Raw genomic sequence first — 72,089 nt, forward strand, 5'->3', positions numbered from 1 at the left:
AGGTGGTGGCGGGAGGTTATTATGAGGGGGAGGAATTAATCCCTGAGGCATATGAGGAGGGCTTTGTTGGGGCGGTGGCGGTAGCTGCCAATTCGGCTGTTGGCCTCCCATGAGATGGAGCTGTTGTTGGACCCAGGCTTTCTAGCACGATCCCTGAGTGAATATATGCCAATACATTTTTTGCAAGGTCGAATCGATCGAATAATTACATTGCACTGCCGAACCACGCTAGTATATATATAAATATATAAACATCCTCCAGAACAAGATTGCTCACTAATCAAAAACTCAAAACTGATTACCCACAATAGAGACCAAGTAGAATTCATTAATAGAGGTAGATCACTAATTTAAAGTGTAAGATAATAAACAAAAATTGTATGATTAGTTTTCCAACAATGTATGATTAGTTTCCCAACTAAAAATAGTAATGAAAAATGTAAAGGCTTTCGACAATATGATAAAACAAAAGCAATTCTTTGTACAAGTAGGAAGTTATAGATGTGACAGATTGTTGGGTTCTAAACAGGGTATCAGTATAAGCTTAATAAGCAATTTCAAACTAACTTATGCTTTATTTTGTGATTGTCAAATAAACCCTATTAAGTGTAAGAAAATTAAATACCATATTGAGCGTACACAAAGTATACTGTCCCTCAGCATTCATACCTCTTTTGAAGAGCCTGCGCCTTTGAAATCGGTACAACAGTCAAAGATTCCAGTCCTTGCTTTGGATCATACGATCGTGCTTTCACCAAACCTGGATCTATAACATACTTAATTCCAGGAATAGTTACGGACGTCTTAGCAATATTTGTAGCAAGTATCACCTAAGACAAATGAATAGGTATAATGTCATCTATCATCAACCCTAACAATTACTCGAAAAAATAAGGTATAGATTTATTATTTTAGAAGTATAGCAAGCCATATGTGATTGGGTTGCACAAAAGTGAATTTCAGCAAACATCAGTAGATTTAAGATGCCAACATAAAATTTTGCAAAAATCAAATTGACATGAAGATTTTCCAGTCACTCTTCTATGTATAAATTTAAGGATATCAGAGTTTCAGAGTGAATACAACCACAGTGAGGTTCATCTTTGTATTAAGTACCTTGCGATATTCGGTTGGAGTTGTTGCGAAAACTCGCATCTGCTGTTCTGATGGAAGAATTCGAGAATTTTTCATTGCAAGTGCATCAAACGACAATCCAATCGCTGCGAGTCGGTAACACCACTGAACTCAGTGTCAATGATAGAGCTTTGAATCTTGAAGGCCAAGGTTGCAGATGATCAGATTACCTTCTCTTCTCATCATGGAAAGCCTAATTTCTAAGCATAACATACCACAAATGATAGCATACTCTCTGAGTTGAAAAATCCATTAATTCAACAACTACCAAATACTTCTAGCGAAGGAACATAGGAAAATGAGATTGTCCTGATTACAGATACTATCCACTGAAAGTTTTCTAAAGGAACTGATGAGATCTTCATCAACACTCCAATCATAGTTGTCTAATCCCAACGAACCAACCCATTAAGCTTGCTATCAAAAGATTCATTCAACATTTGAAATTCAAGTTTTTCTTTTCCTTACCAAAATGACAGAATGCAACTCATGAAAAAGAAGAATTGTATATACATATCTGTATGACTATATATATATATATATTATATATATAGAAACAGAGAAACACACAAAAAGATTCAATTTTAACATTTTCAATATCAATTAGAACTGACCCAAAATTTCATCTCTATCAATAAATCGTTTGAGCATTTCCTTCTCTCCCAAAACCAAACAATCATTCTCCTTCCCAAACCATTCATACCTTCGTTTCGCAACATAATCATACATAGAATCCCTAATTGTAGTCGGAAAAACCCTAAAACCACTCAAAGCAGAGTAAGGAAAAGGCAAGTAAGAAACCACTCTAAGAGCAGCATTAGAGCCTTGATGAAACACACCAGGACCTTCCACGAAGAGAAATCGACGAAGAACATCGTCTCGATTGAGTCCACATAGGCTCAAATAGGGCTGGGCTGTCTCAGATTGAAGGCAACAAAACTTGATTTTTCTGTGTTTGTCTAATTTGATTACCCATTTCACTCCTTGATGGCAGAGGTGGCAGACTCCGTCGTAAACCACCACACGAGGTTGAAGGAGAATTGGGTTGACGATCGGAGAAGGAGAAGAAGGAGAAATAATGGGTTGGTTGTAATGGGATTTTGAAGAAAATGAAGAAGTGGGTTTTGATGGGTTTCTTGGAAGAAGCCATTTGGGGAAGAATTTGGTTTGGATCATCGTTTTCTAATCTGATGGGAGGTCTATCGGAAGAACACAAGGAAAGAAGAAATGGTGAATTTGACACTTTACAATTTTCTTAGGGTTTTTATTGATTGGTTATATTTTTCTTTTTCTTAGGGTTAACGGAGGAGTATCAAATCCCTGGTTGTTTTCTTTTTAAATGGGTTGTGATTCTCGAATATTTAGCATCAAATATCAGTTCAAATATTAATGAGATTTGTTTTATTATTATTTTATTATATATAAATAATATTTTATTATTTTATTAAATAAAAATAAAAAGTCATCCATCAATTTCTCATAAACTAAGAATTTCAGTTATATAGACACACTTTATATAGAATAGATATATAGAATAGATATAGATATTATAATATAATATAATATATAGATATATAGATTTTAAATATTTTGAGTAAATTAGATATTTTAAATTTCAAATTTAAGTTTTTATTTTATCATTTTTAATTTACAATATTTTATTCATAAGTAATTACTCAATAAATATAAATTAAATATTTAAACTACTGTAAAAAAAACATTTAAAATTGCTATGTTAACTAGTAAAAGAAATAAATGTGTTAATTATTTCTCTCTTAAAAAATGTGTTAATTATTTTTATGGAGGATAAAATATTTAAAACTTTAAGATTTTTTGTTTATTTATTTATTTTTTTTGTTTTATTTTATTTTTTTAAAGTAAAAAAGGTGAGAAAGTCACGTATCTTTTATATAACCGATAAGCTTTCCAGGTTTTTTTTAATTTATTCAACGTAACTCATTTCAAATACATATGTACAAATAAAGAAAGAGAAGAATATGGAATATTCTTTTCAAATTTTGACGAAATAAAAAACGTAACGAATCGTCTGAAAGAAAATGGTATAGAGCATGTGATTATCGTCAGTTAAAAAAAAAAAAAAAAAAAAACCCTAGCCGCCGATACATATGAAAATCTTTATACATACTCCATTACGTGTTTTTCTTCAAGTGAAAGTTGAGCTATTCAAACACTGATATAATATAATATATATATATATCTATATTCTTATACTCGATCTCATCCGTTGAAGACATCACAATATGATGAAGCACAACGAGCTTGATGATCTGGCTGCCTCCGGTAATGATGATTATCAGGTTTCCGATTATGATGATGATTATTATGAGGGGGACGAGGAGGAGGAGGAGGACGATAAAGACTATCAAGATTTAGAAGCCTATAATGACACCATTGTTTTTTGTGACGATGATGATATTGATTACACTGATAACAATGTCGTCTCCATTACGGCCTGGCCTCAAAGCTATAGGTATATACATATACATTAGTTCTCTATAGATTTTAATTCAATCTTATATATATATATCACTCAACGACAACACATCGATCTTGGGCTGTTTTTTTTCAGTATAGATGTTTTTGTAGATCGCTGGTCTTTTATTAGGGTACAAGATTTCCATTATGACTTTTGTTCTACATATAAAGTGATATGTATATATATATGCACTGGAAAAATTGAGCCTGTATAAATGTAGGCAGTCAATAAAAAGAGAACTACACATTAACAATCGAACTATTACTTTTTATATTGTTATTGGGATTTTTCTTTTCTTTTAGCTAGAAAGAGTCATATTAAAATATCATTAAATATAAGCTGATTATGAGGGTGAAATATGTATGCAGGCAGTCAATGGATTTTTATACAAGTGTGAGTCCACCTATTCCAATGGGGTTTTTGTGTGGAGTGAGAACAAGCAAAATGTCACCAAGATATGCTGCTAATCATCCACATGATGATTTATTGCTGAATAAACCTTTACTCCTTGATTCTACTACTCCAGTTGTTGGTTCATCAAACCAAAAAAAAGATTATCAAGAAGGAAAAGTACAAGATGGTAGCACCATTATTACTCCAACTTCTTCCTACTCAAACTTAAGACATGTTGCTTCTACGGTCGACTTGCCACCATCTAAGCAACAATCTTCAAGCACTGCTCAAGCATTACTCAATGGTAATGTATAAAACTTAGAATAAAAAATCAACCACTTTTTTTTTAGATTAATTTTTTCATACTTTTGTGGACAGGGATTAATGTCCTTTGTGGCATAGGACTGCTTACAACCCCATATGCCTTAAGAGAAGGAGGGTGGCTAAGTCTGATATTGCTTGTAGGGTTTTCTATTATAGCTTGTTATACTGGCATATTACTACAACGTTGCTTGGAGAGCAATCCTGGTCTCAAAACTTTCCCAGATATTGGCCAAGCTGCATTTGGCCGCGCTGGTCGTCTAGCCATAGCTGTAAGTTAATATTTTACTATTATTAATGATACAAATTAGTCACATATATTTTAATTTACAATAGATATATGCCACACCTGATACTAAATTCTACGAATTCAAGATACACAATTGTAGTTTACCTTATATAGTAATTCCCTTTCTTATATGTATGTTTTATAACAAATAACACTAATATTTTGGGGATAAATTTTGGTCATTTATGCAGATTGTTTTGTACTTCGAGTTATATGTAAGTGCCGACCACCAACCAATTCGATTATTCTTTAATTCTGTTGTTATTATTAGTTAATCGTTTTTTTTTTTGGGGGGTAAATAAACTGATTTGTATTGGACCAATATGTACATCAAATATATTTATAACATCCTACAACCCCTATACACCCAACCTCCTTACAACAAACAAATTTTCTCATCCAATTTTTATCTATATCACTTATGTTCTCAATATTCAGACTATGAATTCACCACAATCTTTACATTTTGAATAAAGCTATTAACACTTTGTAAATTTTTTTCCCACAAAACTATATGTTCCTCACTCTCTAAACTGAGCATTTTCTAACCCTTCTCTTCTTTGACCTTCTTATCCAATTAAGAATTCCTTTGAAGTGAAACATGTTTTGAACCAATTTCACACCTAGAGAGAATTTGTTAACACACTACCTACTACACTTGAAGAACAAGTGTTCATGTGTTTCCATCTCCGAAGCCACATAAGAAACAAGTATTCATGCTTTGGGTCCCATGCTTTTGAAAACGATCAGCTATCTTTAGCCTGTTATAGACTGCTAACCAGGAAATAAATCAATGTTTTAGAATGCTGAATCGATTCCAAATGCTTGGCAACCCCCAGCTTAGTTCTTGGGCTATTGAACAAGCTTTAACAAGTTTCTTTAATGGAGTAATTCATGTTTTCCAGCTGATTTTTAGAAAAGTTAGCTTTCAATTTATTCTTCACAATCACAATTTGAGTCCAATTATACCAACTGCTTGCTTTCATAATCCCACCAATTTGTATCTTTCATATACACTCATGAACTCATTTGACCCGGCCCAAAGATTGTTATTTTTCTGTGCCAAAGACCAAACATGTTTACCAATAGAACCTACATACTATTCCTCAATACACCTGAAACCCAATGATCCTCCTTGGTCTTGGTTTACAAACATATTTCCAGGCTACAAGCCCTCTTTTATAATCGGATGAACTATATATTATTAATTAATCTTGTTTGACACATAAAAAAAGGTGAATAGTTTTGGTTTTTGTAGGGTAGTTGTGTGGAGTTTATAACCATGATCAGTGACAATATGACATCGGTGCTCTCAAACAACATCTCTATGAGTTTGGAAGGAATATTTGATCTCAGCTCTCATCAAATCTTCGCTATTTCAGCAACTCTAGTCATTCTTCCAACTGTTTGGCTTAAAAATCTTAGTCTGCTCTCATACTTCTCGAGTAAGTGTATATATATACAACTAGCTACTACTAATTTATAAATGCATATTAATTACAAATAATATGTCTTCTTTATTTGCAAAGGTAACCTTTATGTCACAATATAAATTCTTGATGTGTAGTGTCAAGTGTATTAGAAATATGGTAGTTCGAAAGAATTTTGTAAAAGAATATCATTTCGTGAAGTAATTTTGTTTGGTGTAATTTTTTTCTTTCCAATTACATATATGACCTTGATTTGAATATTGTAGAGTGTTCCATGTATATATGTTAATTATAGTTGGAGGAGTAGTTTCATCAATATTGGTGGCACTTTGCTTGTTGTGGACTGGTGTGGTGAACAATGTTGGGTTTCATGGGCGTGGACCAATCTTAAATATGGCAAGTTTGTCCTCCACAATTGGCATATATGGTTATGCTTTCTCTGGCCATTCGGTTTTTCCAAATATCTATACTTCAATGAAAAAACCCTCAAGATTTCCATTTGTTTTAATCGGCAGGTATGAAAAATGATATTTATTATTATGTTCTCTACCAATAATACAAAAGTTTCAAGGACTAGATATATATAGAAGATACATTATATACCCTACATATAATTTTCAAAATGGGTATTAAATGAGAACACATGTAAATTAAGTTTTTAGATAGAAGAATGTGTTCTAATGATCTAGGCAAATACTAGAGGAATATATATATATGCTTGTTGTTTTTATATTGATTTATTTTATTTTATTGGATGCAGCTTTATTTTCTGTAGTTTTCTCTATATTGGAGTTGCGGTTTGTGCTTTTCTAATGTTTGGAGACTCAACTCAATCTCAGTTTACTTTAAACATGCCCAAACAATTTGTTGCTTCTAAAATTGCAATTTGGACAATGGTAACTAATATATAGATACAACTCATATTATGATATATAGTGATAATTCTATTCTTATTATTATTTTAATTTAAATTATAGTTAATAATTTGTTTAATTACTTGTATATTTAAATATATGAAGGTGGTGAATCCAATAACCAAGTATGCTTTGACACTCACACCTGTGACATTGAGTTTAGAAGAGCTTTTGCCAGAAGCATTAAGAGAATACTACATTGTCTCCATTTTTATTAGAACAATTTTAGTTTTGTCAACTTTGGTTGTAGCCTTGACTGTTCCATTCTTTGGTAAGTAGAACTAAACTTATTTAATTTTTAAAATATAAATTTATTTATATTGCATTTACCAATCACGAGCTAACAAAACTGTGTATCCTCTTATTTATATGTATGCAGCTATTGTAATGCAATTACTTGGTTCTATATGCTCAATGCTAGTGGTAAGTTTATTTTCTTCACATCACATATATATAATCATATCTCATACATATGTATATATATGATAGTATATATATTTTTATATATATATAATATAGTACTAAAGGGTTGTAGTGATTTTTCAATGCAGTCTTTTATAATTCCATGTGCCTGTTATATCAGCCTATTTAGAGGAAAACTAACAAAGTTTCAGGTAAGAATGAACTTATACATTTTTATTGTACCCATCTTCATAATTTAGGAGCTTTTGTATACCTTAAAATTTCATGATGATTATTGTTAATTTATTTTATATAATTTTTGTATTAATTCAGATTGCAGGTTCTGTTTTCATCATGATAGTGGGAATGATTTGTTCTTGTCTGGGTACACACTCAGCTATAACAGGACTCATTCAACAGCGAGTTACTTAAAATAATTCTCGATGATTATAATGAGCTTGGATAAAGTGGCTATAATAACAAAGATATGGAAGCAGTTGATTGAACTAAGAGCCTTATTCTAACTATAAGGTGTAGTACTGTTTTTTTTCTAGTCATTTTGATCATGTAATAGTTTTAGCAGTACTATATATATAATAGTTTGATCAAAAGTTTTTCATTATCTTAAATTAAGTCTCTTATAATTACTTACTACTCCATATTGCTTGAAAATATTTTACTTGGTACAGGTTAGAAATTAACTCTTTCATACCTATTAATATAAGAGGGATTTTTATTTATATACAATAAATTTATTATATTACAAAAAAAAATAATGTTAAATATACATAATTATATAATTTTATAAAATTTTATAAATATTTAAAATAAACATATATGGTTACGATTTTAACATGATTTTTAATTATTTTTTTTTTTAAAAAAATTACATAAAGCTGTTAAATATATAAATACATCGATCAAGATTTATATTTTGATATATTACTAAATATGTATACTTAAATTTCATACAAAAATGATGCAAACAGCACATAGCGTGTAACGCTATCTACCGAAAAATTAAAATAATACTCTATATATATTTTTTGAAATCTCTCTATATATATATATATTTATATGTGTACAATTAGTTGTTATTTTTTTTTTTCATGTAAGTAACTATGATCGATTTTCTTCTACAATAGAACTTTTTGTTTCTATTTTTTCTTTTCTTCTCTCTCTTATCTATTATTTCAAAACCCTTTCCGATCACACCGTTGATCATTATGGTTTAAAAATAATATTATTGTGATCTATTTTTTAAGGTGATTATTTTGATATGTGAGAACACATATTTTTTATTGTTACAAAAAAAAAAAAAAATGCAACCATTATAAAAAATAATCTCATAGTTTCTTTTATATTTTATTTATAGTAAAGTAACTAAACTTTAAATTTAAACAACATTCAATATGCTAATTACATGTTATTATGAAATATTAGTATTATGTAATATTATAATTTAGAGAAAGAAAATAAAGAAGAGATGAGAATTTTCTAAGTGTTTTATTCCAATAGGTGATCTCCTATTTATACACATACAAGAGTCAAATATTAAGAAACTAAGAGAAAGAGAAACTAAGAAAAAGGGAATGTTGAGTACATTAATGGTAATAAATAAAAGATTTGGACATCCACATAATTAATACTATTTATAACACTCCCCCTTGGATGTCCATAATAACTGCCTCATTAGAAACCTTGCCGAGAAAACCCAGTGGGACAAAACTCGGTCAAGGAAAAAAGAGTGTAGTATGAAATTACTCCCCCTCATTTTGGCATTCGTGGAGATCCTTTAATCGACGCATTCCAATCTTGTGAACCATCTTCTCAAAAGTTGATGTTGGTAATGACTTCGTGAATAAGTCTGCAAGATTATCGCTTGATCGAATTTGTTGAACATCGATATCACCATTTTCTTGAAGATTGTGTGTAAAGAAGAATTTTGGTGAAATATGTTTAGTTCTGTCTCCTTTAATGTACCCTCCTTTAAGTTGAGCGATGCAAGCAGCATTATCTTCATAGAGAATTGTTGGTACTTCTTTATTAGATGTTAATCCACATGTTCCTCGAATATGTTGTGTCATTGATCTTAACCAAACACATTCTCGACTTGCCTCGTGAATTGCAAGTATCTCAGCATGATTTGAGGAAGTAGCCACCAGAGTTTGCTTTGTTGATCGCCAGGATATAGCAGTGTCACCGCAAGTGAACAAATAGCCAGTTTGAGATCTGGCTTTATGTGGATCAGATAAATATCCTGCATCTGCGTAGCCAATAAGTTGTGACCCACAATTATTAGAATATAATAATCCTTTATCAATAGTACCCTGGAGATAGCGGAGTATGTGCTTAATCCCTTTCCAATGTCTATATGTTGGAGCAGAACTAAATCTTGCTAATAAATTGACAGAGAAAGCTATATCAGGTCTTGTACAATTAGCAAGATACATCAATGCTCCTATTGCACTAAGATATGGTACTTCTGGACCAAGGAGTTCTTCATGTTCTTCTCTAGGTCGAAAAGGATCTTTTTCTACATCAAGTGACCTAACTACCATTGGGCTACTCAATGGGTGTGATTTATCCATATAAAACCGTCTCAAAATCTTTTCAGTATAAGTTGACTGATGAATGAAAATTCCACATTTTAAATGCTCAATTTGTAGACCAAGACAAAATTTTGTTTTTCCTAAATCTTTCATTTCGAACTCTTTCTTTAGATATTCCACAGCTTCTGAAAGTTTTTCAGGAGTTCCAATAATATTCAAATCATCAACATATACAGCAATGATAACAAACTCAGGACTTGAACTTTTTATAAAAACACATGGGCAAATAGGATCATTTTTATATCCTTCTTTTAATAAATATTCACTAAGTCGATTGTACCACATGCGTCCTGATTGTTTTAATCCATACAATGATCTTTGTAATTTAATTGAGCACATTTCTCGATTGCTTGAATTGCTTCTTTCTATCTAGTGATCCATATAAATAAGCTGTGACTACATCCATTAATCGCATATCGAGTTTTTCACTCACAGCCAAGCTAACCAAATATCTTAATGTTATTGCATCCACCACAGGAGAATATGTCTCCTCATAATCAATACCTGGCCTTTGAGAAAAACCTTGAGCTACAAGTCTTGCTTTGTATCTCACAACTTCATTTTTCTCATTTCTTTTACGTAAACATACCCATTTGTATCCAATGGGTTTCACACCTTCAGGTGTTTGGACTATAGGTCCAAATACTTTGCGTTTAGCAAGTGAATTCAATTCTGCTTGAATTGCTTCTTTCCATTTTGGCCAATCTTTTCTATTTTGACATTCTTTGATAGATTTAGGTTCAAGATCCTCGTTTTCATTCATAATTTCTAGCGCTACATTATAAGCAAAAATATTGTCGACAATTACTTCGAGTCGGTTCCATTCTTTTCTTGTATTGACATAATTTATTGAGATCTCATTATTGCTAATATTTTCGAATTTTGAATCTCTTCAAGAGATTTGTTTATGTCAACATCTTCCTCGAAATTTTCAGCCTCTTCATTAGGGTCATCTTGATTATTTGCTCCCTTTCTTTTTCGAGGATTTTTATCTTTGGAACCGACTGGTCTACCACGTTTCAAACGTGCTTTAGAATCATTAATTAATTGTCCTTCTGGGACTTCAATTCGAATTGGAGCATTTTCAGCTGGAATATGTGATTTTGTAATTTTCTTTGGGTCAGTGAATGCATTTGGTAATTGATTTGCAATATTTTGCAAATGAATTATTCTTTGAACTTCAAGTTCACATTGATTTGTACGAGGATCAAATTGAGATAATGATTGTGCATTCCATATAATTTCTTTTTCCAAATTTGTTTCTTTTCCCCTCCCCCTAAAGCTGGGAAACTTGTCTCATCAAAATGACAATCAGCAAAACGTGCTGTAAATACATCTCCAGTTGTGGGTTCGAGATATTTAATAATAGATGGAGATTCATACCCAACATATATTCCCAGCCTCCTTTGAGGACCCATCTTTGTTCGTTGTGGTGGAGCAATCGGAACATATACTGTACAACCAAAGATTCTTAGATGGGAAATATTTGGCTCCTGACCAAAAGCCAATTGTAGTGGGGAGAATTTGTGATATGATGTTGGCCTAATGCGTACAAGTGCCGCAGCATGTAAAATAGCATGTCCCCAAGCTATAATTGGGAGTTTTGTTCTCATAAGTAATGGTCTTGCAATTAATTGGAGGCGCTTAATAAATGATTCTGCTAGACCATTTTGTGTATGTACATGAGCAACAGGATGTTCAACATTTATCCCTATTGACATACAATAATCATTAAAAGCCTGTGATGTAAATTCACCAGCATTATCAAGGCGGATTGTCTTGATTGCATAGTCTGGGAATTGTGCTCGTAATCGGATTATTTGAGCAAGCAATCTTGCAAATGCTACATTACGAGTAGATAATAAGCAAACATGTGACCATCTAGTTGATGCATCTATCAATACCATAAAATATCTGAATGGTCCACATGGTGGGCAAATAGGCCCACATATGTCGCCCTGAATTCGTTCAAGAAATCCAGGGGATTCAATTCCAACCTTTACCGGTGAGGGCTTAATGATTAACTTTCCTTGAGAACAAGCAGCACATGAGAACTCACTGGATAAAAGAATCTTTTGGTTCTTCAATGGATGACCATGTGAGTTCTCTATTATTCTACGCATCATAATTGAACCGGGATGGCCTAACCGGTCATGCCAAATAACAAATAAATTTTTCTGGTTTGCGAACTTCTCGTTCACAATAACATGAGTTTCTATTGTACTTATACGTGTAACGTACAAACCTGAAGACAAACCAGGTAATTTTTCTATCATGCATTTTTTTCTTGAAACAATAGATGTAATGCAAAGATATTCAAAATTATTTTCATCTATTGTCTCAATATGATATCCATTACGACGTATATCTTTGAAACTCAACAGATTCCTTTTTGATTTGGTGGATAATAAGGCATCATCTATAATAATTTTTGTTCCTCTAGGCATCAATATAATGGCTCTTCCGGAGCCTTCAATTAAATTTGCAGTGCCTGATATTGTATTAACATTTGCCTTCATTCTTGATAAATTTGAAAAATATTTATCACTTCTGAGTATTGTATGAGTGGTTGCGCTATCCACCAAACACATATCATCACCATTATTTGTAGAATCATGTATATAGAATGACAAATGTCCATTACTTCATTAACAAAAAAAAACATAATAAGTTCAAAATATAAATGCTTAAATAATAAAAGTTCATTACATAAATATGCCAAATAAAATAAACACCTTAAAGTAAATAAATGATAATAATAATAAAAAAAACATAACAAAGAAAAGTGACTAATTGTGGACATTCCCATCTCCATTATCGATATTCATGTTGTTATTAATGAGATCTTCATTAAAGAAATCTGCAACATCTAAGTGCGTAATATCCAAAGGCTCTTTGAGAAAACCATCATCTTGATAGGCAAAATTTGCTTCTATTTTCTCCTTTCCTTTCACAGATGCTTGATAAAGATCAGCAAGGTGTTTTGCCGTACGACAAGCACGTGCCCAGTGTCCTTTTATTCCACATCTGGAACATAAATTTTCAGAATTTCTATGATTATTATTTTGAGGACCTTTTCCCTTGTTCTCAGTAGTTATGCTTTTCATTGGAGTATATGAATTTTTATTTTGACCATTACGATGCCAAACATTGCTTCGACCGCGATCGCGACCACGACCACGACTTTGATTATGGTCACGACCACGTCTATTACTTCGATTATGATCACGACTACGACTATGATTATGATTGTCAGCAATTGTAGCATTCACTTCAGGGAATGGAGCAGACCCAGTTGGGCGAGATTCATGATTTTTCATCAAAAGTTCATTATTCTGCTCAGCTACTAGAAGACATGAAATCAATTCTGAATATTTTTTAAAATTTCGCTCTCTATATTCTTCTTTGCGGGAGCACATTAGAGGCATGAAAAGTAGTATATGTTTTTTCTAACATTTCATAGTCAGTAACTTTTTCTCCACACAACATTAATTTAGAAGTGATATTAAACATTGCAGAGTTATAATCACTTACTGATTTAAAATCTTGCAACCTCAGGTGCAACCAATCATTCTTAGCCTTTGGCAATATGACAGTTTTTTGATGGTCATATCTTTCTTTCAAATTTTGCCAAAGCACAAGAGGATCTTTTACGGTTAAATATTCAGATTTTAACCCCTCATGGAGATGATGGCGAAGGAAAATCATAGCCTTGGCCTTATTTTGTTTTGTTTCAGTATTTTGATCTTTGATGGTGTCTCCAAGACCCATAGCATCTAAATGGATTTCAGCATCAAGAATCCATGACAAATAGTTTTTTCCAGAAATATCAAGTGCCACAAAATCAAGTTTTGCAAGGTTTGCCATGGATAAAACTATATCAATATAAAGTGTAAATTATTAGACATATACATAAACTTTGAAAAAAAATACAACAAAATATAGTACAATATAGAATAAGATAATAAGATTAAACAATATAATATGATAAACAAATCAACACACATATATAATATATAAACATCTATATAGATATATATAAGCATAGACATATATTGTATAAATATTAATTCATTAAAAAAAAAATGGCTAATTCGAATGTGTTTCAGTCAGATGAGTATATATATATATATACATATATATATTTAGTGTATCATGACTTTGAAGCAATTCGAGATCACATAACAAAAACATTGTCATACCTTGGTTAGAGGCTCGTGCTGATAACGTATTATGAAATATTAGTATTATGTAATATTATAATTTAGAGAAAGAAAATAAAGAAGAGATGAGAATTTTCTGAGTGTTTTATTCCAATAGGTGATCTCCTATTTATACACATACAAGAGTCAAATATTAAGAAACTAAGAGAAAGAGAAACTAAGAAAAAGGGAATGTTGAGTACATTAATGGTAATAAATAAAAGATTTGGACATCCACATAATTAATACTATTTATAACATCTCATAGTTTCTTTTATATTTTATTTATAGTAAAGTAACTAAACTTTAAATTTAAACAACATTCAATATGCTAATTACATGTTATTATAAAAATATCTCCTAATTAATGAAATTAATTGATATCTTAAAGTTAAAAAACATGTAATTAACTATATTAAAAAAAGTTTCAATTTAAGTAATATTAAGTTGGATTGTTGTTTAAGATAATTTTAAGTTTTTTTTTTAATAATATTTAAATTACCTTCAAAATCTATTTGAGAATCAAAAGCAACATTATCTTCACCAATGAAGATTACCATAATCAAAAGCTACATTTTAGGTACTTTAATATTTTATTAAGAGATAAAATAAATAAACTTTCAACTAAACACAAAATTATGTATTAACCGAATTTTGGTTACTTATTCAATTAGTTACTGCTAAAATTATAGTTTTAATATGTTAAAGTAAGTGTTTATATTGATTAAGCTACATTTTTGTTACTTTTGTTACTTTTTATTTATTTTAGGTAACATTATGTTATTTTATTGTTTAAGATACTTTGACGTTACCTTTATTTGTAGTAATAAACTTATAAAATGTTTATTGGTATATAAAATTTTGTTTGAGTTTTTTTATTTGAGTGGAAAGTTCAATTTTTTTTATTAAATATATTAGAAACTAGCTAAATGATTACTTTCGCAAATACTAAAATATTCACTTTAAAGTTATAAAAGTGAAAAAAAAAGTCAAGAAATAAATAATTAAATAAGACATACATTACATTAACATAACAATAACAAAATCTCTCAAAAATATTAAAAAAAAATAATAAAAACAAAAACAAAAAGCATGATAAAAGCTAGTAGGGGTGAGCATGGGTTAGAAATGGGCCGACCAACTCGGCCAACCCAACCCGAAATGGGCCGAAACATAGTCACATTTATTGGGCCGAATCTCACATGGGTTGAAAAGAGCCCAACCCGCACCATATGGGTTGATAATCGGGCTAATAGTTTTTCAACCCAATCAACCCAAACTGGGCCGACTAGCCCAACCCAACTAAAAATAATTTTTTAAAAAATAATATAGGTATAGTATTTTTGAAATGCAAACCCTAAACCTAATACAACAACATAACTCATTCCTCTCTCTCCAACAACAAACCCACTCCCAGCCGTCACTCTCACTCAACCCTTTTTTTTTTATTTTGAAAAAAAAAATAACTCAAACCTCCATAGCTCTCTTCTCTCTCACTCAATCACCCTCACACTCATCTCCCTGCCCCTTTGTTGTGTCTCCCATCCACTCATCTAGTTCCAGCAGTGTTCTCCCACCCTAGCCGCACGAGCACCATCGTTCAGATCTCCATCCGCGACGGCCATTTGCACTTGGAACCACACTGTCCAACTCTCCACATGCCAGCCGCACCTACTTAACTTGTAAGATTTTTTTTCTCTTCTCTTCTCTAATCTTTTTCATTTATTTTTCTATGTTGGAAGGAACTGGAGCTATATTTTTTTTTTGTTTCGTAAGCATCTCAGCGGTCAGACAAAGGCTGGAGTTCATTGTTCTCAAGTGTTGGAGTTCGTTGTTCTCGGTGACAAAAAACTCAGGTCTTCATCTTACTTTTTTTGACCTTATTTTTTCTGATAAATATAATATTTGTTTGTGTATATGAAGTTTTAGTTTTTATTTTGCTACTGTTTACATATTTATTTATTTATTCTTATAAATTATTTGGTTCTACTATAAGTTTTTGCTATGATATTTAAATAGTATGTTGATTATAATTTAAATAAAAATAAATTTGAATATAAATTGATTCTTAGCTACTGTTCTTTTGAATATAAATTTTGGCTAATGCAATTTGCTACTATAATAGTGTATATATATAGCATATGGTTTACTCTCCATATTATGATTTTATTTAGTTACTAACAATATGTTATAAAGCTTCTTTGATTTGATTGAAAATAAAACTGTATCATATGTTGTGATACATAACATTGTTTATTGATACACTATGTAATAATGCTAGTTACTTTGTGTCTCTTTAATCTATGTGGTTGTTTTATTGTTGGTTTTGTTTATAGATACAAGTTTTGGTACATTTATAGATGTAATGGATAGGTATGTTGAAGAAGGTATAACTTTTTTTTTTTTTTTTTTTATAATGATTGTTTTAAAAATTAATAATTTAATTTTATTATGCTAATTTAATTTAAATAATTTGAGTAACTTAGTTTTTGAATTGTAGGTAATAAAAGAAAAGGTCAAAGCATCAACAAAAGTGAAGACTATTGGCATTGTTAATTGATGTCTACGTAGAAGAACATCGATTTTATTTAAATTTGGATGACTGTAATAAGTTATTTTTGATGTTTGAATTTTTTATGACTTTGCCTGAACTTTATATTTATTCAATCATTCAACTCAATTTTTTTTTAATTGGGAAATTTTAATTGCAAAAAATTAGGGTTGTAACTCAACCCGATAAATAATGGGTTGGTTTGGGTTGGGTTATAATTAAAATTTGATATGAATGAGTTAAAATTTAATAGGATGATCTCATTGGGTTGGCCCACTAAAATAGCCTCAACCCGGCCAACCCAACCCATGCACAGGGCTAAAAGCTAGTAAAAAAGAACCTGACAAAGAAATTCTCAATCAGAAAAAAAAAATTTAAAAACTGACGTGTTGCCAATTGTGTCACTTCATTCGAAAAATAAAAAGATAAAACTTTTATTTCAGTATACATAACATAAAATAATTACAAAATACTCGGTATTCTTTCATATTAATAAAGTAAAGTACATTTCCATAAATAATTTAAAAAAGAGTGTATCCTCAAGTAATTTTCTCTATTATTAAATTTTTGATTAGAATTATTAATATATTTTTTATAACATAGAATTATTAATATTAATAATGCTATTATTAGTTAATATATGTCTGTTGTGATAATGTTTTTAAAGATTTCTTTATTAAAAGTTTATAAATTTTTTTAAAAATAAAATATTTATGTTTTTTTAATAAGTTTATTAGTTATTCAAAAATGTGTTTAAAATAAATAAATAAAATTAGAATTGAATGTGATATTATTTATAAACACAATGTTTATATCATTACTTATAATATTTATTAATTATTAATCTAATATATTATTATAATAAATTTGTGGTAACGATGCTTATATAATGTGTTTGTTAAATATTTTATAAGTAAGTTTGTTTTTTTTTTCAAATATGTTTCATTTATATATGTTTACTATCATATATATTTTGGAAAAATACTTAGATAGAGTCACAAAATATCTCTACATATAGACATTTTTTCTATTATGTGTCACTCTATTGTTTTATACAAATAATTAATTAATTCATTTTATATTTTTTTTTTGAATAATTGGTGACCCCTAATAAAAAAAGTTACTAATATTCAACACTGTGGATCCTTAAGCCTCATTTACTAAAAAAAATCTTCAAATGAAGTGTCTTACACGAGAATTTTTTTTTTTTTTTGAAGAAACACTTCTGCAATATTTTTGTTTGATATTTATAGTAAAACTTGAAGATTGAACATTATGAACACATTGAACATATAAAACTAAGCTTTATATATATTTGACTGTATAAATAATTAATCAAATAAACACTAATTTTTTTTACCACAGTTCATATTACTCTATTAGTATGGCTTTCGATAAATATTATTCACTTGGAGGTTACTTATTGTTGGAAATTATTTTACCAGGATCTTAGATCTACTCACAAGTATGTTGATTAACACCCTAAATATGAACTTTCTAAAACGATGAAATAAACACATATAAAGTTTAGGAAACCTTACATTGGGTGCAGCGGAATAATATGACTCATTCCGTTCAGATATCTAGCCCTTGATTCCTTTCTGTAGCAGAGCATTATCAATATCTGAACCTGGATCGATCTCTTTCTCTGATTCTTTAGCGCTGAAACTTCTTTTTGATGAAAGTCTTTCTTCACGATCTTCCTCACTATGATTGAGGTATCACTTGCTGTGTGTGGGCACTACTCTAACACTAAGAATTTCGAAATCTTTAGTAAGAAGAGAGAGAGGGAGTGATCGGCCAAAGATAGGGAGAGAGATAGAGGCTCAGTTTTTTCTGAATGAAAAAGTAGAAAATTTAAGTGTGTTTTTCCTGAAGCCTTCACTATCTATTTATAGCATTCCACTAGGGTTAGGTTTGAATTATTTGGCATTAAAATAATGAAAATATCAGAGGGAAAACCCTACAAAAGTGGCCGGCCCTATACAGTATGGATTTGGGCCTCACTTTTTGCAATTTTGCAGTTTTATCACTTCTGTATTTGATTTTCTCAAAAATGCCAATTTTCTAATTCAACAATTCTAACTATTTAATAACTATAAATAATTATTAAATAATATTGTCATTTATCATATTTATTAATTGAACCATACAAAGTATCATAATTAACAAATATGCCCCTAAAACTCTTTCTTTACAATTTTGCCCTTACTTAGTGAAAAATTCACAAATAGACATAGTCTAATTTGAGAATTATAATTGATTAATCAAAACCAATTACATGAGTCTTACAAGCAATATTATCTCAACTAGTGCGGGGACCATGGGTCTATATAACCGAGCTTCCAATAAGCAGATCAAGAATTTATAACCTAATTTCACTGACTTATTAATTCTTCGTTGAATCCAGGCATAGAACTTAGAATTGCACTCTCAGTATATAGAATGCTCTATATGTTCCACCATATAGACACATCATTAGTTTTCTATTGTTATAATCCTAATTTGATCAATGATCCTCGATATGAATGATCTACACTGTAAAGGGATTAGATTACCGTTACACCCTACAATGTATTTAATCCTTAAAACACTTAACCCTCTATAAATGATATTTCAGCTTATGTGAAATGAGATCTCCACCATTTGTTTTCGTTTGGTCAAGCTCAAAGGAGATCATCCTTTACTTACTATTCGCGAGATAGAAGCTATAGATTCCATGTTTATGTTAGCGCTCCCATTCAATTGCACTACCGTGTTCCCAAAATGTACGTATCACCCTGACCCAAAAGTAGGCTTAACTAACAAATCAAAGAACACGACTAGCCTCTTGAGATTGAGCCTAATCATAACAGGATTAAGATCATTTGATCTAGGATCAACTAGGCGATATTTACTTGAATAGATATTACGGTAAGTTTAATAAATCTAAGTCAAAGTTCAATATCGGTCCCTTCCGATGCATACTCCATGCATCCAACCTGAGCTTTACTTTAACCAATGCTCTGGAAAGAACATATCATTTCTCCAAATGCAAGTAAACTCTTGTTGTAGATTATCATATCAGTAAAACCCTGTGTCTGATAAATCTAGGAAACTTTATTCACATAGTCATGTTTGCTTTCCAATGTGTTGACAACACAATAAACAGGATCAGGTATGTGAAAAGGGTTTCAGATGAATTTATACATTATGTACATATAATCATAAAATATATCATGTGAACCATGCAACATTAAATGTTATTTCTGATCTATATTAATAAGTAAGTCTGATTATATTGAAATGAGTTTTATTTAGGGCATAAAACCCAACAAACTCTCACTTGCACTAATATAAAACAAAATGTGCATTTCAAATAATCTCAACACCTTGATATACAAATCAAGTGTAGTAGTAGTAAACTCCTCATAATAGGATCTGAAAGGTTGAATTAAACACAACCTTTTCTCCACCATTACTCTTCCTTAATCACAAAATCATTAATAATGTGAAATTCCTCTCTATATGTCTACTCTTCTTGGGATACTGGATTCTATACCTTTGGCAACTACTTTTGGTTAATCAGGAAATTAACACTAGTAGTTAAGGCAATTTGGAATGGTGCCAAAGATGTATAGAACTTTCCTTACACTGAATAAGTACCTTTCCTGCAACTTTAACATTCAGTCCCTTTCTGGTAGACCTGGAGACTTCAGATAGGTTTTACACTTCTCCAAAATCACTATTCCACCCCCAGAGTAATCACCATCTTATCAGAAAGATTTTCTAGCACAAAGGTAAATTTCGAAATCTGATGTGGTGTATTCTAAGAGTTTTAAACACACCCTTATAGACTAACATATAGTTCCTCTTCTTTATCTTAAGATTTACTTGATTGTCTTCCAAGATTCTTCTCCTAGATTAATCTGATACCTACTCATTACTCTCACTCAACAGCAGGTGTCTGGTCTAAGGCATACAAAAGCATATTTAAGACCTCTCACTGTTGATTTAAGAATTCTTTCATGGCTTTATCTTTTTTGGAATAGTTGAGACTTTTCATTAGATAAATAAAATCTATGCCTAGAAGTCGAGAAGCTTCTATAGATTGCCATTAGAAAGAAAATGCGTCAGCATCTTACTAATGTAAGTTGCTTGCATTAGAGTAAGTAATTACCAGGTATACCACAAGCCATAGGTTTAGATAAACTCAAACCTATAATACTAGGAACAGGAAGTTTGTTAAGTCCATAGAATAGACTTATTAACTAAAATTTCCTTTTATGTCCTTGTAATAGAAAACTTTAGGTTATTCCATGTGAATGGATTAAACCATAGTTCTATTGGCTTTTCTTCTTAGTTTCTTATCTTGACAATCCATTACTTGTTTAAACTCACAATGGATTTTAATCACTAGTGTCTTCCAAGTCATAAGAAGGTGAGTTCTTAGAAACTCTCCTACTACGACAAGGTACCGTGAATTATGTCTAAGAAAACTAAATGGTATTAACCTCTTTGGTTGTGACAAGACAACATAGGCAGTGGGATCATCATATGTCAAATAAGATGATAGAACACTTTTGGAATCAAGAATTATATCTCCTTTATTTGCTACTTTATTTTCAGACTTAGTAGTTCTCTTAGAAAAGTAGTATTTGTTTGAACAAACACTTTCTTATCAATTGACTATGGGATGGTCCACCTGTTAGGCTATTTTTAGCCTATGTTTTGGATCCAATTTATGTGCATTCTTAGCTGTGTTGGGACGGAATTACGCTTGTTTTCTATGTTTTCAGGTTCTTTGGAATAAAAGAGATCTCGGGTGCAGAAATTCGTTAAAAGACGTGCTGAGCCGAAGAAAACTCAATTTTTGAGCAATTGTGCATATCTGGCCGCGGCTAAACACAACTTGGCCGCGGCTAGATCTCGAGAATTCAGAAGGCTTCAGTCGCCGCGGCGATGAAGAGGCTCGCCGCGGCGAGTTACGAGATACAGAGAGAGCCTAAATTTGGCACATTCTCGCCGCGGCGAGAGGAAGCTTGGCCGCGGCGAGATCCCGTACGGACCAGGGGCATTTTCGTCCATCGAACCCTAAATTTCAATTATAAATAGAAAACTGCGATTGGAAGTCAGGGAGAGCGATTTGGAACCCTAAAACACAGCTGAGAGCGGCAGGAAGAGCATAGAGATTCAAGTGAAGATCCAGAATTCATCCACCAACAGTTCTTTTCTTTATTCCTCTTTAATTTATTTATGTTGAATATTGCTATAGGAATGGTTATGGATTTGTTTCTGAACTAAATTTCCCATTTAGGGAGGATGATGATTGTTGTTTAATGTTTTGCCTAGTTAATGTTTAATTACCATTCCTCAATTCTTGTGTGTGAAATTATCTTAATTTGTGTTTAATTTCATGTTTAAGATTGATCACCTTGTGCATGCTCTATGATCTCAATTCAAAATCTGAAAAGTGAGAATTGAGAATGCTAAAATTAAGATAATCGATGTTCTATGTGAAACGAAAGTATTTACATGACTTATGTGACGAGTAGATTATTACTTAATGCTGATTTCATGTTAGTTTAATTAAGGAATTAATTAGATAACATGTGATTTAGAATCTAGAAGATCTGAAAGGAGCTAGGTTATTTCATAATCTGTCATTCACTCCAAGAATAGGATAGTAATTAATCATTAACAATTTGGGTAAACAACAACAGGATTCTCCTCCCTATTGCCTCATCGTGCTCAACTTTAAAGTGTGTTATTAAGTTTTCTGAATTTCTTTCATATTTTACTGCTTTTAATTCATAATTGCTTTTGATTTACCGAATAGAATCATAAGTATAATTTAGTGGTACTTAATCCAATTCCCTGTGGGATCGACCTCACCTGTGTGAGATTTACTACTTGATTGCGTATACTTGCGTAGTGTTTAAAAATATAGCAACAAGTTTTTGGCGCCGTTGCCGGGGAATTGTTAAAGATTAATATTACATAAAATTATACTAACTTCTACTTTGGTATATTTTCTCTTGCTGATTTTTCTAACTTTTTTCTTGCAATATTTTCTTGATTTATTTCAGGAATCCTAAGTGCATGCGCCGTCAAGGACAATCAGTCATATTACCAGTTGATCCTGAAATTGAGAAAACTTGCAGGAAGAATCGAAAGAACAAGAGGCAAGAAAGAGTTTCAGCAACTGCTGAAACATCAGAAATCATGGCTGCCAATGTGAACAATAATGTTGGGAACAATGGGCGTAATAATGGTAATAATGGAGGCGCTGTGGAAGATCAAGCTAATGGCCGTAGCTTGAGAGATTACATTCTCCCTACTCTGACGGGAGTGCAGTCATGTATTAGGCCACCGGCAGTGGATGCAAACAACTTCGAGATCAAACCTGCCATCCTTCAAATGGTGCAGTCTTCAGTTCAGTTTGGTGGTCTCCCTTCTGAAGATCCTAATTTGCATCTCTCTAACTTCATGGAACTTTGTGAAACTTTTAAAGTTAATGGAGTTAGCGACGATGCCATTAGATTGAGGTTGTTTCCATTTTCGCTCAGAGAACGAGCCAAGAGTTGGTTGAATTCTTTGCCACCGAATTCTATTGCTACATGGAATGATCTGGCAACAAAATTCTTGTCAAAGTTCTTTCCTCCAGCGAAGTCTGCAAAGCTAAGAGGAGAAATCAATAATTTCTGCCAACAAGATAATGAATCTCTCCATGAGGCTTGGGAGAGGTTTAAAGATCTGATCAGGAGGTGTCCCCATCATGGTATAGAGAAGTGGATGCTGGTTCACAACTTCTACAACGGGTTGGTTGGTAATACTAGAACTCTAATAGATGCAGCAGCGGGCGGAGCTTTTATGAGAAAGAGTGCTAATGAGGCTTACGATCTATTGGAGGAGATGGCTCTAAATAATCAGCAGTGGCCAACTGAAAGGAGTCAAACTAAGAAAGTAGCTGGTGTGCTAGAGGTTGATGCCATCACAAAATTGACAGCTCAAGTTGAGGCCTTGACAAAGCTGATTGCAGGGCAAGCTAAACAAGCCCAAGTTATTTGTGAGATATGTGGAGGCAACCATCACTTTTCAGAGTGTCAAGCAGATGTGGATAATTTGCCAATGGATCAAGCAAAAGCCATTGGGAACTACTCCCAAAATAATAATTATGGGCACAACCAACAGGGGTTCTACCAGCAGAGAAATCAGCCCCAACAAAACCAACAACAAAGACCTAGTGGCTCCAATATCCAAGCTGATTTATTGCTCCAATTCATGATGGAAACTAAAGCCTCTATTAAAACTCTAGAAACTCAAATGAAACAATTGGCTACTCAAGTGGCAAACCAAGCTCAAGGAAATTCACCTAGCACTAGTGAGGCAAAAGGAAAAGAGCAATGTAAAGCAATTTCCTTGAGGAGTGGAAAGAATTATGATGGGCCTGATGTGGTACAACCATTCAATGAAGAAGTTAAAGATCAATCAGCACCAACTCCAACATCAATAGAAAAGAAAACTACTGATAGCCCTGCACCACCACAACAGTCTCCACCGATTAGTATTGATCATCATGTAAAGATACCCTATCCTCAGAGACTCCGAAAGACCAATCTAGACAAGCAGTTTACAAAATTTCTAGAGGTCTTCAAAAGACTACACATCAACATTCCTTTTGCTGAAGCCTTGGAACAAATGCCCCGTTATGTGAAGTTCATGAAGGAGATATTGTCTAAGAAGAGAAAAATGGAGGACTATGAAACAGTGGCATTAACTGAGGAGTGTAGCGCCATTTTGCAAAAGAAACTACCGCCCAAGCTTAAAGATCCGGGTAGTTTCAATATTCCATGCTCTATAGGGGGTTCGGTGGAAACTAAAGCTCTATGTGATCTGGGAGCAAGCATTAATCTAATGCCGTTGTCTGTCTTCAAAAGGCTAGGATTGGGAAAAGCAAAGCCCACAACAGTGACTCTACAACTAGCGGATCGTTCTCTAACTCATCCTCGTGGCATAATTGAAGATGTACTGGTGAAGGTTGGTAAGTTTATCTTCCCTGCTGATTTCTTAATTCTTGATATGGAGGAAGATTCAACTATTCCCATTATTTTGGGAAGACCATTCTTGGCCACGGGTCGAGCATTAATAGATGTTCAGAAGGGGGAGTTAAAGTTGCGAGTGCAAGATGAAGAGGTCAATTTTAATGTTTTTGCCCCAACTGACATTCCTACATGTTGCAAGATTGAGGTGGTGAAGGGTTCTTTTGTTAAAACTGATAAGAAGAAAGCAAAGCCTAAAGAGCGACTTCGAACGATTCAGCGTCGTTGGAAAAGATTGATGTGTGGTAGTTCTGAAGGTGAGATTACTCTTGTGCAAAACTCTGAAATCAACACTATTGGTGGTAAATTTTCTTCATTTAGTACGAGGGCTCTTTTGGATGCAAAAGGTGGACTTGATCCCTTCTGATGGGGCTCAGGTAAGTTTCTCTCAACCACAATTTTATTTTAACACATTGGGGACAATGTGCATCTTTAGTTTGGGGGGAGAGATTTAAAATTTTTAGTTTTTTTTTTTGTTCAGTTTTTTTTTTTCGTTTTTTTTTAGTTAGTCTTGTGTGATAGCTAAATTGAAAAATTGATTGAATATTGATTGAATTGTTGTTATTCACTTGTGCAATGGATTAAAACATAACTGTGTGCTTGACTTGTAACTTTTTGAATTAAATTGGATGTGTGCTAGGAAGTAATTCATGTAGATTTAAAACATTTGCTATTCTCACATATCACCTCTGTTCTATTTGGTTTGTGGAATGATTGAGTGAACATGGAATAGAATTTGTTTGACATACTCTCTTGAAGCGAAATCCTTGATGATTTTTGTTTGGAAAGTGATTTAGGCAAGTTTTATTTGGAACGATTGAGCCTTTCAAGCCTGCCTATGAATTTTTTTTACCATAGTATACCCAAAGTTGAGCCTTAGCCTGTTTTAAAAATTTTTCACCACTTAACTGAGCTGAATTCGTTATTCTAAACTCTTTTCACCCTGAACATATTTTATTATGCCATGAGCCTTGAAGCAAGTTTGGGGGGGAATAAGTGCTGTAAGTGAAAAAAAAATATAAAGTGTAGGAATGAGAGATTGAAAAAAAATAATAAGAATATTGTGTGTTGTGCCTATTAAAAAAAAAAGAAAAAAAATGTGTCTTCTTGAAAAAAAATTAAGAAAATTATGAGGTACACACATAAAAAAAATTGCAATCTCTTATTTCTGTTTTTGGGATATATGGAAAGAAAGCAAAAGAATTGTCTAGGTTTGTTTGGTATAATTGTGCTTATGGTATAGTATAGCCTAAATGACTTCTCACCTACCCATGTACCTAAGCCATGTGATGCTAACCGAAAAAGACCTATTGATTCCAAATAGAAATTTGTCAACATTAGTGGAGAGAGGTATGTCATTCAAACTTATTGATCATCTGTTAGTGGGATGTTGGAAAGTTAGAACAGTTGTGATATTGATGGAAATTGCGATGCTTTATGTTTGTATGAATTACTTACTTGTAAACTGCACATTCAACTTAGTTCTTAGAGTTGGCAAGTTGAAATTCTGGTTATTGATGGATCGAAGTTGTGCAGGTGGTGGTAACAATTAAATTGTTGGAAAGTTCAGCTATCATTGTCAGTTTTTTTTAGTTTAGTCTTAGTTTACTCGGGGACGAGTAAAGAGTCAGTTTGGGGGAGTTTGTTAGGCTATTTTTAGCCTATGTTTTGGATCCAATTTATGTGCATTCTTAGCTGTGTTGGGACGGAATTACGCTTGTTTTCTATGTTTTCAGGTTCTTTGGAATAAAAGAGATCTCGGGTGCAGAAATTCGTTAAAAGACGTGCTGAGCCGAAGAAAACTCAATTTTTGAGCAATTGTGCATATCTGGCCGCGGCTAAACACAACTTGGCCGCGGCTAGATCTCGAGAATTCAGAAGGCTTCAGTCGCCGCGACGATGAAGAGGCTCACCGCGGCGAGTTACGAGATACAGAGAGAGCCTAAATTTGGCACATTCTCGCCGCGGCGAGAGGAAGCTTGGCCGCGGCGAGATCCCGTACGGACCAGGGGCATTTTCGTCCATCGAACCCTAAATTTCAATTATAAATAGAAAACTGCGATTGGAAGTCAGGGAGAGCGATTTGGAACCCTAAAACACAAACTCGAGAGCGGCAGGAAGAGCATAGAGATTCAAGTGAAGATCCAGAATTCATCCACCAACAGTTCTTTTCTTTATTCCTCTTTAATTTATTTATGTTGAATATTGCTATAGGAATGGTTATGGATTTGTTTCTGAACTAAATTTCCCATTTAGGGAGGATGATGATTGTTGTTTAATGTTTTGCCTAGTTAATGTTTAATTACCATTCCTCAATTCTTGTGTGTGAAATTATCTTAATTTGTGTTTAATTTCATGTTTAAGATTGATCACCTTGTGCATGCTCTATGATCTCAATTCAAAATCTGAAAAGTGAGAATTGAGAATGCTAAAATTAAGATAATCGATGTTCTATGTGAAACGAAAGTATTTACATGACTTATGTGACGAGTAGATTATTACTTAATGCTGATTTCATGTTAGTTTAATTAAGGAATTAATTAGATAACATGTGATTTAGAATCTAGAAGATCTGAAAGGAGCTAGGTTATTTCATAATCTGTCATTCACTCCAAGAATAGGATAGTAATTAATCATTAACAATTTGGGTAAACAACAACAGGATTCTCCTCCCTATTGCCTCATCTTGCTCAACTTTAAAGTGTGTTATTAAGTTTTCTGAATTTCTTTCATATTTTACTGCTTTTAATTCATAATTGCTTTTGATTTACCGAATAGAATCATAAGTATAATTTAGTGGTACTTAATCCAATTCCCTGTGGGATCGACCTCACCTGTGTGAGATTTACTACTTGATTGCGTATACTTGCGTAGTGTTTAAAAATATAGCAACACCACCCCTAATCACTTAGAATAGCTAACAAACCATGGTTAACAGTTCTAGCTTTTCTTAAGATTTTGATTAGGTCATCCATGAATCTAGTAATGATTTACATTAAGTATACAACCATTACATAATTCTAAAATTGTATTACCATAGAAGGAATTAGGCAACGACTAGTAACTAATCATCAACATGCAACTCGAAATTTCTGGGGAGGTAAGTTTAAATATAATTCAAAAATCAAATTTAATGATCTTTGAATTGCATATCTACTAACTATTTCTCCACCCCTATCAGTTCGCAAGATCTTTAACCACTTACCTTAATGGTTTTAACCATTGCTAGAAATTAATGAAATTTTTCAAACATTTCAAATTTCTTGCTAAAAGGTATAATCTAGAGTTATCGTTTTAAGAATACAACAAAAAACTCATATCCACCCCTGAATGTACATCCATCTGCGAATGAGATGAACTACTTTCAGTGGATATAGGCATATTAACTCTTTCCAGAGATTGATCTTGTCAAATCCACTATGATCAAGATACAAATGCCATAGATTAAAAAAAAATGTGGTAGTATCTTTTGATGACTTAGGTTTAGTTACATCAAAGAATTCTTAGAATAGTATAAGTGGATCCTGGTCACAGAATGCCTAACTCATATTCCATACAGTTTGAATCCATTAATAAAAGATGGATATTAAACCCTTGTGAAGGTGTAACTGTATTGCATCCTGGAATTAGAAATATAAGAAAATTTCTGTTTGGAATCTAAAATTAAAGTCAAAGACTTAAATTTATACCAAATATAATGAGTAATTCTATCTTGGACCACCACTACTAATTTAATTCTAAGTCAGTTTTGCCCATACAAGTAGGAGATTTCTAAGATTGAGGATTTATATCATTGTGTAATAGAATTTTCGGGTTATAATCATATGTCATTTAATTTCTTAAGAGAAAATAGAATGACATTAAATGATTTATAGACCATTCATCCAATGATATGTTATTGAGCCAATTCGAAATGAATAAGCTAAGAGGAATTAGGATAATTTTGTTGTTTAAATAAGAATCCAACGATGCTTCGATTAGCAAAAGTCAAAGTAATCTTATTTATATATAATCTTCTTGTTTCATATCGTAAAAATTCTAGTCTAAGGTGTCATCAATTGATGAACAGCTAGATGTCGCATATACAGTATTTATCTTTCGAGATCTAACACTATTATGTATGTCTAATGGTGAAAATCCACTAGAGATTTATCTCATTAGATAAACAAACCAAGTTAGACCAACAATGAAGATTCGAAATTAAACTACAACTTAATAACAGAAAATAACATGGTTCAATATAAATTCATACACAATTCAGAAATTATTAAACATATAGCAAGTAGGAATGACAAGTGAAAATACTAAAACATACAATCCTAAATAATTTCCAAGGTTTTCAACAAACTGATATCAGTGTCCCGTTTAGGCGAGAGTCAAAGCTACCATCCATTGAATAGAGTTGTCAGCTTATCTAAAATGTTAAACATTCTAGCAACCTTTATTCGATCAAGATTGGAATTCAGTGTTGTCCCGTTTAGGCGAGAGTCAAGGCAATTCTATCTTATGAGCTTCCACCATTGTTTCATAATTTGCAAGTCAAATATGGTCGCCACCATTAGGGTGATCCATACCATATAAAACACTTACAAACTACTTATCTTTCGAGATTAAACGGTGTGAAATTGCTAATGAACGTTCCTCCATTAGGGAGGATTACTCACTAAAATAAACGCGATGTAAAACCAACAATGGAGATCGAATATCTTAATAATAAAGCTCATTATTTAAAGAGAGTTGTATTTTCTTTGATTCTCAATATTTAATCTATTTATTTTAAATATATATTTATTTAATTAAAATTTCCAATTTAGAATGAAAAATTCTAAATATAAATTTTAATTTAATATTTATAAATTTTACTTAGATGGATATGAAAATAACATGAATTTCTTCCATTTTAGTAATAATTTTCAATAAATATTTAGAAAAATATTCAATTTAAGTTGTTACAAAATTAATTAAAATTAATTTACAGCTCAAATTTAATTTTCTATAAATATATATTGCATTTCGAAAAATTAAAGTATTCAAGGATACAATTTTCGAAAATGCATGTTAAAATAAAAAAATAAATCCTGGAAAATTATTCTAATTTAATGTTGGCCCAAAATTAATTAATAAAATTAATTTATAACAAAAAATATAATTTTCCTATTTAATTAAATACATATAAGAAAAATTTCAAATATTTAAGTATGATGATGAAAATCAACTTAAAAATTAATTTTCTATTTAATTAAATACACTAGAAAAATACTTCAAACAAAAATATCACCTATCTAGATTTTCCTTTGACTAATTAATTAAATTTCTAATAATATACTTTAATTCAATTTATTTTAAATTAATCAATAAATGAAAAAATCATTGATTTAAGTTGGTCCAAAATTAAAATAAATAATTTACAACTTTAATCTATTTTTCAAATAAAATTCGAAATTCCAGCATTTAAGAAATGCAATTTCGAAATTTGATTAATAAAATAAAGAAAAAATATATTTCGAAAATTATTTAAATTTAGTTGAAAAATAAATTTCAACTAAAAATAATTTTCTGTTTAATTAAGTGTCATGAAAAAGAAATATTTAAGTATCATGATGAAAATCAACTTAGATTTTTAATTTTCAATTTAATTAAATGTATTAAATTCAAGAAATAAATAATTAAGTGTAGAGAAGGCTTAATTATTAATCTCTAGTTTAATACTAGGAAAAAATATACTTAAAATAAACTGTACCAAAATTAATTATTTAAATAATTAATTTCACAACGTATAATATTTTCCTATTTTAATATTAGAAATAATAAGTAGTCTAGAAATAACTATCTAGAAAATATCTTATTTGACTAAGTATCTTTTCCACAAAATTTTTAAAAAAAAATATCTAATTTAAGTTGTATTAGAAAAAATCTAGAACTTAAATATTTTTCAAATTTAAATTTAATTAAATATCAAAAATTAAGTTGTAACCACTTAATTTGAAAATATTCCATTTTAAGTTAATATTCGAAAATATATCAACTTAAAAAATATCTAAAGAATCTTAATAGCCAATTCCTAAAATTCCTCAACTTAATTTTGAAATTTGAAATTCAAAAGATATTCAGATTTAAGTTGATTAGTTTGTGATAACTAATTTTCAACTTAAATAGAAATATTTAATGAATAATTTAAATTAAGCTTCAGAAAGAATCTAGATGGTTATAATTCTATATTTAATTAAATACAAGAAAATATATATAGTTTAGCTTAGAATAAAAAATTCTTTAAACTATGGTTTTCTTAAATTAATTTCAAAATAAATGAAATTAATTATGTTGCTAATCAATTTTATTAGGTTAAACTAGTTTAATTAACCTAGTACAGTTATTCAAATCAGGCAAATGAGCCTTCACAATTGGGGTAGTTCATGTGAGGGGGTGCTGGGTTCAGTATGTCGTACCCACTACTATGGCTCCCAACTCTCACACAAGGCCCAAAAGAGAGGAATTTAACCTTAAAATGAACAACTGTTATTAATTGAATAGGCCCAAAACTAAATGGGCCTAAATAAAATCTATCAAGAACTATGATATTTTATTTAGCAACAACAACCTATATGCATCTATAACAAAATTAAACATATAGGCTCACACAGGCACACAATTTGGATGGATCCTATCATGTTGCTAGGTCATACACAGATGAAAGAAGATTGTAAATATACCTGTTACAAATTATTTACTTGACCAAGGGAGCCATGAGTTAAAATCAGATCATTGGATCTGTTAACAAGTTAATCATGCCTATTTGCAATCAAGCAATAATAGGTTTTAAAAACTTACAAACAAGCTAAAACACATACTCCTGCAACAAGGTTAGCTAGATAGTTGGATGTAGGATTTATTTAATTTTAAATAAATAATTTCGAAAAATTAATTAAAAAAAATTTATTTTCGAAAAAATAATAAAATAAAATAAAATTTAAATATTTTTGAAATTAATAAAAAAATATTTAAAATTAAACCTACAATTTTGAAAAATTAGGTTTCAACCAACCTAAATATCATTTCAAAATTTTCTAACTACTTTTAAAAATTTAATGTTATTTTATAAATAAAAATTAAATAAAAAATTAAAAAAGATAAATAAATATCTTTTTCAGATTTTAAATGTAATTTAAATAAATAAAATAACAAAATTTAAAAGTTAGCAAATATCTTACATCTATTTAAAATTACATGATTATAGTTATCTTATTTTAAATTTAAATAAGGTCAAATTATTTTAAAAAAAATTAATTTAAAAAATTTAATATCTGACTTTAAATTCAAAAATAAGATAAGATATAATCTAATTTAAAAATAAGATCGATAATTAACCAAAAAAAAAAAAGATAGATATTTACGATTTTTCAAATTCAAATTACACTAATATCATGAATTAAATTTAAAAAATATTAATTAATTTAATTATGATAATTAGAATTGAATTAGGAATAGTAAATGTATAAATACAGAACTACACAAAAAATCGGAAGTTAATTCCATGAAAAAGCATGAAAAAACGAAGAAAAACGAAAAAAATTGCGAGCTCTAGCATACTGTCCATGGGCGCGCAAGGGGCTGCATGGGCGTGGTTTCTCGGTGCAGGGGGGCTGTTAGCTGCCTCTCCGCGCGCGCACGTGGTGCAGCGACACAACCCGATTTTTTCGAAACTTCAAAAAATCATAACTAATTCAAATTAAATCGAAATTGAGTTCTGTAAAAAAGTAACTTGCTTAATTTTTTCCATACCATCCAATAAAAATAATTCCAGAAACAGATATTCAATTATTTTTCACAAAAATTCACAAACATCAATCAATCATCATATAAGACTCAATACAACATGTTACCATCCAAAACATCAAACAATCGTTTTAAAGTCCAAATTTCTTGCAAGCAAATCAATTACCATGGCTATGAGGCGAGTTGTTGGAAATTATTTTACCAGGATCTTAGATCTACTCACAAGTATGTTGATTAACACCCTAAATATGAACTTTCTAAAACGATGAAATAAACACATATAAAGTTTAGGAAACCTTACATTGGGTGCAGCGGAATAATATGAATCCTTACGTTCAGATATCTAGCCCTTGATTCCTTTCTGTAGCAGAGTATTATCAATATCTGAACCTGGATCTCTTTCTCTGATTCTTTAGTGCTGAAACTCCTTCTTGCTGAAAGTCTTTCTTCACGATCTTCCTCACTATGATTGAGGTATCACTTGCTGTGTGTGGGAACTACTCTAACACTAAGAATTTTGAAATCTTTAGGAAGAAGAGAGAGAGGGAGTGGTCGGCCAAAGATAGGGAGAGAGAGAGGCTCAGTTTTTTCTGAATGAAAAAGTAGAAAATTTAAGTGTGTTTTTCCTGAAGCCTTCACTATCTATTTATAGCATTCCACTAGGGTTAGGTTTGAATTATTTGGCATTAAAATAATGAAAATATCAGAGGGAAAACTCTACAAAAGTGGCCGGCCCTATACAGTATGGATTTGGGCCTCACTTTTTGTAATTTTGCAGTTTTATCTCTTCTGCATCTGATTTTCTCAAAAACGCCAATTTTCTAATTCAACAATTTTAACTATTTAATAACTATAAATAATTATTAAATAATATTGTCATTTATCATATTTATTAATTGAACCATACAAAGTATCATAATTAACAAATATGCCCCTAAAACTCTTTCTTTACAATTTCGCCCTTACTTAGTGAAAAATTCACAAATAGACATAGTCTAATTTGAGAATTATAATTGATTAATCAAAACCAATTACATGAGTCTTACAAGCAATATTATCTCAACTAGTGCGGGGACCATGGGTCTATATAACCGAGCTTCCAATAAGCAGATTAAGAATTTATAACCTAAATTCACTGACTTATTAATTTTTCGTTGAATCCACACATAGAACTTAGAATTGCACTCTCAGTATATAGAATGCTCTATATGTTCCACCATATAGACACATCATTAGTTATCCATTGTTATAATCCTAATTTGATCAATGATCCTCTATATGAATAATCTACACTGTAAAGGGATTAGATTACCGTTACACCCTACAATGTATTTAATCCTTAAAACACTTAACCCCGTATAAATGATATTTCAGCTTATGTGAAATGAGATCTCCACCATTTATTTTTGTTTGGTCAAGCTCGAAGGAGATCATCCTTTACTTACTATTCTCCAGATAGAAGCTATAGATTCCATGTTTCTGTTAGCGCTCCCACTCAATTGCACTACCGTGTTCCCAAAATGTACGTATCACCCTGACCCAAAAGTAGGCTTAACTAACAAATCAAAGAACACGAATAGCCTCTTGAGATTGAGCCTAATCATAACAGGATTAAGATCATTTGATCTAGGATCAACTAGGCGATATTGACTTGAATAGATATTATGGTAAGTTTAATAAATCTAAGTCAAAGTTCAATATCGGTCCCTTCCGATGCATACTCCATGCATCCAACCTAAGCTTAACTTTAACCAATGCTCTGGAAAGAACATAGCATTTCTCCAAATGCAAGTAAACTCTGTTGTAGATTATCATATCATTAAAACCCTGTGTCTGATAAATCTAGGAAACTTTATTCACATAGTCATGTTTACTTTCCAATGTGTTGACAACATAATAAACAGGATCAGGTATGTGAAAAGAGTTTCAGATGAATTTATACATTATGTACATATAATCATGAAATAAATCATGTGAACCATGCAACATTAAATGTTATTTCTGATCTATATTAATAAGTAAATCTGATTGTATTGAAATGAGTTTTATTTAGGGTATAAAACCCAACACTTATGTTGTATCAGCATACATATGACTTGTTCACCAATTAAGATACAATCACTACTACAAAAATAGTTTTTTCCGACAATTTTAAACAGTCGTCTAAAGTATTCTCGTCAGTCACTAATGTAAAATTCTCGACGGTTTAAAACTGTCACCTATAACATGGTATAGGCAACGGTTTAAAACAGTGCCCTATACTATAAGTGATAGTTTAAAACCGTGTCCCAAACCCTAAAACTGTCGCCTATAGTATAGGGCATGATTTTAAACCGTCGCCTATAATATATTAACCCATTTTTTTTATTATTTTAAAATTTTAATAATCTTAAATTTTTATTATATATTTGTATATATCATAATCATAATAAATATAACATGTTAACTAAAAATATAATATAAAAAAATCGGTTATGTTTTAATTATAACCGGTTTGAGTTATTGTGTGTTATTTATTTTTATTCATTATGTTATAGAACCGGTTCTATTTTTATTATATCCGAGACATTTGATCCCCACATTTTTTTTTTTAAAAAAATTATAACCGGTTTTATGAGGTATTATGTATTATGAACTATTTTATTGTGGAACTAGTTTTGTTTTTAATTTACATTTCAGTGTTTTAGGAACTGATTTCTTTTTTATTTTTAATTGTAATCGGTTTGAGTTATTGCGTGTTACTTGTTTGTATTCATTATGTTATATAACCAGATTTATTTTAGTTATAACCGATTTCCGTTATTTTGTGTTATTTATTTTTATTCATTATAATTCTGTTTTGGAACCGGTTATATTTTAATTAAAAATGGATTGATTTATTTTATATTATTTGTATTTATTTATTATGTTACATAACCGGTTATACTTCAATTATAACTGGTTTGAGTTATTAATTTTTATTCATATAACCGGTTATATTTTTAGTTATATCTGAGACATTTACTTTGGTGACATTTCCAGCAACGTTGACTTTTCCGGCGACGTTGACTTTTCCGTTGACTTTCTGGCGACTTTTCCGATGAATTTTCCGGTGACCGTGATTTTTCCGGCGACTTTTCCAGTGTCGGCGACTTTTCCGGTAAAACTTATTGTTGTTTTACAAATATGAGATTTCTATTTTTTTTTTACAGAAATATGGCATAAAAAACCCATATAAATGTCAAAAAATTAAAAAACTCATAATCCTATAGTGTTATTTATTTATGCCATAAAAAAGTAAACCATACCCTTAATTCCCATATTTATAAAAATTCCTCTTTAGTTATTCTTTGAATTTTAAGCCAAAAAAAAAATCTCTTTGGTTAACTAAATACAAAAGGAACTAAAAGGATGTTTTTATTATTTTTTTTTTCAATGATAAAATGATATATACAGTAGCTTCTCTATTTAAGAATAACTTGTTATAAAAAAAATCAAGTCTTAATTTGGACCAGTTATAAATAAAAATAACCTCTAAATTGTAATTAGTTATACATTTTTTAAGTTCCGTATTAACAAAGTATATCTCTATATAAGAATAATTACATCGTAATAAAATATATACATATATTTTGTAAATTTATCTATGTAAAATTAATAATTTTGTTTCAAATTATAATACATTTATAAACATTATATTTATTCTAAAATAATTCTATTGTGATAGTATTAAAGATTGTTTATTGTTAGTATTGTTGCATTGATATCTTTTGGTATTTTAATTTTTTTTTTAATGTAACTGTATTAATTATAACCTCTGAGTAGTCACATATCCTAAATGTATTCTTGAATAAAGGTTGATCATTATAAAAAGTAAGTTGTGATGATATATTTTTTGAGCTAAAATAGCTATTGAAATTAGAATTTTTTTTTTTCAAAAAAATGGTATTAAGACGGAGAGTGAATAAAAGAAAGAAGAAAGTTAAAAAAAAAAAGCCAAAGTATAAAGAGTGTATAATTACACGTGTAAGATTAATATAATATGTATGGAGGATAATCAGGGGCGGAGTCAGAATTAAAGTGTTGGGGGGGCCAATATCAGACAGTGTAATATACAATAAATTTAATTTTCGATGAATTTAATACTTTTTAAGGATGTGTGTCAATTATACAATAATTTTTTTTTTAAAAAAAAAATGAATCAAATCATTAAATAAAAAATAAAATACGAGTGTTATGCTAAAATTCGACGTAGTTTAATTTAATATTACCAAAATTAATAATGATATGTAATTTCTTAAGAAAAAAATACTCATATTGATTTTAGAAATAATATAATTAGTTAATTTTACTCTTATTTATTAAATAACTTACTAAATATATTTTTAAATTAAAATAAATTAATTAAGTCTAATAAAATAGTAATATAATAATTTACTACATTAATATATAAAATAAAACTGTATATATTTTCTTAATAATAAAATTATATTTAAATAAGTAAATACCAATTTTTTAGTACTTTCATACGTAACAAATTATGTATTAATATATTTTTAAATATGATTATATATATATATGTTTAGTAGTGTAAAGTTTTTAAAAATTGAGGGGGGGCCACAGCCCCTATAGGGGTGTATGTGGCTCCGCCCCTGAGGATAATTGAATATGTATACACGTAATTAATAGGAATAATTAGATAAGGCACCATTTTTTCTATAAAATATTTATATTTTTACGTTCAAAGAATGTTTTTTTTACATTTTTACGGTTTTTCAAAAAATAACACGAAAACAACATAAAATTAACAAGAAAACAACATAAAAGTAATATGAAAATTACATCAGAATAACAATAAAAAAACTACAAAAAATAATATACATATAACAAAAAATTAACAACAAATGAACAAAATTTCAACATCAAAAGACCGTATTTTATGTAAATAAAATCAGAAAAATCGTAAAAATATTTAAAATTCCGTGAAACCATATTTTTGTTATTTTTATGCATTTGTGAAATTAACCCTAATTTATATTTGTGTATATAAACAGCAGCATTTACGTTGATAAAAGATAACGTAAGTATTTGTGTGCAACGTTAGTTTCGTAAATAATTTGTTAATTATGTATATTGTTAAAAAAGAAATTAAAAAGAATCCTGTACTTTCTCACTGATCAAGCAGAAATGTGATGAGTCTAATAACATATAATCCACACATTGGTGGAGCACAACAGTCAAGTGTGTCTTCCCACCACAAAGCATAACATGTGCAACCATTTTTTTTTACCATTATGCAGCATTGCTGGACTCCCTAACCAAGAATTAAAAATGTTATCTGTACATTATTATTACCATTATTATATATATATCAAAAGTATATTTTGTATTGTTGCTCAAATTTCGTTGAATTTAACTTACGAGATGAAATTTAGAGAGAGAGAGAGGCACATGGAGATGAGTGTAATAATAGACATAGCTAGTTTGTGTCTAAAATTTGTAGACTCCCAATTCTCTCATTTTTTTTTTCACGTACGACACCGTTTATCTCTTGTCAATATCCTTGGTACCGTCCAAGGTCTGACCCATTATATCCTTCTGTCTGTATGTACGTATAGCCAAATAATAGTCGTAAATAGATGATCAAATTAATAATTGTGTGATATAAATATTGATATATATACACACAAATTAACGGTAGCAATAGATAGTAAATTAATGAGCTTATCTGTAAAATCTTCATGTAAAGCTGCTATTTGATTTTCTTTTTTGGAGACATATAAATTGATGACATTTTGTTACCCTGATTATTATTTTCTTACTATTAATTCTAGATTCATAATTGCATTCTGCAAAATTTCACAATAGATATATATATGTAAATGTTGTTCAATAATGTTGCGCCATGAATTTTTTTCAGAGACAACCTTTGTATTAATTAGAATACTTGTAGGGTAAATACCATTTTGCAAAAGTTACCAATTGTATTTTCTGTTTTGTTAAATAATAAAATGGACCCTGTATTTTCCAAAATGGTAAAATAAAACCCTGAACTTAAATTTTGACAATTTTTTTAATATAATAACTTGAAGATAACTTTTAACACGAACAAATACAGAAAATATAAACATTTTTATCATAATACTTTTAGATCTAATTATTATTAAATTTCATTTTGGTGAAAAATCAGTTTAGGATCCTATTAATATCATTTTAGAAAATACATGGTTCATTTAGTTATTTAACAAAACAGAGAGTTTAATTAGTAATTTTTATAAAACATAAGATCTAAAATAATATTTACCCATACCATACTTGTATGTGATCGAGCTTAGTGTATACATGCATTTATTTGGAGAAAATCAAAAGAAAAGGTCAAAAATGAGAATAATATAGGGTATCTCTCAAATTTCTAATGTAATAACTAAATCAGTGAATAAGAAGAAGAATCAATAATACGTGATTGCCGACCATGTAGTAGTGAACCTGTCATGTGTTTGCCATGTCCCACAAAAATCTCAAGTGCTTTAACAAAGTATCGCATGTGTGGCTGCCCCCTCTATGTATATATAACAACTTTTCAAGATATGTATTCGAAAACCAACAACAAAAAAGATGTCCTTTTAAAAGACAGGGAAAACTTGTGATGTAATCTACCTAATCTCTGTGAGAAAGAGAGATAGCAAGCACATGTGTCTAGAGAGATACCCAGCCAGGTGTCCGCTAGAGAACCCTATAAAAGCTCTATCTGTGTCGATTTTTGTTTTTCATATAAATTAGTAAAAAGAAAATTTACACAAAGGAAAAAAAAAAGAGATTTTTTCTATTATAAACTTAAAATGTAATAAATTTACATTTATGACCCTAAAAAAGGAAATAAACAAAAATAGAAACTATAAAGTTGTTAATTACAAAAATGCCGGCCAAGCAAAACGGAACACCATCTTCTTCGTGACCCAGCCGCACCCTTCTTCGTGACCCAGCGATCCAACCCCAACAACCCAATCTCAACCATCTTTCTTCCAAAACCAGCAAAATCAAAATCTAAAAAAATGTAGAACTCCTAGGAAACAAGCTGAATCCCGAAAATCCAAAATCAAAAACGAAAAGGAAAAAAAAAAACCAGGAAACCTCCATTGATGTACAAAAAAACTCAAAAACAACAATCATTGAACAAAGAAATCGCGATCAGAGGAGAAGAACCGAGTAGAAGGAGAGCTGAAAATCAAAGAAACTCACCCATGATTGAATCAGAAGGAGAATTGAAGGTAAACAAATTTTTTCAGGAACGTGAAAACATCTTTTAGTGTAGATGAATAGTAATTTGATATTAATTGATGAAAACCGGATTAAATTGAAATAATAATGAAATATTGATGAAGCTGAGAAAAAAACAACAACGGTTTGCATGAAAATAAACATTAACGCATATAAATAATTGCTACAGTGTTTTATTCTGAAAACTGTTGTTTACAAGTTGTTTTACAGTGGAATAATAGTTGTTTGGGATCTACAAACTAGAAAATATGAATCTATTGTTATTAATTACTGATTGCTTTTAAAATAGTTGTTTGATAGTTGATTTAAGCTATATAAATAGTCGGCCAGCTGAAAGTGTTAGATGCATAAGTTATTGCTGGAAAGAGTTGTTTATTGGTTGTTTTGACAGATTAAAATAGTTGTTTGCAACTACAAAATCGAACCAAGTAAATAATTTACATTATTTCAGAAACGAACCATTACAAATATTGGTGCAGAGCAATGGGCATTGGGATGACAACAAAAACTATGTTGATTATGAATCAAGTGGAGAATTAATTTCGACCAAGTGCACTTTTGAGGAACTAATGAGAATAATAATGGAAGAACTCCAATGCAACCATGAATCAACACAACTACAACTGAAATATCAACTGAAGGAAGGAGGCCAACCACTACAAATCAAGGATGACAAAAGTCTGTGGTTCTACATAAAGCTATTAACGAAGGAGGTTGATTTCACAAGGTACCCATTGTGTGTGAACAAAACCAGTAACACGGCACCACCTAACCAAACAATGGTGTGGAACAATATGATCATGGAATCGTATGAGAACAACGCAGCACAGGAAGACTTGCAGCAACCTGGAAACAACACGGCAACAACTTCCAAGGAACAACTATCTGCGCAGACGATGGGATCTGGTGAAGTTGATACATTTTTCCTAGAAACAGTAACAGTGTCATCAGAATCAACCATACAACAACCAGAAAACAACAGAGAAAAAACTACAGCAGTAGATGAAGATTTCGACTTCACCGACTATGCAAAGCTTGTGGCTGCAGAAATGGTACAGCAACTAGAAAACAACCAGAAGAAGAAGAGGAAGTGGACAAACACGTAAATGATGATCATCAATGAAAAACGACATGAAACAATAGAGAAGGGGCAAATTTACAAGGACAAAGAAACATTGATAAGTACACTATGCTACTTTGCAATCAAGAAGACATTTCAATACAAAGTAGTGAAATCTTGCACAAAAGAATACAACATAGTGTGTTTGGACACAAACTGCAAATGGAGTTTAAAGGCTACAAAAAATGGAAACACAGAAACATTCATAATAAGGAGCTACGAAGAAGAACACACATGTGCAGTTACAATAAGATTTGGAGATCAACGACAAGCTACATCAAAGTTGATAGCAGATTTTGTAAAACCAAAATTCTTGAACACGAAAACAAAGTGCAGCCTGTACATAAAGACAGAAATGAAAGACAAATACGGAATAAAGATGAATTACATGAAAGCATGGCGTAGTAAAGAGCGAGCACAAACCCAGCTCAATGGAAATGCTAAAGAGTCGTACAATCTCTTGCCAAGATACCTGTACATGCTACAGAAAACAAATCCAGGTAAAAAAAATTTAAAAATTTTACTTTGAAAATATTTGTGAAAAAACAGTTGTTTTTGCGTTGTTATTTCGTTGAGTACATGTTGTTTGACAAAATCCTGTTTGATTAAAATTCAGGAACATTAATAGACATAGAGAAAGATGATGATGACAGTTTCAAATATGCATTTGTTGCATTGAATGCTGCTATAAAAGGTTGGCCAAACTGCAAACCAATCATCGTGGTAGACGGTACATTCCTAAAGGCCGCGTATGGAGGCACGTTGCTCACTGCCAACACACAAGATGCAGAATCGAAAATTTTTCCACTAGCATACTGCATAGTTGATTCTGAGAACGATAAATCGTGGGAGTGGTTCTTAAAAAAAATAAAAGAAGCATTCGGGGTTCGAGAATGTCAATGCCTAATATCGAACGTACATGAAAGCATCATCAAAGCAACTAGGAAAGTGTTCCCCGAAATAACACATGGCTACTGCATCTTCCACCTCTTGTCGAACCTCAAAACAAAATTCAAGAAAAATGCAAAGCATTTCAGAGTGCCATTCTTTGCGTACCGCAAAAGCTTACACGAAATGGAGTTTGAATTCCATATGAGGGAGCTAGACAACTTGGATAAGCGCATAAGACCGTACTCCGGAGAAAATTGGCCATGAAAAATGGTCAAGGTATCATTCGTAAAACAACAGGTGAAAACTAATAAGAAGGATAAAATTAATGATATGTTCACCTATTTAGAGCGTTGTATTTGCGTTGTTTTTGCGTTGCGTTTGAGTTTTTTTTCAAAAGTAGAACTATGACAGAAACTGTCCAAATTATAGGTACTCTACCATGACATCAAACATAGCTGAGGCACTGAACTCGGCAAATTTAGCAAAGAAGGGAAACACCAGTGACAACATTAATGGAGTGCTTGAGGGAACAAATGCAAGAGTGGACATACAATAATAGAAAGGAGGCACAAAAATGCACAACAAGGCTGACACCATCATCTGAGAAAAAACTCATAGGGAACTATGTACAGTCATTGCGACTAACAGTAAGTTCAGATTATCGTTCGCATAAAGTAAAATAAAAACAGTTGTTTTTGCATAGTTTTTTGGTTGTTTTAAAGTTGGTTTAAAACATGCAGGTGAAACCAGCAAACCAGAACCTGTTTGAGGTGATAGATGAAGACAGAACAAGAATAGTAAACTTGAAGGAGAAGACGTGCACATGCAATAGATTTCAAAAAGATGAAATGCCATGTAACCATGCAGTCGCCGTCATGAAGGACTTGAACATAAACACATACAACTACTGTGCACAATACTACACATCAAAAGCATGGCTGCAAACATATGAAGAAACAGTATACCCATTGGAAACGTAAGAGAATGGGAACTTCCGAATTTTTGAAGAAATCATAGTGTTGCCTCCAAAGGAGAGAATCAAGTACGGAAGGCCGAGGAAAAGAAGAATGGCAGCTTGGGAAACAAAGAAACAAAACAAGTGTGGCAAGTGTGGACAAAAGGGACATAACAAAAAGACCTGCAGAAGAATTACAGCATAGAAGTGGAAACAACTACACATCAACCAAAAAACAACTATATTAAAACATTTAGAAAACACATACTGCATATTACGATTGGTTGTTACATACATTTTTTTATTGTGATTTTTTATGTGGAGAGATATTGATAATAGGGAATTGGTATTATTATCATTAATATACAAAAGAACATCAAATATTATAGTTAAATAATTAAATGAGTGGAAGAAGGTTGAAATTAATAAGAAGGAAAAATAAACTACATAAAGTGATTACAAATGCAATTTAGTTGTTTGTCAGATGGTTGTAATAAGGTTGTTAATAGTATGCTGTCATGACTAAGAGTAAATATAAAGATTAAAAATCCAAAAATATGAACAAATTAAAAACCAATTCCAATTAAGAAAAAAACATGATAGAAACAACAACTTGTCTATGATTATGAACATAATCTGGTAATAGAAAAAACAAAAGCTACATAAAAAAAAGTAGTATTTCCAACAACAACCAATAGATAACTAAGACAAATTCTTCTTTGGACCCTTTGGAGGAGCCTCATCTTCACTATCAATAAATTCCACTTCTTTCATGCGAGCATACTTATAGAACAACACAGCAAGCCTATCACGGTGTTTCTCAACATCAAATATGGGAGGAATCGGTTTCATATCAATAAAGTATTCGGCGAACGATACAACGAAACAACCACAGTCACTGCAAAACAACCAAAAAACAACAGCAGAAAAACTTAAAAAAGGAAAATAACATTACAAATTTTAAAAACATTTGAAAATAAAAAATAAAAACAACTTACTTCGAGGTTTGTTGAGGCAAACCATCAACCTTAACAACTTCGAAAGGGTCTAAACAAACCGGTTTGTTTTCCTTTTTGAACTCATCAAACAAAGCAAAAAAGTGGGGCAACAACACCGCAAATGGCTGACAAGCTTTGATAGCAGCACTATCTTTCATAGCAGTCGACAAGGAGTTGTACATGTACATACGCCTTTCCTCAATATTCAATCGACCAAGAATCCAATGTGATTCAGTCTCCATATGGATGATAAAGAAAACATGATCGCACAAATGCCAAGGGGAACCACATAACATTTTTCTACCTCTTATATAATCAGCAATGGCATGTCAAGCGCTTATCAAAGAAAGATTTTTTTTCTGTGCAATAAATTTTTCATACAAAGCATGAATGGTTTTGAAGAATAAGCAATCGGTGGTTGTGAACTTAACCTTTGGCTCCTTTGCATACTTTCCTTTTTTACGTAGATAGTAAAAAATGATGTCCAGATGCTAAACAATAAAAAATGAGAAATGTTTGAAAATCATAAAATGAATTATATTTCAACAACTAAAAAACAACCAACAAACAACCTGAATAAAACTATAGACTGAAATTTTTGAAAAAAATCAAAAGAAAAAATAATTTAACTTACAGAATTAGTCAAACATTGGCTAGGATATGCAAGCTTGTGGAACCACATCTTGGTTGCAACATCTTCCACGCCAAAACGAAAAGGGGGAACAATCTTATCCTTACCCTTCAAGTAAACCTTCTCCTTGTCATGCCTAACATTTTAACAAAAAAAAAATGAAAGATAAATAGTAAAGTAAAAAACAAAAAATACAAAAACACAACAAAAATGCTGAAAATAAACACTTACGGATCTTTCTTCGGTCGACGTCCTTCACCAAGCCACAAGTCAAAATCAATCTCGTCTTTATGTTCTACATCTTCACCAATCTTATCATCGAGAGGACACAACCCAGCCACATACTTAACAACTCCATAACCAGAACCATCTTTAGAACTAGAAATGGAAGAGTCATACTCCATAAACGGAGACGTCAGCGCTATGGGTTTCTTAGATTTCCTCTTGTCAACAAGAGGAGTTTCTTCAACGGGAATTGGGTCATCTTCAAGTTCAATGTTAGAATCAACATTGAGACCTGTTGCACCCATCTAATATATTTTTTCCACAAAAATGAAAGAAAATAGACAGTGTTAAACACAAAAAGTATGAAGAAACTAAAAAACAACCAAAAAAAAAAATATACCTCAAAACAAACAAGACGACGATCCGTAACCTCAACATTTTCAGAAACTGAAATCTGTTTACAAGGATCACCACCAATTCCATCTGAAGACATCTGTTTATATATGGTATTAAAAAGGAATTAGAGCATGGTTAAAAAATAACAACCTTTACACAACCAAAAAACAACACAAAAGCAAAATTACCATAATCTCAACTGCTTTTACACCGGACTGAACAGTAGCCTCAACATCTATTTGAGTAGGGCCGTCATTGAAATCAACAAAATTCTTGATACAGAAAATAAAGGAAAAAGAAAATGGAAAAAAAAGTGAAGTTATTTTTTGTGAAAGACTTCAACAACTAAAAAAAAACTACATAACAACTTAAAAACAAAATAAAAACAACAAGTAAAATAAGAAGACCAACAATAAATTGCGAACAACATAATCTACAAACACAGCCATATAAATAACATAATAAATACAAATAAATAGTCTAAAAAATAGTTGCAAATTTCTGAAAAATAAAACATAACAAGAGACATAACAATAACATAGAATTACAAGAGCACTACCTAAAACGGACTTACAACAAAATAAACCACACAAAGTAACTAAAACCTAGTTACATTGTCTACTTATCTACCTTCTCCTCACTATCAGTGGATTCATCATCACTGCCATTATCATTTTTTTCTTTTGAGTCAGAATCTTCATCGGCTTGACCATCCTTCTCTTCACCTTCACTACCCTCCCCTTCTTCATCACCCATAACATTCTCTTCTTCATTTTCATCAGTTTCTTCAGATTCATTTAAATCAAGATCTGCTTCATCACCACCTCCATCATCATCATTGGAAGAGTCACTGCCTTTTTCCTATATTGAAATTACAAATTAAATTAGTATAAAACAACTTAAAAAAAACCGAAAAACAACTATTGAAAAACTAAAATACCTTGGCATAGGAATCGGCAAAAACAGTAGAAAACTGTGTCTGCATTGGAGCCATCTGAGCACCAAAAGAAACAAACTGTGCAGACACAAACTCTTTCAACTCAACCAAATCAGATGAAATCTTCTGTTGGGAAGTATGCAACGAATCGATCTTGACCTCCAACCCATGAAATTTCTCAGAAAAGGCATCAAGCTTGACAGAAATGTCACTCTGAGCAACAGTTGGCTCTTCGGGAAGAGGAAGACTCTTGTAAGAGTTGTAGTCGGTGTCGAACTTGAAACTGCTCAGTTTCAAAGCTTTGAACTCACCAGCCGTGGGCCTCATATTTGAAAGTTGCAGCTGATCAAAAAACACCAAAATTAAAATTTCAATTATGAAGATTATTAATAATGAAAAACAACACAAAAACAACTACTGAAAAACCAAATTACAACAAACAGATATACCTTATCTTTGGAAACATCAAAGATAGTAGTCTTCAAAACTTTGAAAGTAGGTTGACTATTGCATGTCCACTGAGTGATCCTTGGAATACGAGAGCTTTCCTTTTGGCAGTACTTACCTTTCATGTACTTACAACACTCGTAGAACCAAACTTGAAGAACATGAGGACAACCAATCAAAGTGTAAAAAACACTCGACCTCTTTCCCGAACTCCTTGCCTTCCTAACACCCTCAACCCAACTATCAAGCTTACCCTTCAATGAGGAAATAGTCAATTCAAAAGAACTTCGGCCCCAAGCAAATTCATTGTACCTCCCACTATCTACAACATCTAAAATAGACTTGGGTACATTTTTATGCTTAGTGCCACTAAGCAAGAACCACTCCACGAAATACAAAACTGCCAACTTCACAGCATCCTCATCAGAATCACCCCACCTCTTGGTGGTAAAACATTCCCTAACAGATTCCTTAGTGATAGAAGACGAAGTTGGCCAATATCTTTCACAAAGACTATTAACCTCTTGCTTAAAATCTAAGACACTACAGTCACCTTCACAGTCTAACCCAGTAATCAATGCAAATTCCTCAATGCTAAACCTAAGCCTAACACCGCGTATCATTACCCACAACTCAGCATCATTAGGTTGCTGAACCTCCCGGAGCAACAACCCATGAAACACTTGGGGTTGAACTTTAAAATCGGGAAGGTTAAGGAAATGACCAAAACAGGTTTTTGAAAACATTTCAAGCGGTACATCTGAAAGACAAGACTTAATGTTCTCTATCACCTGGAAAGTAGCAGTGGAAAAGGCTTTCGCAATGAATAGATTCTTCTGGTCATAAATATAATCCCATTCCTGTATCAATATAAACAAAATAAATCAGGACAAAAACAAAAAAAACTAAAAAAAAAACAGAAAACAAATAATAAAAATAATAAAAATAATTTTTTTTTTTAAAAAAGGACACCTTAGGGGGATTTTTCTTTGGTAGGTCAAATCCTTCAACCTTCACTGAGGTCCTAGCATGGACCTGCAAAAAAAAAAGAAATACAAAAGCAACAAATCTTAGATACAATAACAATGAATATATAAAAATGTAGTAACCAAATTACAGCCAATAAAAAACCTAAAAACAACGTTTATGAAACCCTTACAGTATGATAAATGTAAGAGATAAACAACTTTCAAAAAAATACAGTAACAACACTGTCACAACTTTAAAAAAAACAACTAAAATATTAACAACACTGTACAAGCTCGTTGTTATGAAATTTCGAAAATGGTAGTCGATAATAGTAGTGTAACAAACAACCGAGAAAAAACTGACAATAAACATATACAAAACTAAAGAATAAACAGCACTGAAAGATCTTGTTGCAATTGAAATTAGTAAAATGCTTCTCAATACCAATAGTGTGTAAAACAACCGAAAACAAATTCACAATAAACATATAACCAACCAATGGGGAAAAGCAATTCAAAACTGTAACAAAATACGAATTGAACTGGGCAATTTTTCAACAACCAAACAACAACTGAATAAAATCAACAAAACAACATCAACCACAATACATGACAGAAATACATAAAGAACACCAAAAAAACATAAAAACATCCTAATAAACACCTAAACCAGTGACCTAAAAAGCTCATGTAAAAATTAACACAATAAAATGAAACCAAGCAAATTTAAATTACCTTTGATTCAACTTTGGGCTTTTGGTCCTCACCATGCACTTCATCCTCAAAATCAGAATCTGAGGAAACCTAGAACAAAAAATGGGGAAAACTTTAAATCATCAAATGTAACACCACAAATAAAACAACCAGAAAAAAACTAAAGAAAAATTTAAAAACAACAAAGAGAAACTTACATCGCGTGCAGACTTGGAAATTTTTGCTCTCTTAGTCTTAGGAGCATCGACTTTAACAGGAGGGGCTCTTTTCTTAGTGCCCGATGTCTCTGGAACATCAGCCACTAAATTTTTAGCAATTTTTTTTAACCCCATCTTAGGTTCGACTTTGGAAGTAACAGTTGGAGCCTTCTTCGATTTTTAAGAAACTTTCTTCGCCGGAGATGGTGATTTCGAACCACTTCTAGTGGTTGCCATTTATATAGAGAAAATATAGTGGAGGATGACAATGTAGGTTGAGGAAAACGTGGGTGAGGGCTTGGAGAAGGTGATCGTGGGAAGAAGAAATTGGTTAGGGCTTGATAATGGTGATCGTGGGAAGCTCGGTTTGAAGAGTGGAAGAATCAGATAAATGAAAAATTCAAAAAAAAAAAAATAAGAAAGGAGTTATGAGGTGGCGTGCGTGTACGTGTGTAAGGAAGAAGGGAAAAGGTAAAATTGTAATTATTAAACTTTTTGAAAAGTAAAATTGAAAAATGTAAAAGTTAAAAAAGTTTAAAAAACCGTGTATGGATAAAAATGTAAAAAAGGTGTCAATTTTGACATGAGGTGTAAAAATCTCAAAAAAAAACAAATTAAGAAAAACCCTCAATTTTATAATTAACTAGGCGAGGGTATGCTGATTACTATTTCTCCTCGTTTTCATTTCATTTGTAATTCTAGTTGCTTAAATTTATGTCATAAATAATTGTAATAAAAATTTATATAATTTAACTTCTGTGATATTATGGATTTGAGTCAACTTATTTAAATCATCTACATATTTTTGGAGGAATTGATTCTGATTGTAAAATAAGACTGCTTAATATTTCTAATATGCATGATGCCTTTTTCTCTTTAATGTATTTAGGGGTTAACTTTCGTCCTACAAAGTGAAAATACTCGGATTGTGGATACATAATAGAAGAGAAACAAAAGAATCTCCATGGTTGGACCAGTTAGTATTTGTCGTTTGTAGAGAGAGCCCAGTTAATTCATTATGGGCTTTTGGAGATTTGTAACTTTTGGATGAGTATCTTTATCTTACCTCAAAATATTACCGCTGAAATAGATAGAATGTGTTGTAACTTTCTTTGGGAGAGAAAAGGGAACCGAAGTAAACCTCACTTGACTTCTGATCAAGTTTGTCTTCCAAAAGATCATGGCGTATTGAATTTTAGAGATAGGAAAAAAATAGATTATTGCGTTAATGGCCAAGTATATTTGAGTTATTTCAACCAAGCATGATTGTCTATGGATTCGATGAGTTAATGCAATTTATATGAAGAACGAAGATTTTTGGGACTTTAAATTGAATAAGGATAGTAGCTGGTACATTAATAAGATTATCAAGCTTCGAGAGGTTTTTGAGAGACAAGCTTTTATGGAAGCTAGTTGTTGTAGAAAATTCAAAGTTAGAATGTTTTAAAACACTCTGATAAATGTTGCTAAGGCCAGTTTTGACATATTGTCAAATCCCCCTTGCTCCATATGGGACATGTAATGGAGATTGGGGGTACGAAGTACGCGGTAGGATCTATTACCTCTTTCGGAGGAGCTAGCTCTCAGAGCACCCTCGTCTGGGTAAGCTGTAGCATACCTCTCTCGAATCTCCTCAACCTTTGTCAAAGAATTCAGATGATGGAGCATCCAACTAGCTTTTTAGAAGTGGTTCCTCTTTTGTAGCCTTCGCGAGAATTTTTGCTAAGTCACGAACAATCTCCTCTTTGATCTCTTTTGGAGCTTGAATTTGGCCTCTGTTGTTGACATTATCAATACTTTGAAAACTTGCAATGATTCCATGCTCGTGGAGCAATGGTGTAGTCACTAAACCTTCAACTCTCAGTTGGCTTCAGTGAAATCTTTGAATTGGGCCACTTTCTTGGCCAACTCTTAGTCTGAGCACTCTAAGGCACAAGCTCTATCAACAAAAATAAAGAAGTACAAAAGCCCAATCTGCACTTGAATCCAAATAGAAGAAAGTTTGAAAAAGAATCAGGTAAAAAAAAGGGTAGGTGTAAGAATTTTTTACCTGGAATTTGGAAGGTAAGTTGGAGAGTAGGAACCCTTTTCAGTGGAAAGCAAGTAGAAAAGAACCATTACTTCATGAGGTCATGTGAACACTTAGTCTTGCTAGTGGGGTAGTAGGCGTCTGTGTACTTCTTAAGCTTATAAAAACTTAACTTTTGGCAATTGGTCCTCATTGGTTGAGGCTTTGCACCGTTGAAAAACAAGATCTCCTTTGGAGAAGGCACTTCAAATTTGTTGGCAAAGAGCTTATAGGATGAAAGTATTAGTTGGAACAGAGCAATCCCAATGCATGCAATAAAATTTACGAAGTAAGTTCTTAGAGCGAGATTTTCCCGATTGAAATATGGGACCGACTCTAGGTACTGAACCCATCCGTGCTCGTGAATGCGGACTCCTCTAGGATAGCCATCCTATGCCACATCAATCGTGGAACGTTGAGCAATTTGGTATTAGTGGCATATGATTCGAGCATCCACTATGAACAAAAGTTATTTTCCTTTTCGTACATCTCCCAAATGGAGTCATTAAATTCTTGAGTGGGAGGTGGGACTTGTTGGAAATATTTTACGAGGATCTAGATTTACTACCAAGTATGTTTGATTAACATTCTAATATGAATTCTAAAACAATGAAATAAACACATAAGAGTTTAAGAAAACCTTACATTGGGTGCAGCGGAATATAATGACTCCTTCCATTCAGATCTCTAGCCCTTGATTCCTTTCTGTAGCAGAGCATAATCAAGATATGAATCTGGATCTCCTTCTCTCCTTCTTTGATACTGATTATCCACAGTCTTACACACTATGATTGAGATACCACTTGATGTGTGTGGGCACTACTCTATCACTCAAGGAATTTTGAAACATTTAGAGAAGAAAAGAGCGAGAGGGGCGGTTAGGCTTTTTTTTCTTCTGAAAGAAACAATGTGCAAAGTCATGAGTTTCCTGAAGCCAACACTTTCTATTTATAGAATGCCCTCTAGGTTTAGGTTAGAATTTTATGGCATTAAAATAATGGAAAAATAAAATGGTAAAAGGCTTTGCATAGTGGGCGGCCATTTAAGGAAATTGGGCCTCACTTTGCAACTTTCCTATTTTGTTATTTCTCATTCCCATTCTCTCAAAAATGCCAATTTTCCAATTTAACCTTTTAAATGTCAATTCTAATTATTTAATAACTTAAAAATAATTATTAAATAATATTACCATTTAATATATTTATTAATTTAGACATACAAAGTATCTTAATTAATAAATAAACCTAGAATCTCTTTTCTTTACAATTTCGCCCTTGCTTAGTGAAAATTCATAAAGTAGACATAGTCTAACTTTAGAATTATAATTGATTAATCAAAATCAATTAACTGAGTCTTACAAGCAGTATGGTCTCAACTAGTATGGGGACCATGGGTCTATATAACCGAGCTTCCAATAAGTCGAACTGAATTTACCAAGTAAATTCCCTAACTTATTAATTCCTTATTGAATCCACACTTAGAACTTGGAATTGCACTCTCATTCATATAGAACGCTCTATATGTTCCACGATATAGATACGTCATTAGTTATCCATTGTTATAATCCTAATTTGATCAATGACCCTCTAATAGATTATCTACATTGAATAGGCACTAAATTACCGTTACACCTTCAATGTATTTTACCTTAAAACACTTAGCTCCGTATAAATGATATTTCAGCAAAGTGAAATGAGATCTCCACCATTTATCTCTGTTTAGCCAAGCTCGAAGGATATCATCGTTTCACTTCTAAATTCTTATAGAAGTTATAGACTCCATATTTATGTTAGCGCTCCCACTCAATTATACTATCATGTTCCCAAAATGTATGTATCACCGTGACCCAAAAGTAGGCTTAACTAACAAATCAAAGAACATGTATAGTACTCTTGAGATCGAACCTAATCATATCAGGATTAAGATCATTTGATCTCGGATCAACATGTGATATTGAATTGAATAGATATTACGGTAAATTTTAATATATCTAATCAAAGTTCAATGTCGGTCCCTTTCGATGTATACTCCATACATCCGATACTGGTAAACTTTGCCAATACCCTAGAAAGGACATAACACTTATCCAAGGTGCAAGAATATTTATCGCTGATTATCATGCCAGTCTAAATCCAGTGAACTGACAAATCAGGGAATAAACTTTCGAACATATAATTAAGATTATATTCCACTGTGCTGACAACACTATAATCATTAACAAATTCATATGTTCTGGACTTAAATAGAATTTATACATCATATATATAAAATCATGAAATAAATCATGTGAACCATGCAACATAAAATGTTATTTCTGATCTTTATTAATAAGTAAATCTAATTATATTGAAATGAGTTTTATTTAGGGCACAAAACCCAACCGGACTTTGGCCTTCCCTTTCCCTTTGGACTTTTTGGATGTCCCAGATGGAGCATCTTCCATAATGGTTTCCAGAGCCTCTTCCAGGATGGCCTCAGGGATGACATCTGAGTAATGTTCCCCTACAGGAACTTCCACCTGAATTCCCTTAGCGGTTGTTTCCTTGACAGGGGCAACTGTGGTCTTATCCTTGTTTTCCACCGCATATAGATGGAAATCTTGATTCAAATCCATCATTGGAAAAACAAAAGGAAAGAAAGACCAAGCAATTAGACACCCACTATCCAAATGACGAAATGGGCATCAAGGAAGGCCTCCCTTAAAATTTCTTGGAGAGGTCCCCGCCATACCTATCACTCTTAAGAAATCAATTTTCTCTAGACAACTTGAAGCGATAGATCAAAAACCCAAGGAAAATTACTAGAACAATGTTTAAAGAAAAAATCTAGAAATTAAAGCCCCTTTCGAATCCTGACAACTCCAAGTAGGTGTGAAGAGGATACACTGGCCTAATATTTGTTCAAAGATTCATCTTGCGTAGTTTTGCCCTGAGTTTAGAACCCTATAAGCATGAAAATGACTACAGAACGCAAAGAACCATACTCAAACCATTCAAACAAAATTAACACTTCCAAGGCAAACAAAAATTTCCATATAATCCTACCCTAGAAAGAAAACTCTATGGGCAACACTTCACCACTCAAACATGCAAATATCTTGTACCTAGCTTGAACTAAGCATTTCTATCTTACATACAAAATAAGAAAATAGTCAGCAGAGCGTTGAGATACTTACTAGTTGTACAACTCAAGAAAGTGAGGTTATTGTGATAATATGCCCATGAATGCAGAACCCAGTCAATAACACGATCAAGGCTAGCCTAAACTTCAAAGCTTTTGTCGGCCTAGGGGTGGAACAATTCGAGGTCTAATAGCTCTGCTTCTGGAAAATGTGCTAAACGGAGGTTTAAAATGATTTGGATCAGGCAGTCAAAGACCTCTGACATTCACTGTTAGAGACGATGACGAAGGGGAGCCTTTTTAAAAAAATAAAGAGCTCTGGCTTGGAAATTCAAAAATGGGATTTTGAAAGTCTGAGATAGTGAAAGAGAAGAAAGCGATTGGGGAAATCTTCTTATACCTCGGTCAGGATCCTTGCAACTTGAGATGGATGGCCCAATTCTCCTCTTCCAAAAAGCATTTCTATCTTAGATATAAAATAAGAAAATATTCAACAGAGCGTTGAGATACTTACTAGTTGTACGAGTCAAGAAAGTGAGGTTATTGTTATAGTCTGCCCAAGAATGCTAAACCCAGTGGATAACACGATTAAGGCAGACCTAAACTTCAAAGCTTTCGTCGCCTAGGGGTGGAACAATTTGAGGTCCAATGGCTCTACTTCTAGAAAATTTGCTGAACGGAGCTTTAAAAAGATTTAGATTAGGCAGTCGAAGACCTATAACGTTCAATGATGGCGAAGGAGAGATTTTTTAGGAAAATAAAGAGCTCTAGCTTGGAAATTCAAAAATGGGATTTTGAAAATATGAGATAGTGAAAGTGAAGAAAGCGGTTGGGAAAATATTTTTATACCTCGGTCAGGATCCTTGCGACTTGAGATGGATGACCCAGTTCTCCTCTTCCATAAAGCATTTTTATCTTAGATACAAAATAAGTGAATAGTCATTAGAGCATTGAGATACTTACTAGTTGTAGAGTTAAGAAAGTGAGGCTATTGTGATAGTCTGGCTAAGAGAAGAAAGCGGTTGGGCAAATCCTTTTATACCTCAGGCAGGATCCTTGCGACTTGAGATGGATGAACAAGTTCACCTCTTCCAAAAAGCATCTTTTGATCCAATGGATGGAAAGTTCAAAAAATACATTTAATGCTCACCCCTGGCATTTATTATTCTTCATTGCACATCTCGTGTACTGTACGCATTAAAGGAGGGGTCATCTCAATTATCCTACCAACATTACAACTTTTCCTAAGAAATGTGCCCTCAATGCGCACTTGTTGCCAATAATTGCATTATAGGCACCGTATGTGTGCCAATGGTACCTGCAGTTAATGATGTTGACCAAAAGTGAATCACTTACTTATTTTGATGATAAATAAGTATTTGATTATAATTTGTTACTAATCTTTTCTTGTTCATTTTGCAAGCAAATCACAAAGTTTTAATATTTGCTCGGTACAGTCAAACATAATCAAAGAAGTAGATTCAACAAGTATATCAACTACTTCATACTTCATAAGAGTAAAAGATTCATCAAGGGATCGAGAATTCAAGACCCTATTCAAAAGAGGTCTTAAAAAGTTTAAAGTTAAAAGTCAACATGAAAGTCAAAGTCAAAGTTAAAGTCAACTCTTGGAGAAAAGTCAACTTTGAATCGAAATATGCAAATCAAGCTAGGAAGCTCATCTACATCAAGATTACACACAATCAAGTGGTATAAGTTTACTTTAGTCTTATTAAAGTGATTTGCCTGGTACACTAGGGTTTATAAGTTTAAAAGTTTGGCACACTAACTTGTGCGACAAGTTTTTTTCACAAAAATGATATCTAAATTTTCTATATTGATTTTTAAGACCACATATCATTTAACTAAGAGAACGCAATTGGAATTTTTAAAATCGGATAAATGAGTAAAAAGTTATGCACGTTTTAGTTTGAAAAAATGAATCTTTTGCCCTTGTTAGCCATCCATCTTAACCAGAATTCCAGTTGTAACCAATCTAGAATTCTGAATCACAGTAGAATTAGCCTTGAAAAATGTGCTAACGGCTATAAACAACTAGTTTTCATTCCTACACTATATAAACTCATTTTTCACTCAAAAATTATGGTGGGTTGAGCTTCTATTGATCATATAACATCATTCTAAGTGTTCTAAGATAAAGAATTATCATCTTTTCATAAACAGACCAACCACACACACTTGAGCGAAACTTGCTCTTATCTTCTCTAGTGTACTTACAATTCTCTCTAAGATTTCACATTGTATTTCATCTTTTTAGAGAGAATTTTCATTGTATTTCAAAATCAAATATCCATTGTATTGAGAGGTGAGGTTGGCACCGGTATTAAAATAAATCGGTTGCAGGTGAGGTTGACACCGATTTTATAAACAACCCGAGAAGAGTGAGATTGGCAGTTCAACAATCAGGGGAGGTTGATATAGTCCTTGGAAGAAAACTATTGTGAGAGGTTTGGGAAAAACCTTGGCAAAAAATTCCATGGTTGTAAGGGTTAACAAAGCCCCTTTACTTTGGCTCGATAGTTGAACTCAAAGATAGATCATAGCTTTGAAGACCAAGGACGTAGGTGGCTTAGTTCTACCGAACCTTGTAAAAATTGAGAGTTTGCGATTTCTATCCCTAAACTCTTTACATTTCTAGCTTGTCATTTGTTTATACTTTTGATTATCTTTGTTGTTGCATTAAACTTGAATATTTGCATGAATTGTCTTTGGGGTTTTTAAATTTTTGAAATTAGCTTAAATTTCCAATTCACCCCCCTCTTGGAAAGATATCATAGGCTAACAATTGGTATCAGAGAAAGGGCTCATTTATATGATTAGATTTCACAATTTAGAGTATGTCGTTTCCAAGAAATTCACACAATATCAGAAGGTTTAAGCAAAAGTAGAGCACCATTCTTTGATGGGGTAAACTTTCTTTATTGGAAAATTAGAATGGAAACTTGTCTTTAATCCTTGGATTATAATTTGTGGCATATTGTATGTTATGGTCCTTACATTCCTATGCATATTGTAGATGGAGTAGAAATCGTTAAGAAATATGATGCAGTTGATGAAAATGATTAAAATATGATGTCTAAGAATCATAAGGCTATATGTGGCTTAGATAGTGATGTATTTAAAAATATTGAGCAAGCCTCCTCGACTCATGATATGTGGAAAATATTAGAAGTAACTCATCAAGAAACTAGTGCCATGAAAGAAACTAAAATTCAACTTTTAGTTACTCAATATGAAAATTTGAAGATGATACAACATGATACGATTGCTAACATGTTACCCGTTTCACAACTATTACTAATGATTTGAACTCTCTTGACAAGGTACTTACACAAAAAGATATGGTTACCAAGATTTTGAGAAGTCTCTCCAAAGTTTACAAAGGCAAAGTAGTTGCCATCCAAGAAGCCAATGACCTCTCAACTCTACCATTGGAAGAGCTAATTGGTTCTCTCATGAATCATGAGATTTTCATGAATGCTCAGGAAGAAGAGGAAGTTGATAAGAAGAAGAAGAACACCATTGCATTCAAACCCACTTCACATGATGATAGTGAAGCTAGTCAGGATGGTGATAGTGAAATGGAAGATATAACCCTACTCACAGAGAACTTTAAGAAGTTTTTGAAGTTTAAGAAGAATACAAATAAATTTGACAAATACCATATTTTAATTCTAACTCTATAAATGTCAATTATATCTATTTAATAATTATAATTAATTATCGAATAAAATTTTTATTTAACTTATTTATTAATAAGACCTTACAAAGTCTCTTAATTAATAAATAAACCCTAAAACCTCTTTTCTTCTCAAATAAGCCCTCGCTTAGTGAAGATTTACAAACAAGACATAGTCTTATTTAGAATTCTAATTGATTTATTAAAACTAATTAATTGAGACTACAAAATAATATTATCCAAGTTAGTGTGGGGACCATGGCCCTACGTAATCAAGCTCCCAATAAGTAGATACAAAATTTACCAAGTAAATTTCTTAACTTATTAATTTCTCCTGACTCCACTATATATTCAGAATTGTACTTCTAATTATATAGAATGCTCTATTACCAAAAATATATGCGATTTGAATTACCTATTGTTTCAATCCAAATAGTCAAGGATCCTTTATAGATGATCAACATCGAGTGAGAAAAAATTTACTGTTCTACCCTTCAATGTATTTTATGTTGTAAATTATTTTACCAAGATCTAGATTTACTACCAAGTATGTTTCATTAACATCCTAATATGAATTCTAAAACAATAAAATAAACACATAAGAGTTTAAGAAAACCTTACATTGGGTGGAGCGGAATATAATGACTCCTTCCATTCAGATCTCTAGCCCTTGATTCCTTTTTGTAGCAGAGCATTATCAAGATCTGAATCTGGATCTCTTTCTCTCCTTCTTTGATGCTGATTTTCCACAGTCTTACATACTATGATTGAGGTACCACTTGATGTGTGTGGGCACTACTCTATCACTCAAGGAATTTTTCAAAATTTTGAAGAGAAGAAAAGAGAGAGGAAAGTGGCAGCTCAGGAATTCTCTCTGAAAAGAAAAAGATGCAATTATGTGTTGTTTCCTGAAGCCATTACTTTCTATTTATAGAATGCCCTCTAGGTTTAGGTTAGAATTGTATGGCATTAAAATAATGGTAAAGGGCTTTGCATAGTGGGCGGCCATTTAAAGAAATCGGGCCTCACTTTGTAACTTTTCCATTTTGTTATTTCTCATTCCCATTTTCTGAAAAATGCTAATTTTCTAATTTAACCATTTAAATGCAAATTCTAATTATTTAATAACTAAAAATAATTATTAAATAATATTACCATTTAATATATTTTTTAATTTAGACATATAAAGTATCTTAATTAATAAATAAACCTAGAATCTCTTTTCTTTACAATTTCCCCTTTGCTTAGTGAAAATTCATAAAGTAGACATAGTCTAACTTTTAGAATTATAATTGATTAATTAAAATCAATTAACTGAGTCTTACAAGCATTATGGTCTCAACTAGTATGGGGACCATGGGTCTATATAACCGAGCTTCCAATAAGTCGAATTGAATTTACCAAGTAAATTCCCTAACTTATTAATTTCTTATTGAATCCACACTTAGAACTTGGAATTGCACTCTCAGTCATATAGAACGCTCTATATGTTCCATGATATAGACACGTCATTAGTTATCCATTGTTATAATCCTAATTTGATCAATGACCCTCTAATAGATGATCTACATTGAAAAGGCACTAAGTTACCGTTACACCTTCAATGTATTTTATCCTTAAAACACTTAGCTCCGTATAAATGATATTTCAGCAAAGTGAAATGAGATCTCCACCATTTATCTCTGTTTAGCCAAGCTCGAAGGATATCATCGTTTCACTTCTAAATTCCTATAGAAGTTATAGATTCCATATTTATGGTAGTGCTCCCACTCAATTATACTATCATGTAGGGCTGAGCATGGGTTGACAATGGGCCGACCAACCCGGCCAACCCAACCCGAAATGGGCCGAAGCATGGTCATTTTTTGTGGGTCGAAATACATATGGGTTGATAAAAATATAACCCGCTGCTATTGGGTTGATTTTCGGATTGGTATTTTTCTAACCCAATGAACCCAACCCAGCCCATTCAGCCCACTGCCCAGCCCAAAAAGTATATATATATACATATATATACACTTGCCGGCCCCATCCCACTATCCCAGCCCAAATAAAAAAAAACCCTAAACATATATATATATATATTTCATTTTCTTTTTCTTTTCTCTCTATTCAAATCAAACCCTAAGTCCTAACACACAAAGTAAACAAACAGTTGTGCTACCCAGCCGTGAAAAAATCCACTGCCCACTGCACTGCCCAGCCGTGAACGTGAACCACCAGCGCTAGTTGGGCGCCCACCCAGGCCGCCACCAGTCATGCGGCCAGCCCCGGCCGCCACCAGCCGTGCACCCAGCCCAGGCCGCCACTAGCCGTGCGCCCAGAAGTTGTGCGCGTATCTGAAGGTTAGCTTGATTTTTTATAACAATGGTCAATGAAGAATGGTGATGAATGTGATTTTAAAGAACAAGATTTTTTTTTTCTGTGAACAAGATGTTTTTTCTGTGAACAATGGTAAAAAAAATGTAAGTATGTTCTTCTAGTTCTAGTCGATTGGGATTTTTTGTGCGAACTATTTTTTTTTTCTGCTGTGAATGTGTTATAAACACAATGAGTTATAAACACAATGAGTCTGTATTTTTTCATAATTGATTTGGTTTGTATTTTGAATAGGTTCAGAAAGAATATGAGGAATTTGTGAAAGAAAGAGCCCTCATTTCCTTTCACATACACATAGATACTTATGAGGAATGAGGAATTTGTCATATGAAAGGAGATATACGGATTAGGATTTACTGCTTAAGTCTTGTTTGTTTGTTCTGATAATGATTATAGACTTTGAGCTGCTCTGCCTCTGTGTTGGTTCTTATAATGACTATAGACTTTTGGGAGTTATTCAATTTGGTTAATTGCTTACTCTTTGATGTAGATCATTGTGAAAGGAATCATGTATTTTCTGATTTAGACTTTAAGTTGCTCTGTGTTGGTTCTTGAATATGAAAGGAGATATACGAAATTTATGAGGAATTTGTTATTTTTGAATTTTGGTGGTTGTAATCTTGTGAATGATGTTTGTTAATCAATTGGAGATTTTGATATGAGAAAGTTTAGAAATTAAGAGTTTTCTTAATGTATATATTGTATATTTACTCAATGTTATATATTGATTCAACATATGTTTTATGAATTTATTAATTTTTGTAAAAGAGATAAAAATAACAAATTTATTTCAATCTAAAAAAGTCACTAATAATAAATTAATTATATTTAAAGTATAGTATTATTTAATTAATTTTTTTTTTGAACAACTATTATGGAACAAAAGGAAAAAGTATGGATCCATAACTTTGAACAACTGTATTTTTATTAAAAAAAAAAAAAATCAATGTGTGGATTGAAATAGAGACAACAAATAACAATGGTGTGTTTTAGTAAATATGAAAGTCTAATTTCAAGTATTCGGTATGATAATTTTAAGTCACTATATTGGCAAATAAATATATTAAATTAGTGTGGCAAATAAATATATTAAATTAGTTTGGATTTTGTTTTGTTCGTTAATTTTCCAAATCAAATTTTGCATAAATTAAGTATTTATTTTCCATGTTTATCTTAGAAATAATTTTATTTTTTATGTATGAAATGAAGTATAATTTTTTTGCTAGTGATTTTGTGTTATTGTTTTAATATGTTGCTTAATTGTTTATATAATTTTTTTTGGCAGCAATGATGGATAATTTTATTGTACCAACTTCTTCTCAATTAGGTGAATTTCATGATCCAAACACTACCTTGAATACTACCTAAAGTCCTACTCCACCACCTCAAATCCTACCCCCCAACTAATATTACCACTCCAATCACTACCCCAAACACCACCCAAAATCCTACCCCAAATACTACCACTCCTATTGAACTTAAGTCACCTAAAACGGAAGACAAGGACGAACAACTCTCAAATAAGAAAAAGCCTTCTAGAACTTCTACCGTTTGGGATCACTTCACTAAAGTTCCAAATGGAAATCCAAAAGACCCTAGATGCACTTGTAACTATTGTGGAAAAAATTATGCTTGTGATAGTAGGAGAGTTGGTACAACTAGTTTGTGGACTCATTTGAACAACCAATGTAAGAAGTATCCACATAGGGTCTCGGATAAGAAACAAAAAATACTTAGCTTTCAAAGTGGTGGTGATGGTAGTAGTGGGTCAAATTTGTTGGCGGTCACTTTCAACAAGGAGAGATGTCGGAAAGCTTTAGCTAAGTTTGTGGTGAAGGATGAGCAAGCCTTTAGTGTTGTAGATGGTGAACGCTTTAAGGAACTTATTCAAGAGTTGCAACCTAAGTTTCAACTCCCTAGTAGATTTACGGTTACTAGGGACATACACAAAATATTTTGTGAGGAAAGAATGAAACTAAAGATGGAGCTAACTAAGGATGGACAAAGAGTATGTTTAACCACAGATTGTTGGACATCCTTTACTCAAATGTCTTACATGTGTCTCACTGCACACTATATTAATAGTGATTGGAGTTTGCAAAAAAGAATCATAAATTTTTGTCAAATTCCTAATCATAAGGGTGAGACAATTGGTAAGGTAATGGAAGCTTGTTTGCTCGGTTGGGGAATAGAAAGGGTTTTTTTCTGTGACTGTTGATAACGCATTAGCTAATGATGTGGCTATCGCCTTTTTGAAGAGGAGGGTAAATGCATGGAATGGATCTCTTCTTGAAGGTGAGTTCATGCATTTCAGGTGTGGTGCTCACATAATAAATTTAATTGTGAATGAAGGCTTGAAAGACATGCATGACTCCATTGCTGCCATTCGTAACTGTGTAAGATATATTCGGTCATCTCCTGCAAGGTTGCAAAAGTTCAAAGTTTGTGCGGAAACAGTAAGAATTGATTACAAGGTTATTTGCTATTTTTGTTTTATTATGAGTAATTTTAGTATTATTTTTATTTGCTGATTTATTTTCTTTTTATACAAGGGCTGATTAATTTTAGATGTTCCTACAAGATGGAACTCGACTTACATGATGTTAGAGGTTGCCTTAAAGTTTTAAAAAGCTTTTGCAAGGTATGAAGATGATGATGAGAAGTTTGTGAGTTACTTCATGGAACAAGAAAATGGAAAAAAGAGGATTGGACCACCTTCTTCTAGTGATTGGGAGTGTGCTACGGTATTTGTCAAATTTCTTAAAACTTTCTATGAAGTTACATTAAAGTTTAGTGGTTCATTACATGTAACTTCTAAAAACTTTTATCATGAGATATGTGAGATACACACTCAATTGGGAGATTTGTGTGGTAGTAGTGACCCTTTGCTATCTACCATGGCTGCCAATATGAGAAGGAAGTAAGACAAATATTGGGGCAATGCTGAAAATATCAATCCTTTTTTATTTTTGGCTATTGTGGTTGATCCAAGGTACAAGTTAAAGTATTTGAAATATTTGTTTGAGACCATTTACGAAGCTGAAATTGTTGCTAAGATCGTTGTTAAGGTGGAACAAGTCCTTCAACGTTTGTTCACTTCCTATAATGCGATGAATGGGAGTAAAGATGATAAGGTTAGTTGCTGTTTTTTTATTTACTTTGAGTGATTTTTATTTAATTTTGTTTGCTGATGGAATTTCTTGTTTGCTATATGTGTAGGTTACCAAAAGTGATTCACTAGTACCAACTCGTGATCTCAAAGAATCCAATAGGAGTGGACTACTGGCGAATTACTTACAGCAACGACAGATGGTTGTGGATGACCAAATGAACGATGTGGAGCGATATTTGCTTGACGATCATGTCAACCCATTGACCCCCTCATTTGACATTCTACTTTGGTGGAAGGGTAACTCTAGTAGGTATAAAATTATGTCATTAATTGCTAAAGATATACTTGCTATTCCTATGTCAACTGTGGCCTCTGAATCTGCATTTAGTACTAGTGGATGCATTTTAGACTCTTTTAGGAGTTCTTTGAGCCCTAAAATGGTGGAGGCATTAGTTTGCACTCAAAATTGGATGAAAGGAAATCATGAGGGGATTCAAATGAGGGAGTACTTGGATGAAATTCAAGCTTATGATTTTCTTGAACAAGGTAATTTTCTTGACAAAAATTGAATATGGTCTTTGTTTTATTATGTTTGTATATTTATAATAATTTGATTGATTTTATTTTTATTATTGTAGAAAATAAAGTTGACCTCAAGGCTACATCACCAAAACCAAAGAGTATTATTGACATTCTTGATTGACGCCTACATGAGAACTTATTTTATTTTGTTCAAGTTTGTTATGGATGATTTTAATGTTTTAAGACTTTGGATGATTGTAATTTTAATGTTTTAAGACTTTGGATGTTTTAAGACTTTGGATGATTGTAATTTCTTTAACTTTGGATGCTTATGTTTATGTTTGAACTTTTATGAAAATCTGATTTTTTTTTATATGACATAAGGGTTGTAACCCAACCCAACCCATCCCATAAAAGGAAAAATGGGTTGGGTTAGAAAAAATTAAGAATGTTATTGGGTTAAAAATTTCTAGGCCGATGTTATTGGGTTGGGTCATTAAAATAGCCTCAACCCGGCCAACCCAAACCATGCTCAGTCCTACTATCATGTTCCCAAAATGTACGTATCACCCTAACCCAAAAGTAGGCTTAACTAACAAATCAAAGAACATGTATAGTACTCTTGAGATCGAACCTAACCATATCAGGATTAAGATCATTTGATCTAGGATAACAGGTGATATTAAATTGAATAGATATTACGGTAAATTTTAATATATTTAATCAAAGTTCAATATCGGTCCCTTCCGATGTATACTCCATACATCCGATACTGGTAAACTTTGCCAATGTCCGGGAAAGGACATAACACTTTTCCAAGGTGTAAGAATACCTATCGCTGATTATACCATGTCAGTCTAAATCTAGTGTTCTAACAAATCAGGGAATAAACTTTCGAACATATAATTAGGATTATATTTCACTGTGCTAACAACACTAGAATCTTTAACAAATTCATATGTTCTGGACTTAAATAGAATTCATACATTATATATATAATCATGAAATAAATCATGTGAACCATGCAACATAAAATGTTATTTCTGATCTTTATTAATAAGTAAATCTGATTATATTGAAATGAGTTTTATTTAGGGCACAAAACCCAATAAACTCCCACTTGCACTAATATAAAACAAAATGTGCATTTCAAATAATCTCAATACCTTGATATACAAATCAAGTGTAGCAGTAGTAAATGTTGGGTTTTATGTCCTAAATAAAATTCATTTCAATATAATCAGATTTACTTATTAATATAGATCAAAAATAACAATTAATGTTGCATGGTTCACATGATTTATCTCATGATTATATGTACATAATGTATGAATTCATCTGAAACCCTTTTCACATACTTGATCCTGTTTATTGTGCCGTCAACACATTGGAAAGTATACATGACTATGTGAATAAAGTTTCCTAGATTTATCAGACATAGGGTTTTACTGATATGATAATCTACAACAGAGTTTACTTGCATTTGGAGAAGTGTTATGTTTTTTCCAGAGCATTGATTAAAGTAAAGCTCAGGTTGGATGCATGGAGTATGCATCGGAAGGGACCGATATTGAACTTTGACTTAGATTTATTAAACTTACCGTAATATCTATTCAAGTCAATATCGCCTAGTTGATCCTAGATCAAATGTTCTTAATCTTGTTATGATTAGGCTCAATCTTGAAAGGCTATTCGTGTTCTTTGATTTGTTAGTTAAGCCTACTTTTAGGTCAGGGTGATACGTACATTTTGGGAACACGGTAGTACAATTGAGTGGGAGCGCTAGCATAAACATGGAATCTATAGCTTCTATCTGGCGAATAGTAAGTAAAGGATGATCTCCTTCGAGCTTGACCAAACGAACATAAATGGTGGAGTACTCATTTCACATAAGATGAAATATCATTTATACGGGGTCAAGTGTTTTAAGGATAAAATACATTGTAGGGTGTTACGGTAATCTAATCCCTTTACAGTGTAGATCATTCATATAGAGGATCATTGATCACATTAGGATTATAACAATGGATAACTAATGATGCGTCTATATGGTGGAACATATAGAGCATTCTATATAACTGAGAGTGCAGTTCTAAGTTCTATGCGTGGATTCAACGAAGAATTAATAAGTTAGTGAATTTTATTAATAAATTCTTGATCTACTTATTGGAAGCTCGGTTATATAGACCCATGGTCCCCGCACTAGTTGAGATAATATTGCTTGTAAGACTCATATAATTGGTTTTGATTAATCAATTATAATTCTCAAATTAGACTATGTCTATTTGTGAATTTTTCACTAAGTAAGGGCGAAATTGTAAAGAAAGAGTTATTAGGGGCATATTTGTTAATTATGATACTTTGTATGGTTCAATTAATAAATATGATAAATGACAATATTATTTAATAATTATTTATAGTTATTAAATAATTAGAATTGGCATTTAAATGGTTAAATTTGAAAATTGGCGTTTTTGAGAAAATCAGATTCAGAATTGAGAAAACTGCAAAATCCAAGTAAGCCCACTACTGTACATGGCCGGCCACTTGGTTTGAATTTTTAAACTGATATTTTCATTATTTTAATGCCAAATAATTCAAACCTAACCCTAGTGGAATGCTATTAATAGATAGTGAAGGCTTCAGGAAAATAACACTTAAATTTTCTACTTTTTCATTCAGAAAAAAACTGAGCCTTCTCTCTCCCTATCTTTGGCCAAACCCACTCTCTCTCTCTTCCTCATTGAGATTTCGAAATTCTTAGTGTATGAGTAGTGCCCACACACAGCAAGCAATACCTCAATCATAGTGAGGAAGATCGTGAAGAAAGACTTTCAGCAAGAAGGAGGTTTTAGCATCAAAGATTCAGAGAAAGAGATCCAGGTTCAGATATTGATAATGCTCTGCTACAGAAAGGAATCAAGGGCTAGATATCTGAACGGAAGGAGTCATTTAATTCCGCTGCACCCAATGTAAGGTTTCCTAAACTTTATATGTGTTTATTTCATCGTTTTAGAAAGTTCATATTTAGGGTGTTAATAAACATACTTGTGAGTAGATCTAAGATCCTGGTAAAATAAATTCCAACAGTAAACTCCTCGTAATAGGATCTGACAGGTTGAATTAACAACAACCTTTTCTCCACCATTACTTTTCCTTAATCACAAAATCCTTGATATTGTGAAATTCCTCTCTATATGTCTACTCTTTTGGGATACTGGATTCTATACTTTTGGCAACTACTTTTGGTTATTCAGGGAATAACACTAGTAGTTAAGACAAGTTGGAATGGTGCCACAAATGTATAGAACTTTTCTCAGACTGAATAAGTACCTTTCCTGCTTCTTTAACATTCAGTCTCTCTCTGGTGGACTAAGAGACTTTAGATAGGTTTTTACACTTCTCCAAAATCACTACTCCACCCCCAGAGTAATCACCATCTTATCAGTAGACTTTCTAGCACAAAGGCAAGTCTCGAAATCTGATATGGTGTAGTCTAAGAGTTTTAAACACACCCTTATTGACTAACATATAGTTCCTCTCCTTAATCTTAAGATTTAATTGATTGTCTTCCAATGTTCTTCTCCTGGATTAATCTGATACCTACTCATTACTCCCACTCAACAGTAGGTGTCTGGTATAAGGCATACTAAAGCATATCTGAGACCTCTCACTTTTGATTTAACAAATTCTTTCATGGTTTTATCTTTTCTGGAATAGTTGAGACTTTTCCTTAGATAAATAAAATCTATGCCTAGAAGTTGTGAAGCTTCTATAGATTGCCTTTGGAAAGAAAATGCTTCAGCATCTTACTAAAGCAAGTTGCTTGCATTAGAGTAAGTAATTACCAGGTATACCACAAGCCATAGGTTTAGATAAACTCAAACCTATAATACTAGGAACAGGAAATTTTGTTAAGTCCATTGAATAGTCTTATTAACGAAAATTTCCTTTTATGTCCTTGTAATAGAAAACTTTAGGTTACTCCATGTGACTGGATTAAACCATAGTTCTCTTGGCTTTCTTCTTAGTTTCTTATCTTGAGAATCCATTACTTGTTTAAACTTACAATGGATTTTAATCACTAGTGTCTTCCAAGTCATAATAAAGTGAGTTCCTAGAAACTCTCCCACTACGACAAGGTACCGTGAATTATGTCTAAGAAAACTAAATGGTATTGACCTCTTTGGTTGTGTCAAGACAACTGAGGCAGTGGGATCATCATATATAGAATAAGATGATAGAACACTTTTGGAATCCAGAAAAAAATATCTCCTTTATTTGCTACTTTATTTTCAGACTTAGTCATTTTCTTAGAAAAGTAGTATTTGTTTAAACAAACACTTTCTTATCTAATGACTATGGGATGGTCCACCCCTAATCACTTAGAATAGCTAACAAACATGCAAACCAGGGTTAGCAGTTCTAGCTTTTCTTAAGATTTCGGTTAGGTCATCCATGAATCTAGTAATGATTTACATTAAGTATACAACCATTGCATCATTCCGAAATTATATTACCATAGAAGGATTTAGGCAACGACTAGTAACTAATTATCAATATGCAAATTGAATTTCTGAGGAGGTAAGTTTGAATATAATGCAAAAATCAAATTAATGATCTTTGAACTGCATATCTACTAACTTTTTCTCCACCCCTATCAGTTCGCAAGATCTTTAACCACTTACCTTAATGGTTTTTCACCATTGCTAGAAATTCATGAATTTTTTCAAACATTTCAAATTTCTTTTTGCATATGGTAAAATTTAGAGTGATCGTTTTAAGAATACAACGGAAACTCATATCCCCCCCTGAATGTACATCCATCTGCAATGAGATGAACTTAATTTCAGTGGATATAGGCGTATTAACTCTTTGTAGAGAATGATCTTGTCAAAACCACTATGAACAAGATACAAATGCCATAGATTTATAAAATATGTGGTTGTATCTTTTGATTACTTAAGTTTAGTTACATCAAAGAGTTGTTAGAATAGTGTAAGTGGATTCTTGTCACAGAATACTAAACTGATACAGTTTGAATCCATTGATAGAAAATGGTTATGAAACACATGTGAAAGTGTAACTGTATAATGAGTAATTCTTTCTTGCACCACCACTACTTATTTAACTCTAAGTTGATTTGCCCATACAAGTAGGAGATTTTAAGATCGAGAATTTATATCATTTCTGGACAGAATTTCAGGAATATAATCATATTCGTCATTTAATTTCTCAAGAGAAAATATAGAATGACTTTATATGATTTATAGACCATTCATCCAATGATATATCATTGAGCTAATTTGAAATGAATAAGCTAAGAGGAATTAGGATAATTTCGTTTTAAATAAGAATCCAACGATGCTCCGATTAGCGAGAGTCAAAGTAATCTTATTTATACAATCTTCTTGTTTCATATTGTAAATACTAGTCTAAGGTGTCATCAATTGATGAACAGCTAGATGTTGCATTTACAAAACTTATCTTTCGAGATCTAACACTATTATGTTAGTCTAATGGTGAAAATCCATTAGGCATTTATCTCATTAGAAAAACAAACCAAGTTAGACCAACAATGAAGATTCGAAATTAAACTACAATTTAATAACAGAAAATAACATGGTTAAATATAAATTCATACACAATTCATAAATTATTAAACATATAGCAAGTAGGAATGACAAGTGAAAATACTAAAACATACAACCCTAAATAATTTCCAAGGTCTTCAACAAACTGATATCAGTGTCCCGTTTAGGCGACCTTTTATTCGATCAAGATTGGAATTCGCGTTGTCCCGTTTAGGCGAGAGTCAAGGCTATTCTATCTTATGAGCTTCCACAATTGTTTCATATTCTCACAAGTCTTATACAGTCGCCACCATTAGGGTGATCAATACTATATAAAAAACTTACAAGATTACTTATCTTTCGAGATTAAATAGTGCTAACTTGCTAATAAACGTTCCTCCATTAGGGAGGAATACTCACTAAAACAATAGCTATGTAAAACCAACAATGGAGATCGAATATCCTAATAATAAAGCTCATTATTTAATGAAAGTTGTATTTTCTTCTGAAACTTATTTTAATTTATTTATTTTAAATATATATTTATTTAATTAAAATTTCCAATTTAGAATGAAAAATTATAAATATAAATTTTAATGTAATATTTATAAATTATACTTAGATGGATATGAAAATAACGTGAATTATTTCCATCTTAGTAATAATTTCCATAAATATTTAGAAAAATATGCAATTTAAGTTGTTTCAAAATTAATTTAAATTAATTTACAACTCAAATTTAATTTTCTATAAATATATATTGCATTTCGAAAAATGAAGTGTATAAGAATACTACTTTCGAAAATGCTTTAAAATAAAATAAAAATAAATCCTAGAAAAAATTATCTTAATTTTATGTTGGCCCAAAATTAATTAATAAAATTAATTTACAACAAAAAATATAATTTTCCTATTTAATTAAATATTAAAGAAAAATTTCAAATATTTAAGTATCATGATCTAGAATCAACTTAAATATTAATTTTCTATTTAATTAAATATCACTAGAGAAATACTTCAAGCAAAACAAATAATAACTATCTAGACTTTCATTGACTAATTAATTCAATTTCTAATAATAATATATTTTAGTTCATTTATTTTAATTAATCATTAAATGAAAAAATCATTGATTTAAGTTGGTCCAAAATTAAAATAAATAATTTTCAACTTTAATCTATTTTTCAAATAAAATTGGAAATTTCTGCATTAAAGAAATGCAATTTCGAAATTGTGGGAAAAAGATTAATAAAATAAAATAAAATATATTTTGAAAATTATTCAGATTTAAGTTATTCTGAAATAATATTCCAAACTTAAGATAATTTTCAACTTTAATTAAATAACACGAAAATATCAATAAATAAGTATCATGATGAAAATAAACTTGGATATTGAAATTTTCAATTTAATTAAATGAATTAAATTCAAGAAATAAATAATTAAGTATAGAGGAAACTTAATTATTAATTCTAGTTTAATACTAGGAAAATATACTAAACTTAGATTGTACCAAAATTAATTATGAAACAATTAATTTCACAATCTATGATATTTTCCTAATTAAATATTAGAAAATATAATTAGTATTAGAAATAACTATCTAGAATATATATCATTAACTAAATGTTTTTCTAAAATTAACTTAATATTAAATGAAAAATAAATTTCACATATTTTAAAAGTTAATTATGTTGTTAATTCAATTTTAATTAGGTTAGACTAATATAATTAACCTAATACAATTATTTAAATAAGGCAAATGGGCCTTCACAATTGGGGTAGTTCATATGAGGGGGAGCTGGGTTCAGTATGTCGTACCCACTTCCATTGGCCCCCAACTCTCACACAAGGCCCAAAAGAGAGGAATTTAACCTTTAAATAAACAATTGTTATTCATTGAATAAGCCCAAATCTAATTGGGCCTAAATAAAATTACTTATGTCAAATTTTATTTTAGCAACCTAGTCCATTTACTTAGTAAAACTTAAATGGGCTTCCTATATGCATCTAAGCCCAATAGCAAACATATAGGCTTACACAGGTCAAATGATTTGGATGGGCCCTATCATGTTACTAGGTTTACACAGAAGAAAGAAGTACAAAATTTACCTGTTACAAATTATTTATAAGATCTATTGACAATCGGATTACGATTAAAATAAGATCATTAGATCTGTCAACAAGTTAATCATAGCAATTTAGATCAAATAAATAATAGGTTTGTTAAAAAAAATTTTGAATAAATAATATAAATAAATAAACAAACATTGTCCATGTAACAGATGTGAAATAAGATATTAATATAATTAAATTATTATTATTCTTAAACTAACCAAATAAATTTTTGATAATTTAGGGTTGTTAAAACAAACCTTAAAATCTCAAAATAAAGAAACTAATTTTAAAATATCTAGGTTTATTTGAATCAAAATAAATTAAATATCAAATAAGATCAATGATTTGAAAGAAAGAATCTTCAATATCACTTTCAAATCTTATAATTTAATTAAAATAAAACAATTTTAAAATAGATTTGGTTAGATAATTATTATTTTAGGAATAAAATAATAAATAAATAATAATTACCATAATTATATGTCAAAATATCTCAAATTAAGCAATATTCAAATTTCTACAAAATATCTAAGTTATTTAAATATTTAAGATATGATTTATAAATTTCCAATAAGAAAAAAATGATATATATATATATATAGAAAAATATCATTTTTAAACTTATAATTTATAAATAATTAAATATTTAACAAAATAACAAATTTTGAATTTGAAAATATTATGGTACGTGTATCTATAAAAATCTCTATGTTAATTTCAAATTTATTAATTATTTAATTTGTCATATAAGATAATTTTAATATAATATTTTAAATAAAAAGACAAAGTTATCTTTTAATTTAAAATATGTTATATATCAAAATATCTAATCTTATAATTAAATAATATATAAATATTAAAAAAGTTAACAAATTTTTAAATCTTACCATAATTGGAAATATTCCAAATTGAAAATATTTAAAAAAGGGAAATATTTCAAATTGGAAATATTTAAAATTGGAAATATTTCAAATTGAAAAAATCTAAAATTGGAAAAATTGAATTTGGGAAACAATCCCATAAAAAAAATTGGATTTTTGGGAAAAAAAACTCAAAAAATCGCAATTTTGGGCTGGCTGCCCAAGAAGGCTGCACGCAGCCTCGGGCACGCGCGGATGAGGAAAGCTGCAGGGTGGCTAGTGCAGCATTCTTCGGCGCTGGC

The 72,089-nt window shown here is 31.5% G+C and overlaps 9 protein-coding genes and 1 non-coding gene across 10 annotated transcripts; 3 read left to right on the forward strand and 7 right to left on the reverse strand.

Moving 5' to 3' along the window:
* Positions 1 to 500: 500 nt before the first annotated feature.
* Positions 501 to 2,554, reverse strand: LOC133029325 (uncharacterized). The gene has a single exon (XM_061101843.1). The coding sequence runs from the start codon at positions 2,308 to 2,310 to the stop codon at positions 1,738 to 1,740; it is 573 nt and encodes a 190-aa protein (XP_060957826.1). The 5' UTR covers positions 2,311 to 2,554; the 3' UTR covers positions 501 to 1,737.
* A 722-nt stretch (positions 2,555 to 3,276) lies between these two features.
* Positions 3,277 to 8,009, forward strand: LOC115697965 (amino acid transporter AVT1E). The gene is made up of 11 exons (XM_030625142.2): positions 3,277 to 3,625; positions 4,000 to 4,328; positions 4,403 to 4,617; positions 4,826 to 4,849; positions 5,893 to 6,079; positions 6,360 to 6,579; positions 6,825 to 6,960; positions 7,084 to 7,249; positions 7,358 to 7,401; positions 7,530 to 7,592; positions 7,714 to 8,009. Exons 1-11 carry the CDS (start codon positions 3,396 to 3,398, stop codon positions 7,810 to 7,812), a joined length of 1,713 nt encoding a protein of 570 aa, XP_030481002.1. The 5' UTR covers positions 3,277 to 3,395; the 3' UTR covers positions 7,813 to 8,009.
* A 77-nt stretch (positions 8,010 to 8,086) lies between these two features.
* On the reverse strand, positions 8,087 to 9,971 carry LOC133039636 (secreted RxLR effector protein 161-like). Its single transcript, XM_061118540.1, has 2 exons — positions 9,498 to 9,971; positions 8,087 to 8,092 (listed from the first exon to the last, which is right to left on the reverse strand). Exons 1-2 carry the CDS (start codon positions 9,969 to 9,971, stop codon positions 8,087 to 8,089), a joined length of 480 nt encoding a protein of 159 aa, XP_060974523.1.
* A 2,810-nt stretch (positions 9,972 to 12,781) lies between these two features.
* LOC133039637 (uncharacterized) lies at positions 12,782 to 13,312 on the reverse strand. The gene has a single exon (XM_061118541.1). The coding sequence runs from the start codon at positions 13,310 to 13,312 to the stop codon at positions 12,782 to 12,784; it is 531 nt and encodes a 176-aa protein (XP_060974524.1).
* Positions 13,313 to 23,402: 10,090 nt separating this feature from the next.
* LOC115698370 (small nucleolar RNA R71) lies at positions 23,403 to 23,509 on the reverse strand. Its single transcript, XR_004008122.2, has one exon. It is a non-coding gene; the product is annotated as a small nucleolar RNA R71 (small nucleolar RNA).
* Positions 23,510 to 40,962: 17,453 nt separating this feature from the next.
* On the forward strand, positions 40,963 to 42,131 carry LOC133029174 (uncharacterized). Its single transcript, XM_061101667.1, has 2 exons — positions 40,963 to 41,476; positions 41,593 to 42,131. The coding sequence occupies exons 1-2, from the start codon at positions 40,963 to 40,965 to the stop codon at positions 42,129 to 42,131; spliced, it is 1,053 nt and encodes a 350-aa protein (XP_060957650.1).
* Positions 42,132 to 42,379: 248 nt separating this feature from the next.
* Positions 42,380 to 42,847, forward strand: LOC133029175 (uncharacterized). Its single transcript, XM_061101668.1, has 2 exons — positions 42,380 to 42,514; positions 42,608 to 42,847. Exons 1-2 carry the CDS (start codon positions 42,380 to 42,382, stop codon positions 42,845 to 42,847), a joined length of 375 nt encoding a protein of 124 aa, XP_060957651.1.
* Positions 42,848 to 43,380: 533 nt separating this feature from the next.
* LOC133029327 (uncharacterized) lies at positions 43,381 to 44,143 on the reverse strand. The gene is made up of 2 exons (XM_061101845.1): positions 43,821 to 44,143; positions 43,381 to 43,720 (listed from the first exon to the last, which is right to left on the reverse strand). Exons 1-2 carry the CDS (start codon positions 44,114 to 44,116, stop codon positions 43,525 to 43,527), a joined length of 492 nt encoding a protein of 163 aa, XP_060957828.1. The 5' UTR covers positions 44,117 to 44,143; the 3' UTR covers positions 43,381 to 43,524.
* Positions 44,144 to 44,663: 520 nt separating this feature from the next.
* Positions 44,664 to 45,335, reverse strand: LOC133029328 (uncharacterized). The gene is made up of 2 exons (XM_061101846.1): positions 45,077 to 45,335; positions 44,664 to 44,981 (listed from the first exon to the last, which is right to left on the reverse strand). The coding sequence occupies exons 1-2, from the start codon at positions 45,167 to 45,169 to the stop codon at positions 44,679 to 44,681; spliced, it is 396 nt and encodes a 131-aa protein (XP_060957829.1). The 5' UTR covers positions 45,170 to 45,335; the 3' UTR covers positions 44,664 to 44,678.
* Positions 45,336 to 45,560: 225 nt separating this feature from the next.
* On the reverse strand, positions 45,561 to 48,938 carry LOC133029326 (uncharacterized). The gene is made up of 4 exons (XM_061101844.1): positions 48,336 to 48,938; positions 48,160 to 48,228; positions 46,459 to 47,491; positions 45,561 to 46,351 (listed from the first exon to the last, which is right to left on the reverse strand). Exons 3-4 carry the CDS (start codon positions 47,200 to 47,202, stop codon positions 46,004 to 46,006), a joined length of 1,092 nt encoding a protein of 363 aa, XP_060957827.1. The 5' UTR covers positions 47,203 to 47,491; positions 48,160 to 48,228; positions 48,336 to 48,938; the 3' UTR covers positions 45,561 to 46,003.
* Positions 48,939 to 72,089: the final 23,151 nt, after the last annotated feature.

The sequence above is a fragment of the Cannabis sativa genome, chromosome 7 (assembly GCF_029168945.1).
Source record: "Cannabis sativa cultivar Pink pepper isolate KNU-18-1 chromosome 7, ASM2916894v1, whole genome shotgun sequence".
Lineage (NCBI taxonomy): Eukaryota > Viridiplantae > Streptophyta > Magnoliopsida > Rosales > Cannabaceae > Cannabis > Cannabis sativa.

Excerpts from the sequence above, each read along its gene's own strand:
- LOC133029326 (XM_061101844.1), bottom strand. The coding sequence starts at position 47,202 with ATGTTTTCAAAAACCTGTTTTGGTCATTTCCTTAACCTTCCCGATTTT. Across the intron at positions 46,352-46,458 it reads TTGATGTTTCCAAAGATAAG|CTGCAACTTTCAAATATGAG; the intron begins GTATATCTGTTT and ends TTTTTTGATCAG.
- LOC133029328 (XM_061101846.1), bottom strand. The coding sequence starts at position 45,169 with ATGTCTTCAGATGGAATTGGTGGTGATCCTTGTAAACAGATTTCAGTT. Across the intron at positions 44,982-45,076 it reads GTCGTCTTGTTTGTTTTGAG|ATGGGTGCAACAGGTCTCAA; the intron begins GTATATTTTTTT and ends AAAATATATTAG.
- LOC133039637 (XM_061118541.1), bottom strand. The coding sequence starts at position 13,312 with ATGAAAAATCATGAATCTCGCCCAACTGGGTCTGCTCCATTCCCTGAA.
- LOC133029327 (XM_061101845.1), bottom strand. The coding sequence starts at position 44,116 with ATGTTATGTGGTTCCCCTTGGCATTTGTGCGATCATGTTTTCTTTATC. Across the intron at positions 43,721-43,820 it reads TTGCCTCAACAAACCTCGAA|TGACTGTGGTTGTTTCGTTG; the intron begins GTAAGTTGTTTT and ends GTTGTTTTGCAG.
- LOC133029325 (XM_061101843.1), bottom strand. The coding sequence starts at position 2,310 with ATGATCCAAACCAAATTCTTCCCCAAATGGCTTCTTCCAAGAAACCCA.
- LOC133029175 (XM_061101668.1), top strand. The coding sequence starts at position 42,380 with ATGGAGTGCTTGAGGGAACAAATGCAAGAGTGGACATACAATAATAGA. Across the intron at positions 42,515-42,607 it reads TACAGTCATTGCGACTAACA|GTGAAACCAGCAAACCAGAA; the intron begins GTAAGTTCAGAT and ends TAAAACATGCAG.
- LOC115697965 (XM_030625142.2), top strand. The coding sequence starts at position 3,396 with ATGATGAAGCACAACGAGCTTGATGATCTGGCTGCCTCCGGTAATGAT. Across the intron at positions 4,329-4,402 it reads TGCTCAAGCATTACTCAATG|GGATTAATGTCCTTTGTGGC; the intron begins GTAATGTATAAA and ends TTTTGTGGACAG. Across the intron at positions 7,250-7,357 it reads CTTGACTGTTCCATTCTTTG|CTATTGTAATGCAATTACTT; the intron begins GTAAGTAGAACT and ends ATATGTATGCAG.
- LOC133029174 (XM_061101667.1), top strand. The coding sequence starts at position 40,963 with ATGATGATCATCAATGAAAAACGACATGAAACAATAGAGAAGGGGCAA. Across the intron at positions 41,477-41,592 it reads GCTACAGAAAACAAATCCAG|GAACATTAATAGACATAGAG; the intron begins GTAAAAAAAATT and ends ATTAAAATTCAG.
- LOC133039636 (XM_061118540.1), bottom strand. The coding sequence starts at position 9,971 with ATGGATAAATCACACCCATTGAGTAGCCCAATGGTAGTTAGGTCACTT.